This window comes from Artemia sp. Qi Xiang Cuo, chromosome 1, assembly GCF_049724085.1.
Source record: "Artemia sp. Qi Xiang Cuo chromosome 1, ASM4972408v1, whole genome shotgun sequence".
NCBI classification, from domain to species: Eukaryota; Metazoa; Arthropoda; class Branchiopoda; order Anostraca; family Artemiidae; genus Artemia; species Artemia sp. Qi Xiang Cuo.
The window spans coordinates 46,166,500-46,238,588 of NC_142794.1; the positions used below are offsets into that span (position 1 = coordinate 46,166,500).

Sequence of the window (72,089 nt, forward strand, 5' to 3'; positions counted from 1 at the left end):
TTTGGAAAGAGCATAAAAAAAGCATCAAGTTGTATGTTTACTTTATTCGTAAGTCAATAATATTAACTGCCAAAAAGTTACCGAAAAAACCTCCAAATTTACCCTGTATTCCCCCAGATCTCCCCCCAGCTGAAACTTAATTTCTTGAAAAATCTTGTCATAACTGACATAGGCCCTAAGCCTGTATAATTCAATCATTTAGAGAAACGTATAGTTTTGTTTAGTATATATGGCTAATTTTTCATTTTTCACTGTCATTTTCACTCGATTTGGGAAAATTGGCTCCAAATTTCCCCCCTCCTCCTTAGGATTTTGACGAAATTATGCCACTGCCGATTTATCAAATATTTATTTGAAGTGATTTTTAAAAGTGGGCAATAATGGAAGGAATCGTGATAATCTGATTAATAAATACATCCTGCGATCCTGCATGTTATAAAGTAAAAAGAATTTCATTGTTTTAATATTTTCTTTTAGTTTTTTTTTTATATTCCTTAGGTTACTCTATATAGGACCATCTGCGAGGGAGAGGTAGCCTATATTTGCGAGTGAATTGGTAATTATATTCGGAAAAAAATAGTTCACCTTTTCCCTATGTCAATCACTGGAACACATTTTCAATTTGTAATTAATTCATAACCTTTCAGACTGTGTGAACCATATCTATATTCTTGCATCTAACCACTAAATAGCAAATCCATATAAAATACCTGTAATACCGCAACATAAAATTTATTCCTTATAATTTTTCTCTTCCTGTCACCTCTTATGTTCTTTGACTGAATTAATTAAAAAAACTTTCCGAATAAGTTTTTCAAACAAAAGTAAAGGCCATTTTAAACTTAAGCTCAGGAGATACAAATACCTGTTAAAATTCAAACTCAAAACGACCAGAAATCACTATTAAAGAATAAATGAAACCCAACACGAACTGAAATTAAATAAACAATCATAGCAAAAAAAATACAACAAGTAATAATATAAATGAATAAAAAGATCTTAAAGCGAGTAATGCTTAGATTGAATATGAAAATCAAGCTTAAAACGAAAACAAATATTTTGTTTTTAAAGTACAAATGAAACTTAAAACTAACAGAAATTAAACAACAATCAATGCGAAAAAACATACAATATATATTAATGTAAATGAATAAATAAATCTTAAAACGAGTGAAACTTAAATTGAATATGCAAATGAAGTTTGAATCGAATGAAAATAACTACAAACAAGAGTTTGCGTATCGTCTCACTGCAGAAGCCTAAAACCTACTGCGTCATTAGCGCTTTACTGAAAACAATTCTTTGAAATATTTTCACTTTTGTAACTTTAAGAAATAAAAAATGAATTAAGATTTTAGGGAATAAATATCAGCATATGTATATCAAATTGATAATGCACATTTTTTTCAGTAAACTCATTTGAATTTTTTTTCAGTAAAGTACAAATTATATTCTGGCTTTTAAAAAGCATAGGGGTTTTGAACCCTACTCACATTAATTTATGCTCGTTTTGAGTTTGACTCTAATATTTATTTTAATTTTTGTTCGTCTCGGGTTTCATTTATTTATTGATACTGATTTGGGATAGTTGTATGCTTGGTAGATTATATGATAGTCCGGACGCCAGGTGTTGAAAATCTGAATCTTACCACGACGGAATGGGGCTGCTACGAGAATTAGCCGACCCTCCACCCTTAAATTGACCATACGGAGTCAAAAATACCAAAGGCACTTGCTTGCGAGTGGTGGAACACTTTGAAACTTGAAATTTTATTATATTTTGGTGTTTCATACAAGAAACTGCATGTTCCACAAAGTTTGAGGTGCAGTTTTCCGCTCAAAGAGAAATGCCTAGAAGCCATAGAATGTTTTCATAACAAACTAACATGATTAGATACAAAAAATGGCAGAGTTAAAAAAAATGGCAAAACTATGTGAGTCTTGAACAGTCTTGGAAAGTATAAAGAAAATCAAATTGAATATTAGATATATAATGATATTAATTGTTGACAGATCCGTCAGTTCAAAATTTTTTTTCACTGTAATTTGTATGTTCATTTTCAATGCTGTAAGAACTTGAAAAGAATAAAGTTGTAATATATGAGTAATTCGTTTTCAGTGAAGCGCCAATGACGCAGAAGGCTTTAGGTTTTTGCAGTTAAAGAAGGGGGCAGTATCCAAGTTTTGCTTATAGTGAAACTATATTCGTCTTGACTAATCTTGAAAAGAACTAATAAATTAAACTGAATATTTGTTGCATAATGATGTTAATTGCTAAAAGCTCATCAGTTAAAAATTTTATTGTAATTTTAATATTTATTTTCAATATTGAGTACAAAAGAAAACATTTGTAATATAATTCGTTTTCAGTAAAGCGCCAATGACGCAGTAGGTTTTAGGCTTTTGCAGTGAGATGATACCCAAACTCTTGTTTGTATTATTTTTATTCGATTCAAACTTGATTTGCATATTCAATTTAAGTTTTAATCGTTTTAAGATTTATTTATTCATTTACATTAATATATATTGTAGGTTTATTCGCATTGATTGTTATTTAATTTCTGTTCGTTTTAAGTTTCATTTATACTTTAATAGCAAAATATTTGTTTTCGCTTTAAGCTTGATTTTCATATTCAATCTAAGCATTACTTGCTTTAAGATCTATTTATTCATTTATATTATTACTTGTTGTATGTTTTTTGCTATGATTGTTTATTTAATTTCTGTTCGTTTTGGGTTTCATTTATTCTTTAGTAGTAATTTCTGGTCGTTTTGTGTTTGAATTTTAACAGGTATGTGTATCTCTTGAGCTTAAGTTTAAAATGGCCTTTACATTTCTTTGAAAAACTTATTTTTCGGAAAGTTTTTTTTAAATTAATTTTTGTGCGTTTTGATTTCAAACAGTTTCAAGTTTTAATGGCTTGGGGGGGGGGGTGCTTACTGTCTGATTATTCTTGACTTTAAAAAACGGATCTAGAACTTTCAATTTAAATCGAATGAGGCTTTTTTCAAAGTCTATACGATTACCTCTTTGATAAAAACCTTATATATGAACAATGGACAGCTTGCATAACTTGTAGACAGCAATTGACAACAATGAATGGATTGAACAAAATAGCTCTAATAAGGGGGTTTAGACCATTTAACTTGCTGACACAAAGGGATCACGACTGTTTGGAATTGACCTTAATGGGAATTTGTGTGCCAAAGCAATTTTGCATCTATCACAGAGTATGTATTTTAACCTTATAATTGGATAATTATAATAGATTTCCTTTGTGTTCTTCCCATACAAAACCCCTTCCCATAAGTTATAAACCGCCCTTAATATGTTATGCCCCAGGACATTACTTACAATGCCTACCCCTGGGCCCTGGTGGGCTGTGTCGACACCGGAGTTTTTTGTTATCAGAACTTTGAACTATTTTAACAAAATGTCTATCTCAAAATTTTTATCTGATGCATTTAGGGCGTGGAGGAAGGAGAGGGGCTAGTTGCACTTCAATCTCTTTTGACTCTTAAAAGGAACAATAACTTTCAATTTTCAATCTAATGAGCCCTCTCTAAAGTTTATACGAGCATCCCTTCCATAAGAAATAATATGAAGGATTCAGAGAATCCTTAAATTGCAACCCTTGCCCTGAAGGTTTTGGGGGAGTTGTAATCCTCAAAGACCTAATTTACAGAACTTAAAACTACGTTTAATAAAATGGATGTCTTAAAATTTTGATTGGATGTGTTTGGGGAAATGGTGGGCGTGAGAGGGGGGTTAGTTGCCCTCAAATCACTTTCGTCTATTAAAAAGGGCACTAACCCTCGGAATTTCCAATCGAATGAGCCTTTTTTGAAGTTTCTACGACACCGCCTCCTATAAAAACCTTATATACCCACAGGGCTTAACTTAAAACTCTTGCCCTGAGGGTTGTGGGGGATTGTCCTCCTCAAAAACATATCTTATATCCAGAAATAAACTACGCTGAACAAAATGGAAGTTGTTCCTGCCATTTGAAAGTTGTGAAAACGCATGACTCTCGTTTAAAAAGAATGTCCTGGAATCAGCGACAGCAAATGTTGGTCGGTAAAAACGTGCTAATAAAGCGTGGATTCAGTCGGATACGTTTGACGTCAAAGAGCAGAGACGCAAGGCGAGGTTACTCGGTGACATGCCAACCTACATAAGCCTTAATGGGGTCCGCAACAAACTGATACAGCGAGACAAGAAACTGTTTGTGGAAAGGAAGGCACATGAGCTAGAGGGTGCAGCCAAGAAAGGTGACGTTGGCAGTCTCTATAAGCATCTCCGTGATCTAACAGGAGACATAGCCCCCTTGGTTGCATGTGTTGTCTCCGTGGATGGTCAGCCGCTCAGTGACGAAGCTGCCCAGGTCAGTCGATGGAAAGACAACTTCTCGGGCCTCCTCAACGCCGAAGGCGTAGCGCAGACTGACCAGGAACTCATCAGCCTAGCCACCGGCACCCAGGAACTGCAGAAAAGTGACACAGAAACTCCTTTCACGTCATCAGAAATCTACACAGCAGTAAAACGTTTGAAGAACAAAAAAGCGGCAGGCGTATGTGGAATATCTGCTGAGCTCCTGAAGTATGCCGGACCGGTGATGCTACTTTGGCTCCACATGCTGTTTTCTGTGGTTTGGCGCACAGAATGGATCCCGAAGGACTGGCGAGCAGGTATAATCCTGCCCTTATGGAATAGAAAGGTGAACAAGAGCATCTGTTTGAACTACAGAGGCATAACGCTACTTCAGTGCGTGGAAAGCTCTTTGCTATGACCCTGCTGGATAGATGCACGAGCGTCCTCAGAAGAAAGAGGAGAGTCCAGCAGGCGGGGTTTATGCCCGGGAGATCCACTGTCGAACTAATCTTTAACATGCGCCAGTTAATTGAGAAGACGAAGGAATTCAGGAGGAAAGCATATGTAGCCTTTGTGGTCTTCAAGGCTGCATTTGACTCGGTGGATCGCAACTCGCTCTGGCTGATACTTTGATTATTTGGTCTACCTGACAAATACTGCAAGTTGTTTGAAAAGCTTTACGAAGAGACCGTGGGTTGCGTCCAAGTCAACCGCAAACGGAGCACGACATTCGGCATCAAAACCGGTGTACGACAAGGGTGTGCTGCCGCCCCGGAACTTTTCAATTGCGTGATAGACCATGTTATGATACGAACAACAAATCGCTTACCCTGTGGTCTGCAGTTTGGAGATTGCGTTCTGAAGGACTCTGACTTCGCAGATGATCTTGGTCTCGTTGCTGACTCGATCGACCGGTTGACTGACGCTATGGAAGTCCTACAGGAAGAGGTAGCAAAGGGGGGGCTGAAAATAAACTGGTTTAAAACGAAGATAATGGCGATTGAGCCCCCAAGCCCAGTCTCACCCCTGAGAACATAATTGTTTGCGGAGCTTCTGTTGAAGTTGTAAAGAACTTCACTAATCTTGGCTGCGTGCTGTCTAATGAAGGCTCTATAGAGGAAGAGATGTGCAGCCGAGTTTCAAAAGCCTCGTCTATCGTCGGAAGGCTCAACAATCTCTGGAGAATGCCGCATATATCTAGGCGCACGAAGATGCGAATTTATAATGCATCCGTAGGCTCGGTCCTCCTCTATGCAGCGGAAACCTGGCCTCTCAAACCAACAATCCTCAGCATGATAGACGTCTGCCAGACGAAACAACTCCGTCGGATTCAGAGACTTCGATGGGACGATTTTGTAAGCAACGAAAGGTTGCTCGCACTCACCTCCCAAGTACCATTTTCCGTCCAAATAGCGCACCGTACTCTCAGATGGTTCGGACACCTCCTACGTATGCCAACGACAACCCCAGCCCAAATAGTCTACGATTTTGACGCTAAAGCTAATGACTGGCCTTGCCCGAGGGGCAGACTTCAGACAAGATGGAAGGAGAGCCTTAACAAATTCCTTGAGATAGCTAATATCGCTGTCGAAGAGGCCCCACTAATAGCAGTAGACCGGTCAGCCTGGAAGAGCAGAGTTTCGTTCTCTACGCCACCTCCAACGTGGCAGGAGCCTTAAGTCAAGTAAGTCACGTGTTTGGGGGAATGAAGGGCGTGGGGGGGGCTAGTTGTCCTCAAATTACTTTTGAAAATTTCAAAAGGCACTATCCATTTGAATTTTGAATTGAATGTGCCTCTTTTGAAGTTTTTAAGACAACACCTGCTATAAAAACCTTATATGCCCCCCAAGGCATAACTTGAAACTCTTGCCCTGAGAGTTGTGGGGAGTGTCCTGCTCAAAAACATATTTTTTATCTGGAAATCAACTACACTGAACAAAATGACTATCTCAAAAGTTTGATTCGATGTGTTTGGGGAAATGATGGGCGGGGGGGGGGGGCTATTTGCCCTCAAATCACTTTCGACTGTTAAAAAGGGGACTAGCCCTTTAATTTCCAATCGAATGAACCTGTTTTGAAGTTTCTACGACAACGCCATCTATAAAAACCTTATATGCCCCCATGGCATAACTTAAAACCCTTGCCCTGAGGGTTGTGGGGGAGTGTCCTTCTCAAAAATATATTTTCAATCTGTAAATCAACTACGCTGAACAAAAATAGCTATCTCAAAATTTTGATTGGATGTGTTTGGGGGAAGATAGGCGTATGGGGGGGGGCTAGTGATCCTGCTGCCCTATTCGACTATTAAAAAGAGCACAAGCCCTTGGAATTTCCAATTGAATGGCTTTTTTTGAAGTTTCTACGACAAAGCTTTCTATAAAAACCTTATTTACCCCCAGGGCATAACTTAAAACCCTTGCCCTGAGGGTTCTGGGGGAGTTTCCTCTTCAAAAACATATTTTCTGTCTGAAAATCAACTACGCTGAACAAAATGGCTATCTCAAAATTTTGTTTGGATGTGTTTGGGGGAATGATGGGTGTGGAGGGGGAGGCTAGTTGCACTCCAATCACTTTCGACTATTAAAAAGGGCACTAGGCCTTTAATTTCCAATCGGATGAGCCCGTTTTGAAGTTTCTACGACAACGCCTTCTATAAAGACCTTATATGCCCCAGGGCATAACTTAAAACCCTTGCCCTGAGGGTTGTGGGGGAGTGTCCTCCTCAAAAATATATTTTCTATCTGGAAATCAATTACGCTGAACAAAATGGCTATCTGAAAATTTTGATTCGATGTGTTTGAGGAAATGATGGGAGTGGGGGGGAGGCTAGTTGCACTCCAATCCCTTTCGACTATTAAAAAGGGCACTAGGCCTTTAATTTCCAATCGAATGAGCCCGTTTTGAAGTTTCTACGACAACACCTTCTATAAAAACCTTTTAGGCCCCCTGGGCATAACTTACACCCCTTGCCCTGAGGGTTGTTGGGGAGTGTCCTCCTGAATAACTTATTCTCTGTCTAGAAATCAACCACACTAAACAAAATGGATATCTGAAAATTTTGATTGGATGTGTTTGGGGGAATCATGGGCTTGGGGGGAACGGGGTTAGTTACACTCCAATCACTTTCGACTATTAAAAAGGGCACTAGCCCTTTAATTTCCAATCAAATGAGCATGTTTTGAAGTTTCTACGACAACGCCTTCTATAAAAACCTTATATGTCCCCAGGGCATAACTTAAAACTCTTGCCCTGAGGGTTGTGGGGGAGTGTCCTCCTCAACAACATATTTTCTATCTGGAAATTCACTACGCTGAACAAAATGCCTATCTCAAAAGTTTGATTGGATGTGTTTGGGGTAATGATGGGCGTGGGGGGGGGGCTATTTTCCCTCCGATCACTTTCGAATATCAAAAAGGGCACAAGCTCTTTAATTTCCAATCGAAGGAGCCTGTTTTTAAGTTTCTACGAGAACGCCTTCTATAAAAACCTTATATGCCCCCAGGGCATAACTTAAAACCCTATCCTGAGGGTTGTGGGGGAGTGTCCTCCTCGAAAATATATTTTCTATCTGGAAATCAACTACGCTGAACAAAATTGTTATCTCAAAATTTTGATTGGATATGTTTGGGGAAACGATGGGCGTGGGGGGGGGGGGCTAGTTGCCCTCCAATCATTTTGACTATTAAAAAGGGCAGTAGAACTCTAGATTTCCAATCGAATGAGCCCCCTTTGAAGTTTCTACGACGACCCCTTCCGTATGAAGTGTCTCTGGGAAAAAAATAATAATCAGAGGCAACGCTGTAGCGTTGCCTATAGTAAAGGCCCTACGGCTCCAATGTTTTATTATTATTATTATTATATAATAATAAAATAACCCTCACGCCCATCATTCCCCCAAACACATCCAATCAAAATTTTGAGATAGCCATTTTGTTCAGCGTAGTTGATTTCCAGATAGAAAATATATTTTTGAGGAGGATACTCCCCCACAGCCCTCAGGGCAAGGGTTTTCATTTATACCCTGGGGGCATATAAGGTTTTTATAGAAGGCGTTCTCGTAGAAACTCCAAAAAAGGCTCATTCGATTGAAAATTCAAAACGCTAGTGCCCTTTTTAATAGTCGAAAGTGATTGGAGGGCAACTAGCCCCCCCCCATGCCCATCATTTGCCCAAACACATCCAATCAAAATTTTGAGACAGGCTTTTTGTTCAGCGTAGTTTATTTCCAGATATAACATATGTTTTTAATAAGGAAACCCCCCCGCAACCATCAAGGCAGGGGTTTTAAGTTATACCTTGGGGGCATATAAGGTTTTTATAGAAGGCGTTGTCGTAGAAACTTCAAAAAAGGCTCATTCGATTGAAAATTCAAAAAGCTAGTGCCCTTTTTAATAGTCGAAAGTGTTTGGAGGGCAACTAGCCCCCCCACACCCATCAGTCCCCCAACACTATTCAATTAAAAATGCTAGATAGCCTATTCGTTCAGCGTTGTTGATTTCCAGATTTAAAATATGTTTTTGAGTAGGAAACTCCCCCACAATCCTCCGGGCAAGGGTTTCAAATTATTCCCTGGAGGCATATAAGGTTTTTATAGAAAGTGTTGTCGTAGAAACTTCAAAACAGGCTCATTCGATTGGAAATTCAAAGGGCTAGTGACCTTTCTAATAGTCGAAAGTTATTGGAGTGCAACTAGCCACCCCCCACGCCCATTGTTTCCCCAAGCACATCGAATCAAAAGTTTGATACGGCCATTTTGTTCAGCGTAGTGGATTTTTAAATATAAATTATGTTTTTGAGGAGGACACTCCCCCAGAACCTTAAGGGCAAGGGTTTTAAGATATACCCTGAGGGCATATAAGGTTTTTATAGAAGGCGTTGTCAAAGAAACTTCAAAAAGGCTCATTCGTTTGGAAATTCAAAGGGATTTTGTCCTTTTTAATAGTCGAAAGTGATTGGAGGGGAACTAGCCGCCCCACACACCCACCATTCCACCAAACACATCCAATCAAAATATTGAGATAGTCATTTTGTTCAGCGTAGTTGATTTTCACATAGAAAACATGTTTTTAGGGAGGACAATCCCCCACAATCCTCAAGGCAAGGGTTTTAAGTTATGCCCTGGGAGCATATAAGGTTTTTATAGAAGGTCTTGTCGTAGAAACTTCAAAAAAGGCTCATTCGATTGGAAATTCAAAGGAAAGTGCCCTTTTTAATAGTCGAAAGTGATTGGAGGGCGACTAGCCCCCTCCCAACGCTAATCACTCCTCCAAACACACCCAATCAAAATTTTGAAATAGCCATTTCGTTCAGCATATTTGATTTCCAGATAAAAAATATGTTTTTGGTGAGGACAATCCCCCACAACTCTCAGGGCACGAGTTTTAAGTTATTCCCTGGGGGTATATAAGGTTTTTAAGGAAGGCGTTGTCGTAGAAACTTCAAAAAAAGGCTTATTTGATTAGAAATTCAAAGGGCCAGTGCCCTTTTTAATAGTCGAAAGTGATGTTATTTGGGCCATTTTGTTCAGCGTAGTTGACTTCCAGATAGAAAATATATGATAGGTTTATATATTAATAGATAGGTTTTGATGTTTTATTGTTTTTTTTAGGTGTGCAATAATATGAGTAAAAATAGGACCACCAGCAAGAAGGCTTTGTTCAATTAGCCAGGTCCGCCCACCCCTTTCGACTTAACCCCACCCCCACCTCCCCTTTGTTGCGCAAATGGGAGGATAGCTCTATATACTGCTTGTTAATGGTTACCTCTTTTATAAAGCTATTTTAGTTTTTTTTTTTTTTAAATAATGTTTTCTGTTACTAAGTCTTTGACAATAGCAAACCAAAGGTCATAAGGACCATTCGACTTTAACGTTTTATTGGGTCTTTTTATAAAAACTCCTCATTTTGTTGTGCACAGCCTGCCCCACCCGTCCACCCCTGAGCATTAAACCCGACCCCCTAATATCCTCCCATTTGCAGCGCAAATAGGAGTATAGGTTTATATACTGCAAAGATTATATAATTCTTTCTAGATACTAAAAGAATTTCTTCTGTTTGTAGATTTTGCCTCCATATAAAAGGAATTCCTTATCGCCATAAAGGCAATAAGGTTTCGATGTTGTATTGTTTTTTGTTTCGCAATAAGATCAGTAAAAAATGGGCCACCAACTGGAAGGTTTTGCACAGCCAAAACTATTGGGCCTTCTTCTAAGAACTCCTCATTTTCAAAAACAGCTCATTCGACTAGTTATAACGTACCCTTTTAAGAGTCAAAAGTTTTGAGAGGGCATCCCCCTTACAGCTTTTTTCTTCAAATGGACCAGATCAAATTTGGAATAGCTATTTTAGTTCAAAATATTCCTAAGGCAAAAAAATTACAGTGACATATAAGGTTTTCTTTCAGAGGCAACGCTGTAGCGTTGCCTATAGTAAAGGCCTTACGGCTCCAATGTTTTATTATTATTTATTATTTATTATTTATTTTTCCCAGAGACACTTCATATGGAAGGGGTCGTCGTAGAAGCTTCAAAAAGGGCTCCTTCGATTGGAAATTGAGAGTTCTAGTGCCCTTTTTAATAGTCGAAAGGGATAGTAGGGCATCTAGCCTTCCCCCACGCCCACTATTCACCCCCACACAGCGAATCAATATTTTGAGATAGTCATTTTGTTCAGCGTAGTTGATTTCCAGTTAAAAAATATATTTGTGAGGAGGATACTCCACCACAACCCTCAGGGCAAGGGTTTTAAGTTATGCCCTGGGGGCATATAAGGTTTTTATAGAAGGCGTTGTCGTAAAAAATAATAATAATAAAACATTGGAGCCGTAGGGCCTTTACTATAGGCAACGCTACAGCGTTGCCTCTGATTATTATTTTTTTTCCCAGAGACACTTCATACGGAAGGGGTCGTCGTAGAAACTTCAAAGGGGGCTCATTCGATTGGAAATCTAGAGTTCTAGTGCCCTTTTTAATAGTCAAAATGATTGGAGGGCAACTAGCCCCCTCCCCCCACGCCCATCGTTTCCCCAAACATATCCAATCAAAATTTTGAGATAACCATTTTGTTCAGCGTAGTTGATTTCCAGATAGAAAATATATTTTCGACGAGGATACTCCCCCACAACCCTCAGGATAGGGTTTTAAGTTATGCCCTGGGGGCATATAAGGTTTTTATAGAAGGCGTTCTCGTAGAAACTTAAAAACAGGCTCATTCGATTGGAAATTAAAGCGTTAGTGCCCTTTTTAATAGTAAAATGATTGGTGGGAAACTAGCCCCCCCCCCCCCCACGCCCATCATTTCCCCAAACACATCCAATCAAAATTTTGAGATAGCCATTTTGTTCAGCGTAGTTGATTTCCAGATAGAAAATATGTTTTTGAGGAGGACTCTCCCCCACAACCCTCAGGGCAAGAGTTTTAAGTTATGCCCTGGGGACATATAAGGTTTTTATAGAAGGCGTTGTCGTAGAAAATTCAAAACATGCTCATTCGATTCGAAATTAAAGGGCTAGTGCCCTTTTTAATAGTCGAAAGTGATTGGAGTGTAACTAGCCCCCATCCCTCCCCCCACGCCCATAATTTCCCCAAACATATCCAATAAAAATTTCCAGATAGCCATTTTGTTCAGCGTAGTTGATTGCCAGGTAGAAAATATATTTTTGAGGAGGATACTCCTCCACAACCCTCAGGGCAAGGGTTTTGAGTTATGCCCTGGGGGTATATAAGGGTTTTATAGAATGCGTTGTCGTAGAAACTTCAAAACAGGCTCGTTTGATTGGAAACTAAAGGGCTAGTGCCCTTTTTAATAGTCGAAAATGATTGGAGGGCAACTAGCCCCCCCCACGCCCCGCATTACCCCAAACACATCCAATCAAAATTTCGAGATAGCCATTTTGTTCAACGTAGTTGATTTCCAGGTAAAAAATATATTTTTGAGGAGGAAACTCCCCCACAACCCTCAGGGCAACGGTTTTAGGTTATGCCCGGGGGCATATAAGGTTTTTATAGAACGCGTTGTCGTAGAAACTTAAAAACAGGCTCATTCGATTGGAAAGTAAAGGGCCAGTCCCTTTTTAATAGTTGATAGTGATTGGAGTGTAACTAGCCCCCCTCCCTCCCCCCCACGCCCATCATTTCCCCAAACACATCGAATAAAAATTTTCAGATAGCTATTTTGTTCAGCGTAGTTGACTTCCAGATAGTAAATATATTTTTGAGGAGGATACTCCCCCACAACCCTCAGGGCAAGGGTTTTAAGTTGTGCCCTGGGGGCATATAAGGTTTTTATAGAAGGTGTTGTCGTAGAAAATTCAAAACAGGCTCATTCCATTGGAAATTAAAGGGCTAGTGCCTTTTTAATAGTCGAAAATGATTGGAGGGTAACTAGTTCCCCTCTCACGCCCATCTTTCCCCCAAACACATCCAATCAAAATTTTGAGATAGCCATTTTGTTCAGCGTAGTTGATTTCCAGATAGAAAATATATTTTTGAGGAGGATATTCCCCCACAACCCTCAGGGCAAGGGATTTAGTTATGCCCTGGAGGCATATAAGGTTTCTATAGAAGGTGTTGTCGTAGAAACGTCAAAACAGGCTCATTCGATTGGAATTTAAAGGGCTAGTGCCATTTTTAATAGTGGAAAGTGATTGAAGTGTAACTAGCCCCCTCCCCCCCCACACCCATCATTTCCTCAAACACATCCAATCAAAATTTTCAGATAGCTATTTTGTTCAAGTGCTTTAGAAATATTTAAAAAGCTTCTAAAGAAGAATTTTGGAAAATTTTGAGTTTTGGGCAAAGGGGGATTTCAAAAACATCTCCCCATGACATAAATTGTCCTCTAAAGTCGATTCTGATATTTGTAGCGCTCTATGTTTTAGTGCTTTAGAAATATTTAAAAAAAAGCTTCTAAAGTAGAATTTTGGAAAATTTTTAGTTTGGGGCAAAGGGGGATTTCAAAAACATCTTCCCATGACATAAATTGTCCTCTAAAGTCGATTCTGATGTTTGTAGCGCTCTATGTCATAGCGCTTTACAAATATTTAAAAAAGCTTCTACATAGGCTAATCATCGAAGAGCTAATCACTGAGATTACTTTGAGAATTCGTGATTTAATAGTTGGGTCATCAGGATAATTACTTGGCAACAATCTTTTAGTTTTATGGCATGCCGGTTGGAGAGGTTTATTGATTATTGTCACTTTGGGAATCATTTTGAAATTCTACGATATGCAGATTGATGGGATTTATCAATGACTATGGTTACGCATTTTCACGACGTGCCGGTCGATGGGGTTCATCGAAGATTATGGTTACGTAATTTTAGGACATGCTGGTCGATAGGGTTCTCAAGATAGTTAATTTCGGAATTGTTTTACAGTTTCCTGACATGCAGGTCGATATGATTCTCAGGATGGTTGTTATCAGGTACATGTTCTATATAACAGATAGACTACAACAAAATTAGACTAACTTAACGGTAATTATTATTAGGCAAATCAGTTGCAGGTAAATAAAACTTAAATATCAAATCAATTAATACAATATTGAATTCAAGAACAAATTTTTATATATATCTTTTTGACATTTCTATACTTATTTTATTATAATTACATAGGATTCTTACCAGAACAATAAATGATAGTTGGACAAAATATTAACGTCAAATCAATTCATACAATATTAAACTCAAACAAAATTTTAATATACACCTTGTATATTACTGCGCTTATTTTATACTAAATGTTTCTTAACGCTTGTCTAATGCTACATTAAAATTTAAACTATTTAGTTAAACATTTGGTATGTTACTTGGTTAAATATGAGGTCTTAATTTACTTTACACTTTCATGCCTTTATTGTTCACGCACGTCCATGCTGTTTAAGAAACGCATATTGCAGCTTTTTATCCGCACGGTTGAACGTAAGCGGATGTTTAGAGATGGGGACTAGACATGTCATGAACGAGTGAGGACCTCTATACCCACTCTTGTGATAATGTCCTCCCTTTTTACTTGGCTTAAAAGTTGTCTGAAGGTTCCGGGTTTAGCTTTTGCGTTTCAATCAGTTCTGTATTATCTTCCTTTGGGTTTTGTCTTCACGGTATCAGGATTCTTCAATAATTCAGAGTTAAAAAAGTTTTTATAGTCAAGGAAATCATGAATACAAAACATAAAATTAAGAGCATATTCCACCAGAAGTTTGTTGAAAATAATCCATATCTACTCTCCAGGGACGTTAATCTTTGGTCTTCATTAGTAAATCTGGGAGTCTAATGCTTCTCTTATTTTTGTAAGCGGTAGGGTTCCTTTGAAATTTTCTATTTTATAAAATATTGATGTTCTTAGTTCCTCATTATCAATATTTTGAATGGTGCAGGATAAGTTGACTGCTTTGAAATTGGTTATTTTAGGGCTTATTACATTTATGCTTGTAGTTATTAATGGCGTTTGTGCCGCTGTTTTCTTGGTTACTAGTCGACATCCCTGTTTCATGTCCATTGTTTCTACATCTTGCAATAATAGTTCACTATAACTTAGATCGATTTTTTTCCATGTTATTATAACAAAATATGGTCCCGGCATTTTCTTTTGGAACGGAAAATAGCCAAAGATCATTTCTAAGATGTATGAATATCTCTCGTTTGGTACTCCTTATTAAGGCTTCTCAAGAACTAGGAATTTGTTTTTGTTGGGTTTCTCTTAGAAATATATCTAACATATAAGATCCGGATTTCACATTGTAAATGGGTAAAATTAGCTGACATACCAGGTCTTTGAATGATATGCATTCTTTTAGGTCTTGTGAGTAAGCCAAAGCGTACTTTCTACTGCATTGATCAACAAACAAATAATCTGCTTTGGGTGTAATAGTCATAAAAGAATTTGTCTTTTTTATGTTGCCTGGAAAGGTAGAAATTTTATACAAATCATATCTGGATTGTCTATTTATCAATGGAATTGTCACTACCGCGAATAATTGTTCATTTATCTCCGTGATGTGAACCTTTAGTTTTGCTTAATAAACGAATATGTTTACTACTTCTGGCTCTGTGGGTAGATGCAAACCAAACGTTAGATGCGTTATATTTGGTCTAGAATACTCTTTTGGTTAGTAGGATCTACTGGGTCATATAATAAGGTTCCTCCGATGAGGGCAAATAATGCTAACTCGAACTTACTAACATCTGTCGCTATGTTTAGTAATGATATAGTAATCATGTCAAGCGATACCATACCATCTTTTATTACACAATCTACTTTGTTTTTTAAGTAATTTATTACGTTTACCGTTTTTGAGATTTTCTTTTATATCGCTTCAATTTTGTCAGTTTCTTTGATAGTATGCTATGCAAAGCTTGTTTTCACTGGACATGTAAGGTTACGTTCATAGTAGTATTCAGTTTTTTCACCTTTTCCCCTAGTATATTCATATCTTCCTCTGTTAATAGCCCAAATAGGAGGGAAGCAATTTCCCCGACGATGGAGATTAGACTAGTAGATATACGGTATTTGCTTCTTCAAATAATACTTCAAATATTCTTGTGGTACTTCGTTTTAATTTTTGTATTTCCGTATTGGAGAATTCGAATAAGGCTTGTAATCTTTGCCTGGATAATATTAAGAAGGCTTGGTGAGTTGATACTTTCATGGCATTCTTCCCATCTACTTCAGGTAAGGGTTCGATATCGTCTTTTACTGGTTCGTCTGCCATGGCTAGTCTGGCGCAAATATGTTTGCCGTCTATTCTCCAGCATTTTTGGGAATGTATTCATCTCTCCTATTATTGTCAGTACCGTAATCAGTATGAACTATTGGGGTCCTTCTTCTTTGTTTTATTAGGACTTTGCAATAAAAACATGTCTTTGTTAGTGTTCCCTGTGTTGTCCATACCCATTTTGTAAACGAGGATGGTTTTCGATAAGTCAGTAATTAATTTTGTTGATGATTCTTGATTGGGCTTGATTAGATCAGGGAGGGTATTTGTTGTCGTTTCTGATATCAAGGACTGTAATTCTCTGCTTACCACCAAGGGTGAAAAGCCAGATCCTAATAAAACCAGAGCAAGTGCAGAAATGTCTCACCCAAAAAACAAAGCAGAGCTCAACACATTGCTTGGGATATTTTTAAATGTGTTTCTAGATACATACCAAACTTATTCATTCTGAACCAGCTTCTACAAGAGGTATGAAAAGTGACGGAATTTGCCTGGAAGATGGTACACAGTGATGCCTGCCATACTATTCATAAATCCTAATATGAACAATTTTCATGTCTTGGTACAAATTGCCCATAAGTTGAGATCGTTGTTGATGCATCGCAACACGGCCTACGAGTCCAGCTAAAAGTAAAAGACGAAAAAGTAGCTTTTGGCTAGTGATCATAAAGCGACACGGAACAAAGATACCTTGAAATAGAGAAAGAATCACTAGCTGTAGCTTTTTGATGCAAAAGTTCTTACTAGTATTCATAAAAAAGTCTTGGTGATTGACCACAAACCCTTGGAAAATATTCCGAGTAAAGCGATCAGTTGGGCATCACCTAGACTACAACGAATGATGCTTATCATCCAGTGGTACGACATGAGATTTTCATACAGACCTCGACTAGAAATCCCCGTGGATGACGCCTTGTCACAATTACATATGGCAGACACAGACCCAAAAGAAGAAATATAGGCAAAACAAGACGCACAAAACATTTTCAAAGTCATTCCCATCAAAGACCAAATAGCGCAAAACATAGCAAATAGTTCAAATTTGGTAAGGGTAAATGAATTCTAGACAAAACGACGAAAAACTAGTGGCCTGAATACAAAAAGTAACGCCTAATTGAGACTCAGGAGTTTTCTGAACTATAGGAGTGAACTAGAAAACACCATGACATTTTCCCAAAGAGAGCTCGAATCATAACACCTAAATGCATACGCCAAGACACCATGATCCGTCTCCACACAGCTCATCTAGACGTGGTCAAAACAAAAAAAAACTTGCACGCTCATGCGTTTTTCGGCCGAACATCACTGCCGTCATAAATAAGTACATCTCAGGATGTGAGATATGTCAATAGTCTAGTGCATGCCAGCAAAAGGAACCACTCTAGATTCTCGAGTACCATTAGGAACATTTAGGTACTGAATTACTGTTCTGGGAAGGAAGGAGTTATTTAGTAGCTACAGACTACTACAGCCGATATATTGATACCCAGGGAGCATTGTTACTAAGCTAAAAAGTCAATTTGCAAGACACGATATCCCACAAATACTTACATCTGAGTAACCAGTAAATACCCTCAGAGTAACGGCCTCAGCGAAAAAGCAATCCAAACAGTCAAGAGGCTCATGTCAAAAGCAATATCTGACAAATGAGATCCATACCTTGCTCTACTAGAATATTGTAACACTCCTACAGACGCATTAGCACCCCAAGCACATCTGCACATAAGCAGACAGCTAAGATCGGTAATACCCTCAATATAAACTAGCTTTATGCCCAAACCTGTGCCTATACAGGAGTACAAGGTAGCCATACGAAAGCAGCAACAAGCCATTTGACGGGGGACACATCCAATCAAGCCATTAACACCTGGTCAACCAGTATGGCTTAATAAAAAGGGAAAATCAAATGAAAGATTGATCAAGGCCATAGTAACAAGTATATGCGATGAGTCGAGGAACCATTCAGTGACCATGGAGACAGAAGATGGAGTGGTATACCGGCGCAATATGAAGTTCATAAGCCCCAGATACAGTACCAATGAGTGCACCTACCGGTCAAACTACATGCCATCGTTTACAGACGTGGAGTTGCCGAAGATACTTGAACCTACCAAAGAGTCACCAAAAAAGGCCAGCCCATCCAGCGATACCAATCGAAATCGTAGCCCGCTGGAAGAATGTTTTGAGGTACCAAGAAAACATCGACAACCAAGTTCTCAGAAAGTGCATAACACCCTCCTTCTTGCTCCAAAGCTAAAACTAGGGTGCTTCAGCCATATAAATTCGGGAAGACAACAAGATCAAGGAGAGTCTTAAAGGTATTGGCTAGATTAAATGAATAGCCTCGACCATCACTAAAAGATGATTTGAATAACAAGAACGTCAAAACAAGGAAGATGTAGTCCTAAGGTTATAGTTCTCAGCCTATTCTAGTTCTGAAGTAGTTTTCAGATTTTTCTAGATAAAGTATTCAATATATGTTTGGTACAGCCATACAATCCAGAACATACTCGAGAAAATTGCTCTGTTGATCTAAGGTAACCGGATTATACTCGTCTGTATTCGGAGATAATTAGCTGAGGCTCAAGGGAAAAACTACGTTGTAGTTATTTTTTAATTAAATGTTTAATATATAGAAATGATATTTTGATTAGCTATATAATAAAATACGTTCTAGGCGGCCTGCTGTACATAACTCTTTGTTGTTTTTTCCATAATTTTGTTATTAAAAAATTATATTTTCATCATTTCATTGTTTGGTATATTCGTTAGAATTAACCAAACTTCACTTCTCAAGTGTGTTCTGGATTGCACAGTAATATCTATGTTTGTTTATTTGTAATGTTGCTTATGTTATATTTATTTTGTAGGTACTTGGGTTATAATAGATATTTGATAATTATCTTTTCTGATGTTTGCCTGTTTAATGCTTAACGTTTGATGCATACTCGACATACCCCACTGGTCGTGTTCCGTTTAAGTATAGTTGTCGTTCTTAATATTGCTCTATGCTTTAATCTTTTTTTAAGACTAATTTTTTAAGGGCTCTGCACACTTTGCTGATTTCGGGAACCGATTTCAGCATTAATGGGAAACAATAGCGGTAAGAAAAATTTGTTGAAAGAAAAATTTATTGTGCGAGATGTTCAAAACAAATAATCATGGACACAAAATGTCAACTGGAGTTTATTAATAGTTGCATGATTGATCTCAGCAGAGTTCCCAGTTTAGTTCTCAGCTCAGTAGCGGGGTCTTTCACCACAGACATCTCTGGCTGACTATTTATTTGTATCCCTATTTTTTTGTGATAATCATGATGAAAATCGGCACTGATTTTGTAAATCAGCGCCGAGAACTAGAAAATTTTTCAAGCTCAAATCGATGCCGATTTCTTTTAAAATCGGCACTGGTTTGGATATCAGTTCCCGAGATCAGCTACTTGTGTACAGCCCATTAAGGGCTAGGCAGACGTAGCTGATTTCGGGAACCGATTTCAGCATGGGTATATTCCACGTCGAGTTATTCTAATTAATGAGGCTAAAAGGCGGGGTTTATTGACGTTTTTCAGTGATTAATCATCATTAATTACGATTGATTTACGATAATCATTAAATACGATTAATTACCAGCCTAAAGCTCTTAAGACCTAGTACATTCCTTGTCTAGAACGTAAGTAATGATGCTCAATCACCAAAAAACCGTCAGTAAGCCCCGCCTCTTAACATCATTAATTAGAATCATTTAACGTGGAAAAGACCCTTGCTAAAATCGGTTCCCGAACGCAAAAAATATAGCGCTATCTAGCTAAATATTTATGTCCCTAAATATAGTCGCGGATAATTTTAACAAATTTAAAATAAAAAAGCATTTGAATGATTATTAATCATTGTTGTTGTTAGCGCATCCCAGTTCCCTCTCCATTGGCATTGACCTAGGTACAGCCCTAGGCTGTAAAGTAATTGAACATTGGCTGTGTACTGGATACTATCTTATCAGTAAAATATTCAACAAATCCTAGCAAAGTGTCCTTTTTGGCTATATTTTCAAAGGAGCTATAATTAGGCTATGTGTTTTTTTTTCTTATTTCAGAAATGGTGATACAATTATAGCTCTTCTGAAAGGAACCCTAAAATAGCCTAACATAAGGGTAGTACTATTTCATTCTCCAATTGATATTCTTTCCAAACATGGCCTAATATTTGGTAAAGAATAGTAGCCTATATTCCACTACTAACATAGAGACAAGGTGAACCAACTGCTCAATACCTTTTTTTGCTCTTTTTATATATAGGTTAGCTAGTAATTGCAAGCTAGCAAAAAGTAGCTAAACTTTCTGCTATCTTGAAAAGGACTAGGCTTGGAAAATGAAGCTTTCAGTAGCCTAATGAATCCAGGGCCCAAAACATACTCTTGGAAGGTATTGCCAGTAAAATTCTACTTTAGTTACTTTTATCTATCTTGGAAAGGGGTGAGGTTAGGAAAATGAAACTTTCAGGGATGGGTCTACAGGCTAAAATATGTCCTGGGAAGGTATTTTGAAGTAATTATCTCCTCTCCTTCTCTCTCTAGAGGATCCTGAAGTTTGCCTACATGACAGGTCTATACCTATTGAATTTTTGATGAAACAACATTTTACCTTAGTTTTCATTTATAAATTTCTTTTCTCTGGTTTTTGTTCTGAAAATACAATTTCTGTTATTTGAGTAGAATTTTAAGCTATATCAATTTTAATTTTCTAGATTTAGGAAATGTGTTTACAGATCTGTGAAACCTCATAAATTGGGATGGAGCAAAGTTGTGAAGCTGACAACAGTTTTGTTGTACTTCATTTAAGCAGAAGATGTATTTTGGAAGGTTTCACTTTATCACTAGCACATGTATTTTTACAGGTCATCAAAAGTCACTACCCTCTAGAGAGAGGGATGGGAAATAGGTACTTCAAAATACCTCCCCAGGACAAACTTTAGCCTGTAGACCTATCCCTGAAAGTTTCATTTTCCTAGCCTAACTCATTTCCAAGATAGCAAAAAGTGGCCAAACTAAAATTGGTAAAGTTCTACCAAATCATATTATTGAGTTAGGACTAAAGTGAATACACCATTTGATGCCTTTTTTTATGCTGATTACAAATATAATAATCATTTCTATCAGAAATGAATTTCAGCCCTTCCCCCCTTCCCCTATATATGCCAATTCAGGGTTAGGTTGGGTTGGGTATATATATATAGGGGGGGGGCTGAAATTTATTTCCGATAGAAATGATTATTATATTTGTAATCAGCATAAAGAAAGGCATTGAAGGGTGTATTCACGTTAGTCCTAACTCAATAATATGATTTGGTAGAACTTTACCCTAAAATTTTACCAAGTGCATATTTATAAAATTTATCAAGTATTTTGCTTTCTGGCCAACCATCTTTTCCAAAAAAAGTAGTTGAATCACATATAGTACTGGGTAGTCCGTAAGTAAGGATTTAAAGGAAATTAAAACTTCATAAAAGAGGTAAACAATAAAGCTTTGAACATATTGGGGTTGAGGAGATGTTTTTTCAGCTGTGGTGGCCTCAGGCATATTGGTGCTTCAATGAGCTATTAGCAGTAGGAGCTGATGAGGAATCAGCACAAAATATATAATACAAACTCAAAACATCAGCATAATTTTGTATTCAGCCTAGGGCTATATAATATCAAGTATACTATATAATATATATAAATCAAGGGAGAGGGGTATAGGATACAGTTATCTTGGTGATAATTATTTGGAGAGAATGCAGAATTACAAATAAATGGCATGTTTATCTTTCTGCCCAAATTAACTCAACATTCTTAAAATTTGCTCTTATTTTACATCAGTTGTTAGTTGAAAATGCCAATTTAAAAAACAAAACAAACAGAATCATTAAATTTTGGATATACCTTAGGGTTATATCAATATATTAGGGGGGGGGTGAGATGGAGTTAAGCCAAAAGCAGCTTTGTACATAAAGTAAATATATTTTTTGTAATACAATGAAGTAAGAATTGTCTTATTATAACAGCTAAAGAGCTTGTGAACAACTGACCTAAAAAGAAACCCATAGAATATGCTTTCTTTGTAGACCAGAAATAAAAAGTTTGTCCCCTTCCACCAAACACAAATTTCCAAGCACTTCAAATTATAATTTTATAAATAAAAATTATTATCGAATTGCATTTTCTTCCTTTAAAGTTTTAGATGATTTTTTGACAAAAAGAAACATTTTATTTTGACTCATTCACTTTCCAGTTATATAAAATTATGTTAATTAGTGGTGTTAGTATAGTATCTCTTTCAATGAAACAAAATTATTTTGTAAGCCAGTTATGATAAAAGTTGAAAAACAAATTTTCAAAGATGATGCTATATCAGCAATAGACCTATAGTGTAAAATTTGTATTTCGATTTGAAATATATCATTGCACTTAAGAATAATAATAATAATATAATGCAAAACAAATAGGCCACAGGGCCTCTACAAAAATTTTTTAAATTGAAAAAAATTGTAGGCACTTTCACTGTAGTATTTGTCCAGTTCCCCTTGAACAAGTTTAATGAGTTGGCATTGATGACTTCAAAGGGGAGATTGTTCCAGTGTTGTGTTACTTGGTTCTTGAACGCCCAACAGCCGATGTCCTTTTGGAACCTCTCCTCTTGAAGCTTGAGGTTGTGACCACAAAGGTTTGTGTGGCTGAAGCTGAGAACATCAGTAGCCTGGATGTTTTCGTAGGTGGCGTAGCAAAGCTTGTATACCTCAATGAGGTCTCCTTGGTGCAGTCAATAAGCTAGTGAAGGAAGTTTGAGCTTGTGGAGCCTATATTTGTAGGGTAAATTTTTCCAAGTCAGATGGAACTTTGTAATTCGTCTTTGAACTTTTTCAAGAGCTTCAATGTCTTTGTTGCAAAAGGGATGTGTAGTGCAATGACCATATTCAAGGATTGGCCGTACTAAAGCTTTGTAGAGAAGGTAAAGGGTCTTATCATTTCCAAAACTGAAGTTGTGCCTTAAAACTCCTGCAACACGATTTGCTTTCCCAATAATGCTGTTGTAGTGGGTCTGGAAGTCGAGGTTGCTGTTAATGACAACTCCCAAGTCGTGCTCCTCCTGGCATAAGGTGATTGGTAATTATCCTAATCTAATATTCATAGTGGATAGTAGGTTTCCCTATCGTTAGCTTTTGGCTTTTGTCAATATTGATTTCCATCAACCAGTTGGACATCCAACTATTGAGTTTGTCAAGGTCCTCTTGCAGAGATTGTGCATTGGCAACTGTTTTGATTACTTTATACAGCTTGGTGTCGTCTGCGTACAGTAGAAACTCAGAGTTGATTCCTTCTACTAGATCATTGAGATACAGTTAAATAAGAGAGGGCCAAGGACCAAGCCCTGGGGAACACTACTGATTACCTCTACTTCAAGTGTGCTCAAAACTCCTTCTTCTAATACTGTTTGAGACCTTCCAATAAGAAACTGTTCAATCCAATTAACTGTGGTTCCCGGACCAAGGTTGCAGAGTTTGTCTAAAAGGTAACAATGAGGTACTTTGTCAAAGGCCTTTTTAAGGTCTATGTAAATGACATCAACTTGATAACCCTTATCTGCATTCATTTTTCAGTTTTCTACCGCCATAAGAAGGTGTGACTCTTCAGACCTTCTCTTCAAGAACCCAAATTGCTTGCTAGTGATTATCTTTCTTTTGCTCAGGTGCTCAAGGATGTGGGCAAATATCACAGATTCCAGTCTTTTGCAGGTTATGCAGGTTAGACTGGTAGGGCGGTAATTTAGGGGATCTTGGTGGTTTCTCGTTTTGTGCAATGGTACCACCGTTGGCTTTTCTAGATACTTAGGGAGTTCATTTGACTATAAGGATTTCTGAAAAGTCACCAGTAGGGGCTCTGCAATTAGATCTGCAGTTTCTTTTAACACTCTGGGATGAAGTCCGTCCGGACCTGGTGATTTGCTTATCCCTAGCTCTTTGAGTTTCTTTAGGACAACCTGTGGGTCTATCTTAACCCTGGGTGTTTGGTCAGAGACTATGTTTTGCAGGGTTGGTAGTGATGACTGAATAGGTTCCTGGGTGAAGACGGTAGTGAAATATGTATTTAGTAAATCTGCTTTTTCTACAGATCTTTCAATAAGGAGTTCAGTTATAGGGTTTTTTAAGCTTGGAATGTCTGGCTTCGCAATGCATTTAGAATTTATGTGGTTCCAAAATATTCTGGGGTTTTTCCTCATAGATTCTGCAAGGTTTTGCTCTTGCATGCTAGCTGCTTGCCTGATTTGTCACCTCATCTTGTTTCTTAGCCTTGGGTAGGCTCTTTCTTTGAGAGGGCTTGACTGGTCAGCTAAATAATTTTTCCAACAGGCGTGGATCTTTTTTATGAGGTCCAAAGAAGCGTGTCGCAGGGTTGGTCTTTTATAATGTTTGGCATATGGTATGTGTTTCTCCTCAGCCTGACACATGACGGAGAGGAATTTGGAGTACATTTCCTTACTGGTTTCAGTCAAACTAAACTCTTTTCCCCAGTCCTCTGTGCTGAGGTCATTGCGCATTGCAGCAAAGTCTGCTCTGTTGTAATTTTTTCTTGGTGTTTTTTTGTCTTTTCTGCCATTAGCCAAAACCTGGAAGCCTACTATACAGTGATCAGACTTTCCCACCGGTGCTAGTAGGCAGATGTCCTCTATCAGTTCTGAATTGTTTGTCAGTAGCAGATCCAATATACTTGGTCTATCCATACCTCTGGTTTGGGTGGGCTCTAAGATCAATTGGTTCAGATGAGAGTTATTCACCACTTCTAAGAATTTCGCCTCGGGTGATGTTGGGTTTTGCGAGTGTATGTGCTGTCTAGACCAGTTGATTTTTGGTAGAATGTTCAATGGAACCATGTAAATTACATACTTTTAATTTTTGGTTTCAGTGGTGTATGCTTTTAAACACAATAAAGATTTTTGCATATCACAAGCCCACTGCAATCAAAGTTTAAACAGATCAACTTTAGTTAAGTATAAAAACCTGCAATATGTATAACAGAATTTTGCAAAGATGAGAGTATTATTTTTTACAGCTCAGTGTAAAAACTACAATATAATTGTAAATTTTGGTTCTAATGGGCTCAAGCACTAACCTTGCATGTAGTTTGCATTAATATACAAAAAGAAAAATTTAAAATTCAAAAACAGAATTGTCTTTTTTTATAGATTTGTTCAATTATGGCAGCTGATTCATGGATGCCTTATGAAATGCTACTTGATGAATTGAAAAGAGGAGAATTGGAGCTTGAACATAAAAAACTATTCTTAAAAGAAGGTAATTAGCTACATGGCCCAAATTTCATGTCGAGTGGTTTTCTAGATGAAGAGATTTTGCAAGCTATATTTATAGATAGTAAATAGGCGACTTGGCTTTTGAGCATTGATGGGAATTAGCCACTTGACCCCAATTTCCATTCAAGTTCTTTGCTAGATGAACACATCTTACAAGCTCTTATTAAGTAAATATAGATAGCCTAAGCATTTGATTTGTGATTATTGGTTGTAATTAGCCACTTGGCCCAAACTTTTTGTCCAGTGGCTTTCTAGATGAACAGATTTTGCAAGCTTTTGTTAAGCATTTATAGACAGTAAATATTTGGCTTTTGAGCATTTATAGGAATTAGCCACTTGGCACCAATTTCTATTTGAGTGGTTTTGTAGAGGAACAAATTTTGCAAGCTGTTGCTAAGTATTTATAGATAGTAAATACCTGGCTTTTGAGCACTGACTTTTTTCATCTTTTCTTCTTTTGTTTATTAGTGTAAATTATAAACATCAGATTTGCAGTAGGATTTAGTTATCTGATGAAATCTGGAATTGAACACCAAATTTGTCTTTACCTTTTTTTTCTGCTTGAAACTGTTAGTAGACACAGAGTAAGGACGTCTAGGAAGCACCAAAGGGGGGGGGATGGTACTTTTTTCATTTTTTCAGAATGTTGTTTATAACATATGTCTCTTGTATTGGTTGAAAATGGACTGCTAAATCAGAATAGAAATTTACATTTATTAGTGCTTTTTTGTAGGTTTGCTCAAGCACTTTTGAGAAAAGTGAACTTAAAAAAGAAAAAAAAATCAAAGTTAATAGGGGGAACTATTGAGCCTGATCTCAGCAGACAAGGCAACTTTGCACAATTTAATAGCATATTTAGGATTTTAGTTCAGTGTGGGGTGTGTGTGCATAAGCTGTAATCTACTGAGAACTCAGACACTAAAACTTATTCTATTCCTAGTACAAAATATGCTCCTTTTTTATTATTGTTAGTATTTGAGCGTAAACTGACTTTTGAGCTTATCTATCTCTGAACTATGAAGTCTTGCTAAATTTGTTACAAAACTACATAAAACACTGAAAATGTGTTTTCTATTCTGGTGTGCTATGACTTTCTCCCAAAGCCAAGACAGTTCATAGTCTGATTGAGAGGCACGGCTAGCATAAGCCTTTTTCATGAATATATAAAAATAGTGTCATTTTCCCTTGTTGATAGATCTATCACCCATCCATACATCTTGGGGCAGAACTAAGGTAGATAGGCTATAGAACTTTAGGGATGATCAAGACTTCTGGGTTCACTCAAGACAGATAACATTGACTGGACTTGTATGCAAAGGGGGGGGACTGAATTTGCTTGGACACACTGGCGAACAATTGACTTAAGCCTGATACCTGATATCATGTTTTAGGTTTGATACATGACCAATAAGTCCCCTGGACTCTCAGGCGAATGGGGGACGTTTAGTTTTCCAAGTGCTTTGGTAAACAGCATGGGCAAACGGTGGGAGTAGCTGTGACTCTCAAATTGGACAAATACTTGTGTGTTAGCTTTTGGAGAGGTACGCCTGCCTAGAGTCTCAGGTAGGTTGACCAAATTTTAGGATTGACACATGACCATTAAATTGCCTGGAAGTGGAGGTGAACCAGCATCCAATCCAAAGCCTAACAGGGTTGGCCCAAGTTTCTTAAAATACTATTCATGTCCATCCTGACATTGCAATTGATCTAGATAAGATAAGATATTTATTTCGAGAAATTACTATCACAAGCCCTGAAGGGCCGAATTCGAATTTCGAAGTCCATAAAAAAAAAAACAAGCAAGAAAATCATAACAAAAGCACAACAATTTAAAGATTGGCAACCAATGAAAAAAAAAAAATAAAATAAATAAATAATCAAATATCGGAATGCTGTATGATTCCTTTGTCACTTATATTAAAAAACTTCAAAATGGCAACTAGTTGATAAGATAAAAACTAATAAAACTGAAAAAAAATAAATAATATACACATTAACAAATGTTTAAAAAACAACATAAAAAGGGGATAGGGAACAAAAAAAAGAGTATAGAGAAAACCGAGCTGTTTCTTTTATTATATAAGAGAAACGACAAAATTTATGCACAAATTAACCATTATTTATTATATCAGTAAAAAAAGGGATAAAAGATTTCTTATACCGCGATGTAGTACAGAGAATGGGAGATAAGGTGGGGATAGGCTGTGACATAGTTCGTGTAGGACGATTTCTATCAGGTACATGGTATTCAGGGAAAGGGTTCGCATTACGGGGGCTCAAAAGTGCCAACTTACCAAAACGGAGACACAAATTAATTCTTCGTCTCTCGAGGGTCTCTAGGTTTGAAATATTTAACAAATACAAATAGGGTATCTTGCCCTCTTTAAAAATAATTCTTAGAGCTCTCTTTTGGACATTTTCAATTTTTTGTGTTGCTTCATTAGAGAGGCCAGGGTGCCACACAGAACAAGCGTACTCTAATATGGGACGCACAAAAGAAATGTATACTTGTAGTAAATGTGATTGGGGGAAACTGAATTTATTTAAAAGTTTAAGGAGGGAAAGCGAGGAGTTTGCTTGTCGTAGGATATTATTTATATGGGTATCCCATTTCAAATTAGAAGAAATTGTAACACCAAGGAGTTTAAGAGATGTGACAGGGGTTTCAGGAGGAATAGGAGCAAGAAAAAGGGGAGGGGATTTAAGGAAACTTACTGAGACTATTGCGGATTTAGAAGGGTTAACTGTCATGTCAAGGGAAGAGGCCTCACAGGCAATACCTTGGAGTATGCCCATTGGGTTGCTAAAGATGTTTTTATGACATATCTCTAAAACTGTCAAGTCATCGACAAATTTCCATCTGTTGTCATAAAGGGTTGAAAGGGTGTTAATCATAAGAGAAAAAAGGAGAGGGCCAAGAATAGTCCCCTGAGGAAGGCCATTAAATATGGGGAAGTGATCTGAGAAACAATTTAGATATTTAACTGCTTGAGATCTATTAGAAAGAAAAGAGGCATCGAGCTTAACAAGAAAGTTTCAATGTGGAATTCATTTATAAGTTTATCTATGAGTAAATTGTGGTTAATCAAATCAAAAGCATTTTGAAGATCAATAGAAATTATATTAAGCCAAGTGTTAGGTTTTTCAAGTAATTTACCCATGGTATCAACAAGATGTATCAGGTAATGAGAGGTTGACGTGGATTTGAGATTACCAAACTGTCTAAGATCAATGAGGGGGAGGACTTTCATCTTAAGCCAGTCTGCGAGAAAACTTTCATACAATTTTGAAAAAATCGAGGTGAGGGTAATAGGACGAATGCCATTAAAGCCAGGCTTCCCATTTTTCTTTTTGATTGGGGTAATAAAGCCTTGTTTCCAATATTGAGGGAACTGTCCAGATTCGGTAATTTCATTGAACAGGGTGGATAGTGGTTTTGAGAGGTAATCACCGAAAGCTTTAATCAGAAGAACAGGAATATCTAAAGGGCAAATGCTTGATCGTTTTAGTTTTTCAATTTTTTTTGCAACATCAAGTGGAGAAATATGTGGGAGTGAAAAAGGAACAGAAATATCTGGAAATTCGTAAGATAGTCATGGGAGACTGTGGACAATAGAAGCCGGAAACTTATTGAGGTTATTAGCTGTGGTCTTTGGAGGTTCATTTATATTAAAATTTAGTTGTTCTTGACTCTTGCCGGTAAGTTTTTTAATTTCAGAGTACCAGTTCTTTGGTTTATCATGGCACAAGTATTTAATTTCATTTTTATAATAGGCTCTGGCAGCTTTTCTAATTTGACTTTTTAATTCCTTTCTTAACTTATTTGCTTCAGCTAAATTACCCCTTTTAAATAAGCTTATTTTCGTGCGGATTAATATTTTTATGTGATTATTTATGTAAGGTTTATCACTAGAGCACTTTCTGATTTTTTTTTCTGGGAAACATAATGAGTAGGAATCAATTAGTTTTTTGTGAAAAATCATAATTTTGTCATCGAGGTTATTGGAATTATAAAGGTCTGACCAACTTTCACTGGTCAGCCATGATCCAAAAGAAAAAAGTCCTGTGTCACTGAGGGGACGGCAAACCCCAATGGAGGTAGTAAAGGAATGTTCAATGGCTGAGGAGGGAGAAAAAAGAAGACAATAGTGGTAACTGCCTCCTAGTGGTGGCAGTGCTTGCAGGGAGTTGTAATACTTACTCCTGTTTGAACAAATAGCATCCAGAGAGGTGTTACCTTTTGTTGTAGATATTTTAACCAGTTGTTTAATATTAAGAGAGTTACAGATAGAGTCTATTCTCAGGTCATTCGCATCGCCAAGAAAGCAAATACCAGCGTTCGGATACTTTGACAACACAAAATCAGCACTTATAAGAAATTGTTTAATAAATTTGCGTTTCTGGTCAATACGTTAGTTAGGGGAATGATAAAAAACAGTGGTTACAATTAAATTGAAATGATATGGCAGTACTTTCCGTCGAAGGCTCAGCCATAAAATTTCAACACAATCTGATAAGTTAGGGGTGGGGATGAGTTTAGGTTGGAGGTTATCCTGGACAAAAAATAATATACCACCCCCTTTTTTCCCAAGAGGATGATCGGGAGGGCGAAGTTTTATAAACTGAGTATAATTGCTAATTTTTAGGAAATCTGGGTTCTGGGATTGAACCTCTGTCACAGCAATAATATTAATTTTATTACTTTCAGAGATACCCTCGAGCTCGGTAATTTTGTCAAAATTTAGGATCTCAGCATTGGTGAGTAGGAAAATTGGAGATTTAAACCAATTTGTGTATTGGGATTTTTTTTTCTATTCGGGATGGAGTTATTTGGGGTTGAAGTTTATGAGAAGGATGCTGTGGGTAAGGGTGTGGTTTTGAGGCATTATTAAAAGACGGGACTGGACCGGGCTTGAGAGAAAAGGAGGACAGCGAACAAATTATGGGAATATTATTAAGTTGGGATGGAACTACAGTGGAATTAGTCTTACTATTTGAAGTTTTAGAAACTCTGCATGGATGTGTTACCTGTGGATCATTCTGCCTGCTTACTCTTAAACCAGAGTCATACTGGTAGGGTAGCCAGGGGGGGATAAAGTGCAAGGGAAGGGAGAAAGGTTTCCTGGTGATCTGGGAATAAGTCAAATTGGGAGTGATCTTTATATGGGGGTTGGGGGGGGGGGGCAAGATGATGCTGAGGGAGAGAAGTAGGGTGGGGGTGTCTGAGAGGGGAGGGGTTGGGTTTGTTTCGGCAAATAACGGGTGGAGTCCAGAACCGGTCGGCAACTTCTTGGACGCACGGAGAAGAACGGAGTCGAAAGGAAGTGGATTTTTGGGAAGAAAATGAGTGAGGGGGGTTTGGGGATGGTCCGAAGTGAGTCAAGTGATTGTGGGGGTTGGACTGACTGGGCAGGCGTAAGTACATGGGGCGGAGGATTGTTTCGAGGGATGGGTTCCTGAGGTATACTGCGCTGTATCGGGTATGCAGGGGGATAAAACTGAAAGTCGAATGGAACACGAACTAGGGGAGGAGGGGGGGGGTCGTGAATACTTTCGGCGTCGCCCTAAAAAACGTTGGGTTACCTTGTTACCTTGACTGGTAACAGCTGGGACTGCCCAAGTTTGTGCACTTGTTTTTTGTTTGCATCTCGATTTATTTCGTAAAAAGGAAGGGGGGACATAAATATGCAGGCTATCACACCCAAAACAACGCCCACTTGATGCTAACTTACATAAAGGAACGTGGTCAAAATTACACTTCCAGTGAAATAAAAACGACATAAATGCAATAACGAGCACTTCTTTTGGTCGCACTTGTTATATAAAAATTGAGAACAAACTCTTGGACTAGATTCATTTTGTTCTTTGAAGTTACGGGTAATATATCCATGATTATAGGGGCACTTTGGACCTAATTTACAATTTCCTTTCTTAAAAAACTTACAATTTTTTATAACACTATTATCAGGAATACTTTTTTCCTGCAGCTTGAGAAACTTAATCAGAATGATTATATTTCTCTATGGACATCCATTTGCTTTGGCACATTAAAGACTTTAAGTGTTAATAAATATAATTTCATAGTCAGCTAAACAAGGAGGCTAGCTCTGTGAAACCAAACTACACGTTTTAACTACACGAAGCCAAACACGTTCAGCACTAAGTTTTATTGCAACGTCAGTTACTGCAGAATCATGGTCAACAGGATAGTGGTGACTTGAGATATACATTTTCTGTTGTATTTCCTCTCACCAAAGGTTTTTTATGGCATACAAAAGTCGACAAAAGTACAAAGTCAAGGAAGTGCTAATTTGATAAGAAGTTCTGAGTTTTCACATCCTTTTTAAGGGCCTCCAAAGCTGATCAAAGGTCAACTAGCCATTTCCTCAATGCCTGCACTATAGGGGAGACCGGGGCATTATGGACACTCGGGTAATATGGACACGCCAATTCTTATGCACTCCTGGTGACTCTTGATTAAAATGCATTATAGCCAAAATAGGTGGCATTAGTGCTAGAAACACGTGGTTAATGGATTCTGTTGCTTGGATTACACATTCATTCCTGAGAGTATAAATTTGAAATTTTCAAAGGCAAAGTAAATTTCTTGGTTTTTACTGTATTAAGATTGTCAGCAAGTAGTATTTAGTTACAGATATTGTTTCAGCTAAGTTTAAGAGAGTGCTACTTAAGCTAGGAATTGGATAACTAAAATTTGAAATGGCACTTCATGGAGTGGACATGTTTTAAGTTTTTTATTGTAACTGATTTAGGGGCAATATGGACACCAATGACCAGGGTAATATGGACAGGGGTGTCCATGATGCCCCACTTGCTGGAAAATCTGCTCCACACTCAGATTATAATAGCTTGTTCTGTTTCAGATGGCAAGAACTACAAGTCTATTAATATTTTTTTCTAAGAACTTTTTCCCCCTAGCATCAGAAAAGGTCCAAAAAGCCAAAACCAATATTGGAGAGCAAAAAAGGAGGAGAGATGAACTTATGAAGGCTATATCTGAGATTGAGGAAAAAACCATGGGTCTGTCTTCACAAATCAGTGATGCTGAGCAGAAACTAAGCTTGTTCAACTGTGAAGTTCAGAGGCTAGAGGATTTGGAAAATCAGACACACCTGAAAAAGGTAGTATATTTAATGCTAATGAATAAAATCAAAGTTTGTCAAAGAAAATGATATTAAGATCTTAAAGGAGCAGAAGTAACATAAGCCTAAATCAACAGAAATTATTATGAAAGAATAATATATATATATATATATATATATATATATATATATATATATATATATATATATATATATATATATATATATATATATATATATATATATATATATATATATATATATATATATATATATATATATAGTAGCGGGAGCTCAGCGGTGAAGCCCCCGGGCCCTGGCACGCGGCAGGCTTCTATATATGGATTCTCATTGTCACTTGTCTTCTGAGGGAGCCATTTCTTGATGTCTTGACGCCCAAATGGATCTTAAATTAGAACTAGTGCCTTTGTAAAATTACGTTTTTTTTAATTGTATCTTTAGATTTTGCCTCAGTTTGTCTGTTTGTCATTATTAAAGACATATCGACGAAGCTTTGTTTCTTTTAATTGTTCAGGTGGTGGGACAAAAACTTCTTCTTTTGCCTTGGCCTGTCTTTTGTAATTATGAAAGATATATTGCCGAATCTTTTTTTCTCTTAATTGTTCAGGTGGAGGGACAAAAACTTCTTTTTCTTCCAAAGATTTATCTACTCCAGGTTTTTAATTTTCAAAGGTATGGTAGGCATTGATGACCTTATCCATGTCAAAATCCCAAATCCAATCATCATCGCTATCATTTTCAATTTTGACACGTTTGGATTCTTGCTGTCCAGGCTGATTTTCATTGACTTGCTCACATGCTCGGTGTCGCATGTCTTCTAACCGCGTGTGTCTGCTCTTCATTTGCATTTTTGACACGCTCTAATTGTCGTTTTCACATATTCTAACCACCCTTGTCTTTGATATTCATTTTCATTTTTGACACGTTTTTGGATTTTGATTACTTCAGACAATTTCGCAATGGTTTTTGCTTTAGCTGCCCGTCAAGGTGTTGTCGCGATTGATGGTGTAAATGTTCATTTTTTAGGCTTTCCTAAAGGCATTATCTAGTTGGTATCATGTTCAAACTTGTAGGCCTTATTCACGTATCGAGTTATTTTTATCAAACAAAAAAAACAAACAAATTTCAAAATTGTGAGGTATTTTACTAGTTTGAATTAAAACATGAAAATTGTAGCTCAGACACCATAAATGTTTTTGAAGTTTACATAATAACTTTAGTGATTCTGAACTGAACTTAAAAAAAATTTCAACTTTTTTTCATATCTTAAATACTTTTCATCTGTAACATTGTATACTTCATAGATATAAAAATGATACAATCACTCTTGTGGGGGTGGGGGGAGGATGATATAATGCATCAAACCTTTGGTTTTCTTTTTTAAGGTTTTTGAATTGTTGTAATCCCTTGTCAAAATATATGCAAATGTTTTTGCAATTCCCGGTTAACATTGTAGAAATATCCGTTTAGGAACAACATTACCATTCGGATGTTGACAAAGGGGGGTTGGTATAGTCACTGACCCTCTTTATGATGCATTATAATCATAAGGAGATCCAATCAGAAGGATGCACACAGATTATCAAGGGTCTGTTTTGGGTTGAAGTGCATAGCAACAAATCCGTTGAGCCAACGGGTGGTATACTTTAGCGTGGTAGATAAAGTTGGAAATTGGAAATTTTTGATCGATTTTCCATGGTTTGATTCACTGAGATTTGGTAGTCTCTGTAGTAGCCTTTGCTTGGGAAGTGTCTGAATTGTCGAAAGTCCCGAATTTCACTTAACATTTTATAGACAGGTAGCTACACACGAACAGGCTTCAAGATTTTGTACTTTTAGAATCCCCCACTTTCAAAACTTTGAAGGTTTTGAGCCACAAAATCATACGGCCTAAAATTTCTTAGGAGATCTCTGCTAGATTGTAGCTTTGTGCGCTTTGTATGGGAGCACTTTCCTGCGGAAGGTAGGGTGGGATTGGAAATGGAATACATCGCTGAAAACCTGTCCTCTCTGTCCTCTTGTTCCATGAATTTCAAGTGGATCAGAACACTTTCTTACAGAGGTAGGAGAAGTGATGTTGCGACTCCGGTAAACTATCACTTTTACGTCTGGATGGACTAAGGTACTCACCTCGTAAGCTTAAAGCCGCCTGTAGAAAAAGCATTAGCCTATCTTTCTGCTGAAAAATTAGTGGTAGAGATGGTGGTTTGGGGAGCTCAGTCCATGTTTTCCTTTAATCATGCAGTTTGAAACTCTTGGATAATTCCAGTTGAAATAAAGTATAACTCGCATACCTTACGGCTAGAAATCAGACGTTGGAGAGAGAATAAGAGATTATGTATTGGTCAGGCCACGGGCGTGCTTTGGTCCTCTTAATCACGCAGATTGGGAATTCTTTGAATTTTTTCAGCTGAAAAAAGGTGTAAAATGCCTTCTTTTCTGCTAAAAGTATGTCAGGGAGATTCGACGATAGTTATGCTTTTAATTATACATATCTAAAATACGTGTAATATTTCAGTTTTAGCGAGGTAGGACATGCTCATCTTTTCTAGTGCAATGTGCATGTGAAGAGCAATCCAATTGTATAATTTGAGACTCTTGTCCTTAAGGCTGCATGGGTCACCTGCCTTATGGAATCACATTTTATGGATATTTTGATCCGTCTAAGTGTAATGGCTATCTCAAAATTTTGATCCAATGTCATAGGGAGTTCCCAGGGTCTAAAAAGACACGGGATTTGTGCTGGTTGGCCTCCAATCACTTTTGGTATACAAGAAATATATCAGAGGCACGTCGCTCTTTATCTATTACAAAAGTATTCTAGTCTTTGCCCTCTCAAATACTCAAGATACATGTTCTTAGGGTATCGATTTCTAAGTGGAAATTCCAGGTCAAGTTCAAAAGATAGTGAGTGTCTGATAGCTTGATATTTTGGGAAATAATAATGTCAAATATGTAATTGGTTTCTTACTTTTTTTTCCTCTTTTATTGCAAAAACTTAACAGAGTATAGGTTTTGTGCGAGATATCCTCCAGAATGCTCCACTACTATCTCCATTTCGATTTGCTGGCGAATTTATGTTAATTGCTGCTACATAAACCTTTGTAAAAGTATTTTTTTCAATTGTTTTGCAATAAATCTCTTTAACGTCTAGATTAAGAATTATAATTTTCACTATTATCTTGACCTCCAAGTTTATATCAGAAGCATTGACAAAATAATGACAAATAAATTGTTGTCAAAGAAGATACTATCTTTAGTTCTGCACAGTAACTTTCTTATACCTTTCGTTTAAGTTTTTTCTTTCTTTCTTTTAGGTTGGAAAGCAGAAGGAAATACTGGTTTTGAATGATCATTTGTACAAAGTCGGTCATGATTTTGCGGCTAAAACTCTTTACAAATCCTGTGATATTACTTCTCAGTCGCAGCCGTTGGATTTTATTGTAGAAAAACATTTGAAAGCGAAGCAAGAAGTTACCGATGCCATTGAAAAGGCAAAGCTTGATTGTGAAAATTTACGCAAAGGTATGTGACTAGTGCAGTAGCTAATCGATTGATAAAATTCAGTTGTTACGATTGTTATCGGTTACCGTGGTTAACGGTCTCTAATCCCGACCACAGATGTGTTTGCATCAGTTGTATGGATAAATTTTGCATATGCTGCAAAGCAATTACTTTTGCTCATTTTAAGTTTCAACTTGTTCTGTACTTTCATGAAAAAGACTTTGTTTTCTGTCAATTAATTTTACTCGTTTGTAGTTTAAAACAGTTATGTAAGGCTTGGGTAATAAACTCGCGTATTTATATGTGTAGACCTAGTTGCTCAAGAAAGACAAGAATGAACAACACGAAGGTCGTTTCTTTTCTGAAGGTGGAAATTATCCATGGTGTAATGTGTCTTCTAATATAACTGTTATAATATGTCTGAAGCTCCTGTAGGTGGAAATTGAAGGCTTCCTTCTGCTTTCAATTGTTTACTAACAATATAAGTTACCAATTTTATCTTACCCCGTGGAAACAATATGAGTTAGCCAACTGAAAATGACCGGGCCTAATTTTCAGAACCAGTTGAATCTGGTAGGAAATGCAAAAAAAGGTCATCTTGGAAAGAACGTTCGATATAGGAAAGAAAATTCGAATCCACTTCCTTTCGACTCTTTTCTTCTCCGTGCGTCCAAGAAGTTACCGGCCGGTTCTAGACTCCACCTGTTATTTGCCGAAACAAACCCAACCCCACCCCCTAAGACACCCCCCACCGTACTTCCCTCTCTCAGCATCATCTTGCCCCCCCCCCCCCCGCCCCATTTAAAGAACACTCCCAACTTGAATTATTCCCAGATCACCAGGAAACCTTTCTCCCTTTCCTTGCACTTTATCCCTTCTGGCTACCCTTCCAGTATGACTCTGGTTTAAGAGTAAGCAGGCAGAACGATCCTCTTGTAACACCTCCATGCAGAGTTTCTAAAACTTCAAATAGTTACCGCTGTTTAGAGTCTCCGCTAGTACCTGCTCAATTAAATGCAATTGTATTTGAAAAAGATGGATTTGATCCCCCTGTCCCTTGTTCTCACTATCCAAGTTTAGCCTCCGTCAAGAATTCCACTAGAACCTCTGACCCCATCTGTGATATAAAAAAAGTTAAGTGTAAAAACGGTACCTTCACAAGTCGCTTTTGATTCCCCAAACTTTTGTTGAGCAACGCTGAAAGCCTTAACTTTGAAAAAATTAATGAATTAGACACCCATTCTAAAATATATATATTAGATGTAATCGCTATTACTGAAGTTCAAGCTCAAAATTTGCACATGTTAAAGATTAACAATTTTTCTCAATTTATTAAACTCAGACCAGAAAACCACCCTCGGGGTAAGAAAAGTGGCGGAATTCTGTTCTTTGTCCTTAATGATTTATACCCAAGTGAAATCCCAATTCCGTGTCTTACTCGCTTTGATGAAGTTATGTGGGTGTGTGTTCGACCTAAAGTCTTGCCACGTCCTTTTAATTTAATTGTCCTTTGTTGTTTTTATTACTCCCCTAATCAGAGATCCGCTGACAAAATAAATTTTATCGAAAAATTACATGCAAGTGCTGACTTCTTACTATCAGAATACCCAAATGCAGGAATTTTCCTAATGGGTGACGCAAACGATATAAGACTTGATTCTACATGTAACGCTTTTAATTTAAAACAGGTCGTTAATGTCCCTACTACAAAAGGCAATACTACTCTTGATTTAATTTGCACTAATCTTTCGAAGTTTTACAAACCCGTCTCCACTCTGCCCCCTCTAGGGGGTAGTTACCACTTTAGCTTTTTCCTATCACCGCTGGCTAAAGTTAAACAGTCGTTTTATATAACTGAAACCGCTTTAGACCTCTCACTGACTCAGGACTTTTCAATTTTGGCTCCTGGATTACTACTGAAAATTGGTCCACTGTGTATCAAACAAATGACTTTGACTACATGGCTTTATCCCTCCAAAATTTTTTGAGGAGTAATTATAAATTCCACTTCCCTGAGTAAAAATTTAAAACGTGTTCTACAGATAAGCCTTATGTTACTAAGTCTTTTAAAAAACTTATAAGAAACAAAATCAATTTTTTCAAAGCAGGTCGTACTACTGAGGCTAATAGTCTAAGGAAGTTCCTAAAGAAAAAATTAAGAAAAGCAGCTTCTAATTATTATAATAATAAAGTCAAAGATCTATATTCTAACAAGCCCAAGCAATCGTACAGAAAAATTAAAGAAATATGCGAAAAAAGTTCTTCCGACATTGATTTTCATATCCCTGAACCCCCTAATAAGACTGCCAACGATGTGAACTTGTACCTTGCTTCCATCGTGCAAAGTCTCCCCCTTTCACTGGCTCAAGTCCAACTATTCCTCCCAATACTTCCTTCTCCTTTATTTCTCCCTCTGATGTTATAAATAAAATTTTTAAGCTTAGAAAATCAAGTATTTGTCCCTTGGACATCCCAGTTGACTTAATTAAAGCCTTTTCGGACAAAATTGCTGAGCTTTTATCAAATATTTTCAACCACATCACAAAATTTGGTAAATTCCCAAGCTGCTGAAAACATGGTTTTATAAGACCTATCCCAAAAAAATGTACCAGTCTCACTTTCGCCAACATTCGCCCCATTACACTCACTTCTGTTTTTTCCAAACTGTATGAAGGTTTCCTCTGTAACTACCTTAAGGATAGAATTTGTCCGCGTATTGACACCCGGCAGTTCGGTAACTTAAAGAAAAACTTCCACCACCCATTACCTTGTGCACTTAATGCATACCATCGTAAGTAACCTTGATAAACCAAATGTCTGGCTGAACCTTGTCTTAGTTGCTTTCCAAAAAGCTTTTGACCTGGTTGACCACACCACCTTAATTCGTTCACTACTGGTTAACTTTAAACTTGATCTTCTGTTAGTAAATATTGTTATATTGTTTCTTTCAAATAGATCTCAAGTTGTTAAATACAAAAATATTTTCTCTAACCCCCTCCCTATATATTGTGGAATTCCTCAAGGAACCTTATTGGGACCATTTTTATTTCTAGTCATGATTAACGATATTGGTAAGGACTTTCCCCAAAGGTGGAAATACATGGATGACTTGTCGATCCTCGAAGTATGTCACAGGAATATTAAGAGTGATCCCATTGAAATTCTAACCCACATTTCGGATGAAGTTAAGAACCTAAATATGAAAGTAAATTCCACTAAATCAAATATAATGACGAAAAATTTCTTGAAATCTGCTCCCGTCTTCCTTGACCCTATCCCCCCAGATATTTCTGTGTCTTCCTTTAAATTACTTTTGGGTTTCAATTTCCTCTAATTTAAAGTGGGATATCCATGTGAAAGATATTGTCCGTCGAGCTAATGCGTCCATGTCTCTCCTTAAGCTCTTGAATAAATTTAACGTCCCCGCATTTCATTCTTTAAGGATTTATACTTCCTTTGTCCGCCCGCATCTTGAGTATGCTTGTCCAGTTTGGCATCCTGGCATCTCCCGTGATGAATCCGATAAAATTGAATTTATTCAAAAAAGAGCGCTAAGAATAATTTTTAAAGGAACTTTGGTACCATATTCACTCCTTCTAAAAGAGGCCAAGCTGGAAACTCTTGAGCACAGGAGAGGAACGCTGTGCCTCCGTTTTGGAAAATGCAATAATAAACCCTCGCACGGAAAACATTTTCCCCAAAAGACACTCCCCATCCAGACACCGCCTGCCACGTACTGTTTCTGAACCCGTCCCTACCTTGCCCCCCATCCGTTGTTTAACCCCCAGATATTAAAAAACTTTTGTCCCCTTCATTAGTGATCAAATAAACATCTAGTTTTTTGTTGTTTTTTTTGTACTGCTGATACCAATGCTTGTGTCCGTTTGGTTCTTCCAGTCCCTTCTCTTCTTATATAGTCTCTTTTAAACATTTTTAGCACTATTTTTTTCTCAATTTTTTTTTTGGTTTTTTTTTAGTTTGTTCCTTTTTAACTTTCTTACATTTGACACTTTTTGTTTTTTAAACTAATGAATGTCTTTGCCTTTCTGATATTGTTGTTTTCGGCACTGTTCAGCCAGTTTTTTAGTTGTTGTGCTATTTCTATGTTTTTTTTATTATATGACCCCGAAATGCGAATTCGGCCCTTTGGGGCTTGTGATAGTTATTTTTTGAAATAAATATCTTATCTTATCTAAGTGCCGTCTACTCAAAATATGATTGTCTTCTTTTATAAGATAGGGGGGTTTGCAATAACGGGTTTACGACGAAGGTGATCTCAATTTTGCACTTTTTATTTTGACTTGACGTCACGTTAAGTTTGAGGAGCTTGAGGCTCTCTTTGAAATTCCAGAAAAATCTGTTTTCAATGTTCAAAATTACTGTTCAGTTGAATCCTTATAGCAGTTACTAACCTTACCTCAAAATTCTTCGGGGTCTTTTTGTGCTATTTGGGGTGAATACCATAAATTTGTATCGTCTTTTTCTTGTATTCCTTTCATCCTGAAAAGGACTGCGGTTCTTTACGTCTGTGTGTAATAACTGACCACTTTTTTTTTTTTTTTCTTTTTCTTTTTTTTATCCCACCTCCTCTCCTCTCGGTGACCTTCGAATTTTCTTTAAAAATATCTCCTAATTAATCTAATGTCACCTACTCTTTTCTTAATAAAAAAACTTCTTCAAAAAATTCAATTTATTAATATTATATAAAAATTGAGCATTCCAAAATATACCAGGGCATGAAAATAGAGGTATACTAAATTTCAATTTTCTTACAATTTTTAGGTTCATCCGATGTTTCAGGCTGCCCTTCCACCTTAGGGCACCCCTTCTATCGTGACCTTACACTTTTCATATCCATTTTCATCAATCTCTATTTCCCCCGATATATAAATCACTTTTACCCCCGTCCACCAAAATAAGAATATAAAAAAAGAAAAAAACAGAAAAAAAGTAAATTAAATAAAAATTAATAAAAAAAGTAAGAAAGAAATGAAATACTCCACCTTTACAAATAAATACCAATACGTAGAATCTTTCATTATCTTCCTACTTCATTTCCTTTACCCTATTTACTCATCTTTCATTTACCCTTTGGCTGCTCAATCCTGATTAAAACATTATCATTATCCTACTTTCAATACTTCTCAATTCTCTTTAAAAACTTATCTTTATTCTACTTTTAATACTTCTTTTTTATCATTTTTTTATTTCAGTTTTAAATTACAACGTTTCAATTTCTAATTATAAATTCTAACAAAACTTTTTCTTTTTTTACACTCTTCTAAAAAAACAAAAAAAACTCTCACTTTTACCTTTACCTTCACTTTTCTTCTTTCTGTTTTGTAATATTTTAATTAAAGTAATAGATTCAAAAAATGAAAAAGAATATGAAGAAACGTCTGTACTAGTAAACGCTTATTTTGCGTCAAATATTCGTGTTTTCTTTCATAAGAAACAGGAGGAATTTGGCAGTAAAAGGGAAATAATCAAACAGTTTAAAAGAAAAGTAAGTAATTACAGGGTAAAGAGAATTCTAATTTGCACAAAGTTCTGTTCTTAGTTCAGTTGGGAAGGAATTGTGTAATATATCCGAATTCGTGATCTTAAATATTATGTTGTTTGAAAAGCTGTAACCTTTTCTGTTATGAATTGCGGGCAAATAAAAAACGAAAAAAAATAAAGGGGTTTTCTAGTGTCGTAATTTCATGTTGCAATCATGGTTTTTCAGTCGTTAATGTTTGCTCACCGCATACAAATAGATGCTCTCCTTTTGCGTCTAAGTGATTATATGAGCAACCCCCCTCCTCCCAAAGGAATAATTATGTCACTAATTTGAAGTGTGTCACTAATGTCACTATGTCACTAATTTGAAGTGTGCGAATATCTCCTCAAGAAATCTCTCAAGTGAAAATCTAAAGTCACCCCCTGAAATTTTACTTTTCTGAAATATGTTTATATAAAAAGAAAATTATTGGTGGGAAACAGGAAGAATCGGTCTAATTGATTAAATTAAAATTAAATGTAACAATGTATTTTCAATCAAGATGTATAAGTACAATGTATATACATTATACTATAGATTTTTCGTTTTGAAGGTTTTGACTTATTACCAAATTTTGTGTTCTCTATATTTTTATCCTCATTAATTTAAATAGCTTTTCGATTTTTTTCCTTTTTTCCTAATTCCATGTTCCTTTAAAACAGTGAACTTTCAATTTCATTTTCCTTTCTTTCCTCTTCTGCTATTTTTTTCCTTTTTTCTAATGATGTCGCAGTATTGAATGTTTGGGCATCGTTTGTATTGTGTATTTGTGCTTCTAGCTCAAAACTAGCTTTTCGATTAAAACTTTAAGTTTAATTTTCAGAAACTTGTGTGTGTTTAAAACTTAAATTCTAAACTCATATAGAACCATACTGTCACCTCTCAAAGGCTGTTCTAGGGGACGGCGTTTAGAAGAAATAAGCTTGTTCTTTGAAACTGTTTGAACTATTGCGACTTTTTCTTTAAAAAGAAGCAACCGCTAGTGATAACACATTGCGAGCCATTAGTATTTTATCCTGAAATTATAGTTAGTATTTATTTGCGTATTTGGCTTTTTTGCATTTTGTTTTCTTCTTTTCAAAAATTTTTTCCATTTACTATATATTTTAATCTTGTTCTTCTTCATCAAAACAGCAGCTCACCTTAGGACTCTGATGATTCTCCGGCGATAGCATCCTGTACAATATGGTCATTTTGAATTTGTTTTAACATGATTTTGAAAATACATTCAGCATGTATTATTAGATCTTGTTGCTTATTAAGTTGGTATCCTCTATATAAAGCTTAAAAATGATTATTATTTTAAATCTTATTATCTTTTAGAAATAGATTTTTTCACTACTGAAAATAAGACTGACTATGACCATACCCAGCGATTGTTTGATAGTATTCACGAGACCTTGGATGATGTAGATGCTTGTATTGAACAAAGTTTTCATTTTCCACCGACTGAAGTGATGAAAAATCAGTCTAATTCAAATGGTGCACAAACTGGAGAGCAGTTTTTGGCTGAAACAGAACCCCCCGAAACATCGAAATCCCGTGAAAAGGTGATTCATTTTGTGTATTTATAAGAAATGGCCACATAAAAAGGGAGAAATGTTACATAACATGTGTGTAACCAAGTTTTTCTGGGGTCGTTGACTACCAAGTAACAACCCAGTCACTTGGTAGGATACTTAAGTTCGTATATGCCTTTAGTACGACATGCTTCAAATAAGCTCCCATACTGTACTTATTTTGGCTGATATACGCGACCTTTTTTCAATGTCAATACAATCCATCTGTTTCAATAGCCAGTTTCCATAATCCATCAGACAGTTTCCATAAAATAAAGCTATCTTATTTTCGTGCAGGTTACTCATTCTTCCGGTCTTACTAGACCCTCCAATAAAATTCATCCAAAATTAAATTAATATCCGCCAAATGTAAAATCAGGATGTTCTATGAATCTTCAAGCTATTGCTGAAATGCTCTAAAAATTGGTTTTTGCTATTGAGAACCTCAAATGATGGATAAATTACATTGTTTAATAATTTTTCTTCTTTATAGCCTCGAATGTTAACAAAAGAGAAATATGCCAATTTTCATCAGATCTCAACCCAGTCAAAGCCAACGAAGCCCAAGCTTTCCCTTTACGATGATTTTAGTCAGAAACATGTGTCCAAGATTTTGGGAAAAGAAATCACTTGTCCGAAAAAGGTGGAATTTCCAGTTCAAACGAAGATCAATAATTTTTTTCCTCATGTTGAAATGAGAAGCTTTTCTAACAGAGCCAGGTAAGAATGGTAAAAGGAATAAGTTATTTTTAGTTTTCCAGTATCTGCGTTTTTCTGTTTCTTTTTATCTGTTTTTTATTTTGCTCTTTAATCATGAAATTTTCTACAAAATTACTATTTGTACTGGTATTTTTAATTAAACTTCTTTTCATAAACTCCTGACGCTCAAGGGCCTTACTCTAGGTCCTTTAACTATCCAAATGAGAAGTCTTTTATGACTGATTTCATGAAAGTTCTAAATGTCTACCTTGACGTTCAAATATAATTGTAAAGCCTTTGTTTTAATGAACTAATACCATTATTTGGGTTCCTGGCCCAGGGGCCTACAAAGATCTTGTTATTTTAGCTTGGGTGGGGCATCAGTCAGCTTGAATGAAACCTAAAAATATATACGAAACCTGTACTTCTTGTATTTTTATTTAGAACTTGATGTTGGCCTTATGATTTTGATCAGCAACATCAACAATTCTTAAGCAACATTGTAGATGCTAGAAATAAAACACCAAGCTTGATATGTGTGCTAATTGGTTACAAGTTTAGGAAACTTGATTACTACCTCAGACCATTCTCTGAATGCTCCTGAAATCCAAATCTTTTAATGAAAAATTACGTACGACAATTAAGTATCTATTGTTGATTGAAGGATCCTAGAAGGAGTCCAACCTCTCCAATATTAAATTAACTTCCACTTGAATGCTTAAGCTGACTGCACCTCGTCCAACTGCATTCCACTCATCCCAACTCAAAAACTGCCTCATCCCACGGCATTTAGCCAAAGATAACGGGCAAGTTTGTAATTCATTTAGGATTATTACGCCTATTATTCACAAAGGTTACGAGACAAGTTTAGGTCAAGACCTCTTTCTTGAATCTTTGGGTTTTCTAGCCTAGGTTTAAAACTACAAAGAAAATAACTACCTCGACGTAGGGCATTGACAACAGTTCCACATAATGAAAAACTGATATAATATTGCAGTTTTCTTGCTTCAAACGCCCAGAACGATATCTTGCCCAATTTAAGCCGTTCGTCATGAGCAGCTTTTGCTAATCTGTGTTCAGGTAAACGCAACACTTCCCCGGCAGCGCTCGAGAGCTGCCTTAGTAAAGAGTCAAATCCCTCCCGTATATTGTTTTTTTATCACTTTTTATGAAGGGGAAGTGGCTCATTCGATTGGAAATTCACAGCTTTAGTACCCTTTTTAATGGTCAAAAGTGACTGGAGGGCATCCAGTCACCCCTGCTGTTTTTGGCACCTCCCTTCTTGCCCCCAATATATCTGGTAAGAATTTTCCAGATAGCTATTTTTTAAGAATATGCTAATCGTCTAAACAATACGTCTCCAGGAGTAATATGACCACATCCCTAGGGCACGGATTGTAAATTAGGCAAATTGCCAATTGTTTACAGAAAGGTTTTATATTGCAAAATGGGGGTATGTTTGTTTTTCGGTGTCCGATTACCTCGAAGCCTTCAGGAATCGTTCCCTATACCAAGAGAAACACTATACTGTAGTGTTTTTATACTGTAGAGAGAGGGAGGGTGTTAAGTGGCCTGGGAATGCGTCAAGAATTTTTGGTCCCTGATCGGTTCAAAATTGACAGCCGTACGTAGCTGAGCCGAGAGGAGCCTAATGGAAAAAGGGCGACAAGGGTCCTCCAAAAATAGAGCAAAAAAGGGCCCAAAAAATTTTCCGATCGGCTGAAAAATTGTATCCTAAGTCCTTGGACCACCAATGCAAAACAAAAATTAAAAAAAATATATATTGGTTCCCCGAAAGAGCTACCAAGCCAACGATCAAAGATTTGTTTTTCCTAAAGGTTTTGAAACTTCACCCTTGAGTTTGTGGGCCAAGGGGATCCTAATAGACAAAATAAAATTATGTGTATACAGGCTTGCCTGAAAATGGGGCCTGAAAAGGGACCAAAAGACTTCTTTTCCTGTACAGCTTGACACAAGTCCCAGCGCCAATGAAACCCTAATGAATAGAAACGATTTTAGTTTGGGGGCATCGACCCCAAAAATGACGGCAAAATATTTTTCGATCGTGTTGAAACTTACATCCTTAAGTTCTTGAGCCATGGGGATATCAATGAACAATAAAAAGAATTGTTCGATTGGCTTGAAACTTTGATGAATTTTTGCCTTGGCTTACGGGATCGAAAAATTTTGTGGGAGGGAAGAGGGTGTTTGGGTGGGGGGGGGGGGGTGAAAATGGGTGGAAGATTGTGGCTCCTGATCAGTTTAAAACCTGCTGCCGTGTGTCTCTGGGTCAAGGGTAACCTAATGTAAAAGACAAAGTTAGTTGAAGGCATGGTCCCCAAAAGTAGGACCTTACAATGGCTCAGAACTTATATCCTTAAGTCCTTGAGTCAAGAGGACCCAAATACATAAGAAGCAAGGAACTATTAGTGACCCCCCCCCAAAAAAAAAAAAAAATGGGCCAGAAGCTTTATTCGGATGGCTTGAAACTTACACCCATGTCTCCTGCGCTAAGGAAGCCACCAATCACATGACGAATTTAGTGGCACAACCCCAAAAACTGGGGAGTAGAAATATTTTTTTGATTGGCTTGAAACTTGTATTTGCAAATCCTTGGATGGAGCTCAATTCACAAAAAAATTTAGCTCAATTCACAAAAAAAAAAGTAAAAAGAAAATATTTGTGAATTTTTTTTTCCTGTATGGATTGTAACTTAAAACAGTAAGTCCTTGGTTGAGTGGTCCCTAGGCACAAGACACATTTTAGTTTAGGGGTACGGGTCCTTCTCAAAATTGTGGCTAAAAAAATGGAAAAAACTGTCTTTATTGATTTGAAACTTTGAAGGATCGTTTCCTGGGTTAAGGGGATTATAAATTTTGCTTCGGGGGAGGGGGGACTGGAAGTGCGTCAAAACTTTGTTGTCCTTGGTCTGTTTGAAACTTGCAGCCAGAAATTTATGTGCCAAGATAAAAGAAAATTAGTGTGGGGTGATGCCAGTTACTTTTAGCCGTATCTGAGGAATATCCTTTAGTAAGAATCCTCTTAACAACCCCAATATAGTGGGTTTGTAAATTTTCCCATCCATTTTGGAACATGATGGGATTTACCCAATCAGCACCAGGGGCTTGAAAATTAGAAAATCATGTACATCTTTTTGATCTAGTCCTCCCTTATAATCTTAGATAGAAACCCATCGCCTAAATTTGTGTTAATATTGTAATCCGGCTTGGGCCTAATATTTTCTGGGTCACTCAGAGTATTTCATGCATTTGGTTAAGGAGTTCCAAACCTCCCAAATATTCTTCCCAATCTCTGGATCATTCGTTGACTTAGTAGATTTTGGGTCAATTTTCTATTTTGACTTAATCCGACTCCACCTATTATTTATGTGCTCTCTTCTCTCCATTTGTGCCAGGAGGTTGCTTTTATCAAAAACGCTTTTTATGCTTTTTGCAAGTTTTTCCCTTCAGCTGTGCTAGAGGGCAAATTATCAAGTTTTTTGTTAACGCTTGAATGTAAGTGAAGCCATTTGTTTTCTTTATATCTATTTTACTTCTTTTGATCTCATCATTGATCGTCATTAATAGAGGTACTCTCTCCATCGAATCTTTCATGCTGGGAAGAATTTGTTGTTGAATCCAACGCCCCTTTTCTTCTTTTCGTTATGAAAGTGAGCGCTGAGCCTTGGTGGCAGGTATTCCAGAAGTTCTATGGCACTCTTAATTTTTATTGGAGCCTTTCCATGAGGTCCAATGTGCCTCGGTTTTACATGATAAAATTATTCGAGATTTTTTCTTTTCTATAGAATTTCACCTGTTTCGTTGTTGTTACTGGAGGTGGTCTTTCATCGTGATGCACATATATCGATCTAAACACCACACTTTTATAACAAATTGTATCTTTAGTTGTAAATAGCGACGAAGACCACACTGCCTTTCCATCACAAACAACAAAAGTACGAAGAACAAAAGGGAAATCTTTTTGTAAGACAGTGGAGATAATTTGAATGAATATTTCGCTGGTTGAACTTCGCTGAAGTAATGATGCTAGGATTGTTTTGAAAAAATTTCCACTTTTTTGGTTTTATTGGTCGCATGTTGTTGTGAGTCTTTTTTCTTTTATATATTTTTGTCTTGCTGAGGACGGCCCTTGGACATAGGGCCGAAATATTCATTCAAATTATCTCCACTGTCTTACAAAAAGATTTCCCTTTTGTTCTTCGTACTTTTGTTGTTTATCTTTAGTTGTGTTGGCCCAACCATCTCTGGAATAATATTATGTAATGTCTATGTATCACAGTTTTTAGAATCATAAATACACGCTCATGAAGTGGTATTTACCTCATTGTGTGTATGTGAATTCGTTGACCTTTCCCCGACTTATTTTGTAACATTACAAGGCTCCTGCTCCAATGCTATAAATGTATACATTTCTGCTAGCGGCCCCCATAAGGTTATATAACCCTATGGGGTTATATAGGTTATATATGCTGCCTGGCAAGGATTAATTTAAAAAAATGTTTTCTTTTACGATCTTTGATGAAAGTAAAGAGAGAAAAATCTTTAAGTAGCTTGCAGAAAATAAAGACGAATTTATAAAGCTCTCAATAGTCTTTTGCCAGCCATGAAATCGATAAATTTTACCATACAATTTTAATTTTTCTAAATTAAAATTGTAATTTAAACAAGCTTAAAGCAAGCTCAAATAAGCATAGTTTTCAGTAAAGTACTAGTTTTGAGAAAAATTCAAAGATCGGAAAGATCACGGGTCAGTTTATCGAAACACTTACAACTCAATAAAACACTTACTGAAAATACAATTATTAACTACTTGGTTCTTTGCATACAAAATTTACATTTGGATATGCATTAAGGGAGAAAAAGTCCAAGTTGAATCATGGAAGTTTATTGAAGATCACTAGAAAAAATATATGACAGAACAACAGCATACCTAACATCATTCACTGAAGCACGTTGGATGATGCATACTAGATAGCAGAAGGAAGGAAAATAAATACTAAAGCTACTTAATAAATACACAGATCGCATAAAGAAGAGAAGGCAGAATCAGTAGTAATATTCACAACAAATAAATATCCAAACACTGAATTGACGAATATACCCATCTTGCATCCCCACGGCCGAAATTGGAACAGTTTTATTGGGCAGCCAACAGAAATATGGCTGTCTTAAGTGACTCCAAGTCATCTCTGGAAATTGTAAAAAAAATGTCTGCAGGAAGGCCGCCTATACTGACTTTGTAGAACTAAGGTAGCTAACATTTAGCTAGTGTTTAGCTTAGGTAGCTAGTGCTGTTCGTTGGCTAACGTGGAAATTTTGTTATAACTATTGTATTAATAATGATTTACCTTACCTCAATCTTAGAGCTACAAACCCAAGTGTTAGAAATTGAGTTTCAAGAGATTAAAGTCATCTCAATAAATGGAACTACCAAAACCAAGATTGAATGTTCTAGTAACTCTTTGGGACCAAATGAGAACCACTAGCACTGTAAAATAAAAATGAAAACCCTCATTTAGCACTTTAAAAAAAAAGGAGATATAACTATGCACTGCTGTGTGAAAACGCCGAGCCTCATCCCGAGAAAAGAGAGAATTGCTAGTAAGCAATTAATTTCTGCAATCCTGAATCAAGAAGGGGAGACTACAACGTATTGCTCTTTGAATGCGTAACACTGGATATCCAAAAGGTACGAACGACAGCACTCGGACTTAAGATTCCAAATGACATCGAAAAGCTTATCTCATCACATCTTTTTGAAAATGCTGAAATGAGCCATTGTTCAGGAGATAACTGACTCCCTGAATAAAAGACTAATGAAATAGTTTTTATTGATTTTTCAATATGTGTATACTCAGCCAAAGTTTAGCTTGAAAGAAGAAATACAGGGCTTTTGTTTAACTACTGTTCGGTTTCATTCTGGATTTTGTGATTGAAATTTTTATTTATTTACTTATTGAGACTACTCAGTGACTTCCAGAAGCATCTGCCTATCCATCACATGTCACCTAGGGCCTCGGAATAAATTGCAGAAAGACGGGGAAGAATCCTGTCCCACTTTGAATTGTGTTTATTGTATTTGAACTCCATAGGAGTAATAAAAACAAACCTTTGTGGAATAAGAATAATAATGATGATATTTTACCTTATGTTGCAGAAGCTATAGGAGGCCTAGAAAGAACCCAGGGTTCACTTTGTGAAGAATAAGAAATAAATAAATGATTTAACAATTAATTCTTGAAAGGAATAAAAGTTTAATGCAATTAAAGACTAATGAAACTGGATTGATTGCTTAAATTATAAAGGTATTTGAGTTGTGGAGCAACACTGCAGTTTTCGTTGCTTTTATTTTCTCGTGGTCAGTTGATTCTAGCTCTGAAGTTGTAAGAGATGTAAACTCAAAATCTTTCCTAGCTATGAGAATTTTCAAATAGGGTAGAATAGTTTCAGTGACGTTTGTAAAATTTCCAGTACTTATCCAGAAGAAAACCGTTCAATGTCATCTGGAATCCTTAGCCTGAGTGCTTTCATCCGTACTTTTTGGATGAGAAAATCCTATTTTACGCATTTGAAGACAATATGTTGCAACCTCTTCTTGACTGAGGATTGCCGGAATTGCTTGCTTGCAAGTAAATCTTTCTTTTCTCGGGATGAGGCTCTGCTCTTTTAGACGGTAATGCATAGCTCTTCCCTTTTTTTCAAAGTCCAAATGGCTTTTTTTTTTTTTTTTTTGTTTTTACAGTGCCAATGGTTCTCATTCGGTCCCAAAGAGTTACTAGAACATTCGCTCTTGGTTTCGGTAATTCTATTTATTGAGGTGCTAATTTATCGAAAGTTTCGTTCAGGCTTCGAATCTCCAGACACTCGTATATTCTAACCTTTGGATTAGTAGCTCAAAGATTAGCTGCCTTAATTCGAATCGGCAAGAGGCTGTGGACTTCCTAGATTTAGATTTTTTTTCTAGACAAGTTAGAATTTCTTTCCAACGTAGATAGACAGATCTTGGTCTTCTAAGAACCCAGCATTAAATTAGTTTTTTAGAAATAGAATTATTTCTGTAATTTTTTTCTATTTTGAAATTTTGGTTCTGCGAATGTCTTAAAGTCTGTCTTAAGTAAAACACCCTTGCTTCGAAGCTTAACTTCTTAGAAATCATGTAACTTTGAATACTGATAGAATTCCATATTATTTCTTCGATAACCTGAGCAGAATCTCTGTATAACTCATTAATTTTTGGGAAATAATACCGGAAATCTTGATTTCAAGATTTTTTTTTATTAAAATTTTTGATTTTGTTGTTTATTATATCTTAGATGTTTAATGCCCTGAAGAGGAAGCAAGACAACTTGCACTCTCGTATATCCAAAAAATCTACTGTGCACTCAGAAATAAAAGTTTAAACAATAAACCGTGTCATGTAATTTCTGGGAAACGTGATCTTAAAAGCTAAATTTCTATATCTTAATGTAAAGCAGGTGAGTTAATGTAAAACACACACAAAAAAATTTTTATTACACAAAATATTAAAAACGATTAGTGCCAATAAAAATAGTTTCCACCTTCAAGGGGATGGGGGTGGGCTGGGATTCTTCCAATGGAAGGGTTGAAGATTCTCAGGCTACAATTTATCGAAGGCTTAATACTAATAAAAAAAAAAAAAAAAATCAATGTGGGTACAGAGTTTGACGATTACTTCTTTCACACAAAACTTATTTTAGAAGTCTTTATTTACAAATCAACCATACAATTAACAAAGTACAGTAATCATAGCACATCTATAAACGTGATACGGGAGCATGAACGCTTATTACCCTTGAGGTATAGTTGTATGTGCTGCTTCGCAACTGTGCCCCATCGGTCACAGTTGCTGCAACACTAACGGGACCTTGGCATCGGAGGTCTAGTTATTCCAGAAATTCTCTGTGATTTTTATTCCTTGATGCTATAATGATAAAAATATATATATATATATATATATATATATATATATATATATATATATATATATATATATATATATATATATATATATATATATATATATATATATGGTGTCTGTAAACTACAAATGACGTTGGGAACTTTAGAGAGGGGCGGTAGCCCTACTCTTATTGGTGGTAGCCTCTCTATGGTTTAAGTTTGATTCGATTATTCATTTTAATTTGTTCCAATACTTTTCCTTACTTTTTTTGTTTTGGGGGGGGATATTTTCTGAATTGATTTGAACAAAAGCCTACCTTTTTTACCCTTCTTTGTTTCTTCGATAAAAAAAGACCTAATTCCCTTTTTACTGCCATATTTTGGGTTGTTGCATGTAGGCCGTACGTTTGCTTTCTAATTTGGGAATTCAAAGGCTCCATTTGCTTGACTTGGCTGATTTAGGATTGCTGACTCCATAACGTAGGATTGGCAACATTTTTGTGTTGAAGATTTGTCTCAGCATTTTCAAGTGGTTTGCTTCCATGGTGGTGTTGCTTTGTAAAGTTTTGACGGATAAGAAAAGATAATATTTATTTCAAACAGATTTTCGCCAGCTCTAATAGGGCCTAATTCGGTGCTTAAGTCGAATTAAAGAAAAATGGAAAAATAAAAATAGAAGTAGCAAAGACAACAAAAAAACCTTTAAAGAAATTAAAAACAGACTTGTCTCTGCATGGAATGATTTATAAAAGGTAAACGAAATTAATGAAATATGCTAAAATTTACTATAATAAGCTCTACACGACGAATAGCAAAAATAGGGAAGAGGGAGGCGTTTCACACATTTAACATTTCAATTATGGAGCGGAGAAAAGTATTTGTTCCTATTTCTGTGTGCAGAGCTGCTTTATCATTATGAAACGTTTTAGTCAGGATATCATCTAAGCGAACGTCAGAAACTACAAGGGTAGCCACAGTATAGGGCAAGGTTGGTGTAAGCCTTCATGGAAGACCGCAAATGTATGGATAAGGCTGCAATTTGTAATATCTCAAAGAAAATACTTGTTACGTAGAAAAACAACTTTAAAGACTTAACCTCTTGGTCAAGTTCTCGCACCTCCCCCCATAAGTATAATATGCTGCATTAAAACTTCGCTTCTTGTTTATTTGGGCTATATTATCAACGGAGCTAGGCACGTGAGTATCATGAGGGAAGGGGGTCAACAAAAATAAAGAACTGTATTAAAAATTCGGATGGTCAGACAAGAAGTCGAACTTGAAACGAATATAAATTAATTAAAATGAAGATTTGAAACACACCTTTCTCTGCTAAGTGTGAACTTATATGGAGATTATATATAGTTTTGTTTTTCACATTTGAAACTAATCGGTCGTCCATTAACAGCTAGTCTGAACGGTATGACAGAAGACATTTTACAATATCTTTCTTTCATCTTCTTGTAGGCCGAACACCCCGGCAAAGTCAGAAGCGGAATCCCATTTCTTTCGAATGACCGAGCTGGCTGATGATTACGACGATGATAATCTTCTAGACGATTGATCACACCCTCGTCTCTGTTAGTTTTGGCATCTATCTATGAACTTCCTTTTTTGTTATTTTTGTGTATTTTAATGCCTCGAAAGGGCATTTCGTTGTGTAGATGGTCAGTAATGTATCCGCTTTTCCAAATTTCTCAGGAGATTTGAGGTTTATCTTACGAAGCTATTCCGGCCATGTTGTAACATAGGTTATTTGTACTGTTTTTTGGTAAAGTGATTGTTTTTTCCGTGGGTATCCATGTTGATTTTTCAATATACTGATTTTGTAGGACTCTAAAAGTTTTTATATGCCCGTAGTGCATAAAAACTGAAATTTGAATAAAGACTTTAATATTTTACTTTTTTAAATTATTATTGCTACTTTTTGTTTCTTTCGTTCTTAGTAAAACACATTTAAATGCGCGGAGTTTCTAGTTGTAAGCCTTCTTATTTCTTTGTATATTAAATATATATAAAAGAAGATTATTTCTGATGGATTATTCCGATAGCGAAGTTCAAACTTGATGGATCAAACGGCGTATTTCTGATGGATTATTCTGATAGCGACGTTCAAACTTGTAGCAATCATAAATTACAATTATCCTAAATATGAGGGTAGGGGCTAGCCGTACATTTCCGATTTTCACGCTAAATTTTGGCTTTCGTGAAAGCATCTCTTTCCTTTTACCTCTCAAGATGCTTGAACAGAAAATGTTGTTTATATTTTTGTTTTTTAAGAGATCTAAACAATTCCATTATATTGACAAAGCACAACACAATGCCCATCAGGTTTAATAACGTGCGGGTCTGAAAATTTGAATAGAATATGCATAAAGGACAACCATTCCCCTGAGGGCTGGGGGGGGAGTGTCCTCCTCAAAAACATAATTTCTATCTGGAAATCAACTACATAGAACAAAATTGCTATCTCAAAATGTGGATTGGATGTGTTTGGGGAAATGGTGGTCATGGAAGAAGTGTTAGTTACCTTCCAATCACTTTCGACTATTAAAAAGGGCACTTCCAATTCCAATAGCCATTCTAATTTCCAATCGAATGAGCTCTTTTCGAAGTTTCTACGACAACTCCTTCGATACGAAGTGCCCTGGTCTAGAGAAAAAAATACATTGTGCCAACATCGTTCTTTACTTAGGCAGCGCTACTGAGCTGCCTACTGCGCTATCTTCTGGTATGAGTTTGGAATTGTCTTGTCAGATTTAGGATTTTCAGACTATTTTTCGAAATTCCCATTAACCTGTTTTCGCAATAAACTTTTACTATTAAGATTAATCGAAATCATAGTTACCATTCCTGAATTAGCTTCAAATGGCAATTTTTTTCTTGCTTGACTGCTGTTTTTTTTTCAAAAGGTTTTTTTTATTTATTTTTTTACTATGGGCTTTCAAGTTTGAACGTCGCTATGCAGACGCTTACGCTTTGCTTTGTCGCTATGCAGAGCTTACGCTTTGCTCATCTTAGTAGTTATGTCAGAAAACTGCCATTGGCAAGAAAATGAACTTTTAAGTGAGGACAGATGTTTTTTTTTAACAATTTCCGATAATTCTTTATAAGCTTAGCAAAAAAAATGAGCTTACCAAACTGTACAGCCTTAGTCTTTTGTAAAAAATTGCTCATGAGATACACCCTTTAGAGGAGGGGCTGACAACTCCATGGTTTTTCATTTCGAAAAACAGGGAATGATAAATAATGAGCTTACCAAAGTATATAGCATCAAGTTTTTCGTAAAAAAAAATGGTACTTGTCTAGATTCTTCCTACACACGCGAGAAGTGAAGTTTCGTTAATGCTAATGAAATAAAGCTAAATAGGATGAAAATATAATAGTTTAGAAACAAATTTGGGCTATATATTTGTCCAATATTGCCTATATGGGCTATATATGGGCTATATCGGGGTATATGGGCTATATATTGGGGTGGGTGTAAAGCATAGCATATATTAAATACGCAACCTAACCTAACCTATCTACCTTTTAGTCCCCTTAAAACCCAAAGAAACTAAAGTTTAATTCTTTGTCACGGAGTGAGCAACACCTCACAAACCTGCTTATTAATAGCGGCTTTGAGATTCCGATGCGGTCTTTCTTTCTGTGTACCCGGATTCTAGACAACCACCAAAAAAATACTCATAAGATAGACCTTTGAGAGAACTTCGAGGGGTTGATAACTTCATCATTTAGGTGAACGTAGGGGAAAAAATACGGGGAATGACTGTGTGAAACCAGCTAAATCCTGATTCATGGGAAGATCGAGCTAATTCTTTGTTTGATGAAGAAGCAAGCTAGATTCTGACTCAATGCAAAAACAAGTTAAGCTGAAACTGTAGTTAATCCTCTCTATGGCAACTTCTTAGCAGGAAGTTATCTCAGTCTTTAAGTTTAGAGAATCCAAGGGGGTAATTGCCCTCCCTCAACCATTACTCTCCCATGCCAGCTTTTTAACAGAAAGATAGATAGAATGGGCTTATCGTCCCTTCCCCCTAATGTAAAATTTTTCGCCGGAAATTAGGCATGCTGCACCTTCTTTGAAGTGGCATCAGAATATATATATATATATATATATATATATATATATATATATATATATATATATATATATATATATATATATATATATATATATATATATATATATATATATATATATATATATATATATATATATATATATATATATATATATATGTCCCCTCCTCAACGTCTCGCTCTTTACGCTAAAGTTTGACTCTGTCTCAAAACTTTATTTTTTTAAACAAAAAAAAACTTTAGCGTAAAGAGCGAGGCGGTGAAGAGTGGACAGCCCCTTTCATGTACGGAATAATTTCTGTTCGTTTTAAGTTTTAATGTCGCTCCTTAGTTTCAGTTTTAAAAACTTTTTTTTTTATTTAATTTCTCATCTTTTTTAGTTAATGCAGCTTTTATTTTGGCTCACCGTCATTGAATAAGTAAAAAAAATTTGCATAAAAATTTTACTTTTCTTTTGCTAAATGGCTGTCTCTAAATTTGGTTCTGATGTAATTTACAAATTAACTTACGTAACGAACTTCTATATTCATATGTTTTTCTTCTGGCAAAAAATACAAAGTTGCACCTATGTTATAGGGTTTTCTGATATTTAATACCAAACCAGCTGCTAACCTCATTTCTTACCTTAACCGCAGCAGTGTTATTTTCGTACATAGCACTAATCACTTTAATGTATTTGTCTGGTATTCCATACAAGGATAAAGTCTTTACTAAAGCTCTTCTATCTACAGAATCGAACGCTTGCTCATAATCTATAAAACTGAGGACCAAAGGTGTTTGAAAACTCAGGCGCTTCTCAATTATTAGCCTAAGAGTGAAAATTTGGTCGCCACATCCTCTACCTTTTCTAAAACCGCACTGTTCTTCTCTTAAAACTTTGTCTACAGCATCTCTCAGTCTAAAAAGTATCATATTACTAAGTAGTTTACTACCTACAGAGACCAGACTAATGCCTCGATAATTACCACACTCACTTTTATCACCTTTCTTATAAAGTAGTTTAATTAAGGTTTTCCTAAAATCGTCAGGTACTTCTCCTTTTTCAAAAATCATATTCATAATCTTCAATAGCTTCTTTCTAAGCTCAGAGCCACCGTATTTAAGAAACTCATTTACCAACCTATGAGCACCTGGAGCCTTATTACTTTTTTATCCTATTATTGCTGTCGGTATTTCTTCCTTACAAAACAAATCTTCCTTCATAACCAAGGGGTCACAAACTTTTTCTTTTTCCTCTAGATCTTTTAATTAAACTCTATTTTAGTTAAGCAAATTCTCAAAATGTTCGGCCCATCTCTCTTTAGTTTTTTCCTTATTGCTAATTGCGGCCCCATTCCTATCTTTAATTGGGCCAAGTCCGGATTGACTACTCCCTCTCAATTTGTTAACATGCCAGTACAATATTTTACTATTATCCCGTCTAACTGCATCTTCCAGATCCTCGTCAATTTTATCCATGGCCTCCACTTCACACCTGCTTAGTTCATATTGTAATGCTTTCTCCACTTTCTTTACATTCCTTTTGTTTTCATATGATCTATCACGCAGATAATTCTTGTATGAGTCCTTTCTCCTTTCCATTAAACATAAAGCCTTTTCACTAATATTCTTAGCTGCAGTTTTAGCTGTCTTCCCTAAGACACCTTCAGCAACTTCACAAATTATTTTTCTAAAATTGTTCCAACCATCTTCCACATTATCAAATTTTAAACTCTCAAGTTTAGTATTCAACTTTTCCTGAAAAGTTTCTCTCAAATTCTTATCCTGGAGTCTACCAACATCATAATTTCCTGGGAGGTAGTTACCCTTCCGATATTTCAGCTTTAAATTAACCCTTGACACTAGCAGGTGGTGATCTTTACTTTTAATACCAATAACGGCACTCCTATATACCCTAGTATCTTGTATTGATCCTGCCAGTCTTCGGTTTACTATAACATAATCATTAAGGTTTGCTGTCTTACCATCACGTGAATACCAAGTTAACTTATGAGCCATTTTATGACCAGAACACCGTATTGGTTTTAACTAGATTGTTATACCTACAAAATTGCAAAAGTCTGTATCCATTACTGTTTTCTTTTCCTACAACAAATTTACCTAGGCCAGGATACCATCTATACTCATTTTTACCTACCTGGGCGTTAATATATCCTAGTAAAAACATCATGTTTCTAACTAGGACCCTGTCTATTTGCTCCTGTAACTGTAGCTAAAATTCATCCGAGTCACTAGTATCTCCGTCAGTCGGTTCTGCAGCGGCGTATACTGCTATAACTGATACCCTGAACTTTTTAGTCATAAAATGAGCAATTAGTATTCTATTATTAATACCTTCCCAGCCTAAACAAGACTTAGCAGCTTCCTTATTCATCATGAGCCCTACTCCCTGTCTATGTACCCCATCCTTCCTGCTTGAGTAAAAAAATTCTACATCACCTAATTTCATGCTTCCTACCCTTGGGATATGAGTTTCTGAAACTCCTAATAAATCCAGTTTGAATCGTCTGAATTCGTCAGTCAAAATGTCGATACGATAGTCATTTTTCAACGTCGTAACATTCCAATTTTCATGTTCTTTAAATCATTGAAATTATTTTCGCCTTAGGAAAATCAATGATCCCGGATACCAGTGCAGGACGGGGATCACATATCTTCTCAAGTCTACACCGAAGTGTTTAAGCCGGCTTAGAACTGGACAGCAAGAAGTCCCTGGGACCTTCATGAATGGAGGCTTTGTGCAATCCTGGGCTCATCTCGGTCACAACATGGTTTTCAGTACTTGGCGATGCTCTTCTATCAACAAGAGTCGAAATCCTGCACAGACAATCTCAAGCCTATTACCTCCGACTCATTATACGAGGCATATTACCTCCTACTCGTATATTCATGTCTACAAATAGTATGCTACTACGGGGAGGCAGCCCATAGTAGATAAATCAGCTAGGAAGAGGTTTTTGAGCCCGCAGATGCCCGTCAAAACATACCAAACCCAGAAGAATTGTCCATTAGTCAGAATCCTGTGCGAATGCTGTGTCGTTTACTAGGCTATAATTTCCTTGAGGGGTGCCACTCCTCAATTGGGAATAGAGTTGACCGCAAGGTCCCCAGTCTTGCTGGTACCCCGAAAGGGTCGAGGCAGCCCTTTGCAGAGGCGTAAGCATCTTACGGCCTGCCGCAGTTGTCCTCCTATAGAGGATCCTCCCGCGATGGTGTTCTGCATCACCATGCAATTTAACCCATTACTGGGAGAAGGTTTGTAACTCATGGGACTTGTGGAAAAACTAGTGGGCCCTTTTGAGTGTACATTTGAGGGACCTTCTTCCTCCTCCGCCTGTATTTATGACCCCGGACGAGATTGCCCTAGTTTCTATTATGGACCCCCAGGGACAAGGTCCCCCGTGGTCCGTGCCTCCTATGGAGGTACCCAACATATCTGTAGGGCGTTCCCCTATCGCCAACTGGGGACACGCTATACCCTGGGGGCATGTAAGGTTTAATTGAGATCTTTGTCGCAGAAACTTGAAAAAGGGCTCATTCGATTGAAAATTCAAAGGGCCAGTGCCCTTTTTAATAGTCAAAAGTAATTTGAACGCAACTAACCCCCCTCTCACGCCCACCTTTTCCTCAAACACATCCAATCAAAATTTTTAGATGGCCATTTTATTCAACGTAATTCAAAGTTCTGGAAATTAGGTTTTTAAAGATGATAGCCCCCCCACCCACAGTGCCCAGGGCAAGGGTTGTAAGTTATGCCCTGGGGGCATATAAGGTTTTCGTAGAAAACGATGTTGTAGAAACTTCAAAAAGGGCTAATTCAATTGGAAATTGAAAGGGCTAGTGCCCTTTTTAATTTCCGGCATATAAGGTTTATATAGAAAGTTGTTGTAGAAATTTCAAAAAGGGCTCATTTGATTGCAACAATTCAGAAGTTTCTATTCAGGATGTGCCTCTGTCGAATATTAGGTTACGATAAGACCAGCTTAACAGAGAACCCTGGGAAAAAGAAATGTATTCATTCATTTCTTTTACCGCCTCCAGGCTCCCGGTTTATCATAGTACTTAAGTTGTCAACTGGTCGAAATTTCGGGGAGAACTGTTATTGAATACGGCCTTGAAACGATGATTATATGTTCGTCTTGGTTTAAAAGTTGGTTTCCTTGCTATATCCCAAATTTTGAGTGATGCCCCTTAAGAAGAAGCAAAGCTCCATTTATTACAAGAGTAAAAAGTAATAAAGGTAAAAGGACTTTTAGATAAATCGTAAAGACCAGAATTTAGACACAATACCAATTCACTCGTTACCGCAGAATATGATGTTTATAGTTACCACAGTGCTAAAGTTGTCAACCTCTCGGAATTTTTAATGCGGTGTTTCCCCTGAACATATGTATATAAAATAGAAAAAAAAAAGTTTAGTTCAGCTGATAGTAAGCAGCAACATTAGTCCCTTTGACAGGGTGTCAAATATATTTCCGAATGAAATCGAATTAGATAATGGTTGCTTGCGCCAAATATTGATTACAATCTCTTAGTCTTTTAAAACTGATCTCTTAGAAAAGCCAAAATTACCAAATTCCCTCCTTTTCTTTGAACAGCTGTCATTCTTTGAGATGTTTTCAGAAGGTAACATATATATATATATATATATATATATATATATATATATATATATATATATATATATATATATATATATATATATATATATATATATAGATAGTACCGGAAGACCGGCGTACAAACCCAGTAATGGGTTAAATTGCATGGTGATGTAGAACACCATCGCGGGAAATCCTCTATAGGAGGACAACTGCGGCAGGGCGTAAGATCCAGATATTTGGACAATGGCTTCTGCGAACGGCTGCCTCGACCCTTTCGGGGTACCTGTAAGACTGGGGACCTTGCATTCAATTCTAGTCCCACTTGAGGAGTGGTGCCCTTTGAGGAAATTATAGCCTAGTAAATGACACAGCATTCACAGCATTGACACAGCATCAGCATCTGGCATTACTTGAGGTCTTCGTCTAATTGATTTCTCAGTCAGGTGCTTCGTATCGAAGGAGTTGTCACAGAAACTTCAAAAAGGGCTCATTCGATTGGAAATTAAAATGGCTAGTGGCTTTTTTAATAGTCGAAAGTGATTGGAAGGCATCTTAGAATCTTTCCACGCCCACCATTTCCCCAAACACATCCAATAAAAATTTTGAGACAGCCATTTTGTTCAGCCTAATTGATTTCCAGATAGAAATTATGTTTTTGAGGAAGAGAATCCTCCACAGCCTTCAGGGCAAGGGTTGTAAGTTATGCCCTGGGGCCATATAAGGTTTATATTGAAGCGTTAACGTAGAAACTTCAAAAAAGGCTCATCCGATTGGAAATTCAAATGGCTAGTGCCCTTTTTAATAGCCGAGAGTTGGAGGGCAACTAACCCCCCTCTCATGCCCACCTTTTCTCCAAACACATCCAATCAAAATTTTGAGATAGCCATTTTGTTCAACGTAGTTGAAAGTTCCGGAAACCAGGTGTTTGAGGATGACAACCCCCAACCCACAAAGCCCTGAGGGCAAGGGTTGTAAGTTATGCCCTGGGGGAATATAAGGTTTTTATAGAAAGTGTTGTCCTGAAAACTTCAAAAAGGGCTCATTGGATTGGAATATGAAATGGCTAGTGCCCTTTTTAATAGTCGAAAGTAATTGGAGAGCAACTACCCCCCCCCCCACTCACGCCCACCATTTCCCCAAACACATCCAATCAAAATTTTCAAATAGGTATTTTGTTCAACGTAATTGAAAATTCTGGAAATTATGTCTTTGAGGATGACAAGCCCCTCAGGGCAAGGGTTAAGGTTATGCCTTGGCGGCATATCTGGTTTTTATAGAAATATTTTTTGTATAAACTTTAAAAAAGGCTCATTCGATTGGAAATTCAAAGGGCTAGTGAGATAGACATTTTGTTCGACGTAGTTGAAAGGTCTGGAAATTATGTCTTTGAGGATACTCTTCCCCCCACAGCCCTCAGGGCAAGGGTTGTAAGTTATACCCTGGGGGCATATAAAGTTTTTATAGGAAGTATTGTTGTAGAAATTTCAAAAAGGGCTCATTGGATTGAAAGTTAAAAGGGCTAGTGCCATTTTTAATAGTTGCAAGTAATTGGAGGGCAACTAACCCCCCTCTTACGCCCACCATTTCCCCAAACACATGCAATCAAAATTTTGAGATATCCATTTTGTTCAATGTAGTTAATACGCTAGTCGAAACTAACTAGAGGGCAACTAACCCCTCTCTCATGCCCACTGTTTCCCCAAACATCCAATCAAAATTCTGAGATAGCCATTTTGTTCAGCGTAGTTGATTTCCAGATAGAAATTATGTTTTTGAGGAGGGCACTTCCCCACACCCCTCAGAGCAAGGGTTGTAAGTTATACCCTGGGGGCATATAAGGTTTTTACAGAAAGTGTTGTCGTAAAAACTTCAAAAAAGGCTCATTCGATTGAAAATTCAAAGGGCTAAAGACCGTTTTAATAGTCAAAAGTGATTTGAGGGCAACTAACCCCCCTCTCGCGCCCACATTTTCCCCAAACACATGCGATCAAAATTTTGAAGTATGCATTTTGTTCAAAGTAGTTGAAAGTTTTGGAAATTGGGTCTTTGAGGTTGATAACCCCCCTCAGAGCCTTCAGGGCAAGGGTTGTAATTTATGCCCTTGGGGCATATAAGGTTTTTATAGAAAGTCTTGTCGTAGGAACTTCGAAAAAAGATCATCTGATTAGAAATTGAAAGGTTTTGTGCCCTATTTAATAGTGGAAAGTGATTGGAGAGCAAATAACCCCCTCTCACGCTCACCATTTCCCCAAACACATCCAATCAAAATTTTGAAATAGGTATTTTGTTAAACGTAGTTGAAAATTCTGGAAATTATGTCTTTGAGGATGACAACCCCTCAGGGCAAGGGTTGGAAGCTATGCCCTGGGGGCATATAAGGTTTTTATAGAAAGATTTTTCGTAGAAACTTTAAAAAGGGCTCATTCGATTGGAAATTCAAAGGGCTAGTGAGATAGACATTTTGTTCAACGTAGTTGAAAGGTCTGGAAATTATGTCTTTGAGGATGACACACCCTACAGCCCTCAGGGTAAGGGTTGTAAGTTATACCCTGGGGGTATATAAGGCTGTTATAGAAAGTGTTGTCGTAAAAACTTCAAAAAGAGCTCACTGAATTGGAAATTGAAAGGGCTAGTGTCCTTTTTAATACTTGATAGTAACTGGAGGGCAACTAACCCCCCTCTTACGCCCACAATTTCCCCAAACACATGCAATCAAAATTTTGAGATATCCATTTTCTTCAGCGTAGTTAATAGTTCTGGAAATTAGGTCTTTGAGAATGATAACCCCCTCAGAGCCCTCAGGATAAAGGTTGTAAGTTATGCCCTGGGGACATATAAGGTTTTTTATAGAAAGTGTTTTCGTAGAAACTTCAAAAAGGGCTAATTTGATTTGAAATTGAAATTGAAAGGGCTAGTACCCTTTTTAATAGTCAAAAGTAATGGGAGAGCCACTAATCCCCCTCTCACGCCCACCACTTCCCCAAAAACATCCAAACAAAATTTTGAGATAGCCATTTCGTACAACGTTGATGAAAGTTCTGGAAATTAGGTTTTTGAGGATGACACCCCCCCCCCCACAATATTCAAGGCGATGGTTGTAAGTTATACCTTGGGTACATATAAGGTTTTTTTTTTATAGAAAACGTTGTCATAGAAACTGCACAAATAGCTCAATTCGAAATTAAAAGGGCTAGTGTCCTTTTTAATACGCTAGTCGAAACTAATTTGAGGGCAACTAACCCCTCTCTCACGCCCACTGTTTCCCCGAACATCCAATCAAAATTCTGAGATAGACATTTTGTTCAGCGTAGTTGATTTCCAGATAGAAATTATGTTTTTAAGGAGGACACTTCCCCACAACCCTCAGGGTAAGGGTTGTAAGTTATACCCTGGGGGCATATAAGGTTTTTACAGACAGTGTTGTCGTAAAAACTTCAACAAAGGCTCATTCGATTGAAAATTCAAAGACCGTTTTAATAGTCAAAAGTGATTTGAGGGCAACTAACTCCCCTCTCGCGCCCACCTTTTCCCCAAACACATGCAATCAAAATTTTGAAGTATGTTTGTTCAACGTAGTTGAAAGTTTTGGAAATTGGGTCTTTGAGGTTGATAACCCCCTCAGAGCCCTCAGGGCAAGGGTTGTAAGTTATGCCCTTGGGGAATATATGGTTTTATAGAAACTCTTGTCGTAGGAACTCCGAAAAAAGCTCATCTGATTAGAAATTGAAAGGTTTAGTGCCCTATTTAACAGTGGAAAGTGATTGGAGAGCAAATAACCCCCCTCTCACGCTCACAATTTCCCCAAACACATCCAATCAAAATTTTGAAATAGGCATTTTGTTCAACGTAGTTGAAAATTCTGGAAATTATGTCTTTGAGGATGACAACTCCTCAGGGCAAGGGTTGTAAGCTATGCCCTGGGGGCATATAAGGTTTTTATAGAAATATTTTTTGTATAAACTTTACAAAAGGCTCATTCGATTGGAAATTCAAAGGGCTAGTGAGATAGACATTTTGTTCAACGTAGTTGAAAGGTCCGGAAATTATGTCTATGAAGATGACACTCCTCCTACAGCCCTCAGGGCAAGGGTTGTAAGTTATACACTGGGGGTATTTAAGGCTGTTATAGAAAGCGTTGTCGTAAAAACTTCAAAAAGACCTCACTCGATTGGAAATTGAAAGGGCTAGTGTCCTTTTTAATAGTTGAAAGTGATTGGAGAGCAGCTAACCCCCCTCTTGTGCCCACCATTTCCCCAAACACATGCAATCAGAATTTTTAGATATCCATTTTCTTCAGCGTAGTTAATAGTTCTGGAAATTAGGTCTTTGAGAATGATAACCCCCTCAGAGCCCTCAGGGCAAAGGTTGTAAGTTATGCCCTGGGGGCATATAAGGTTTTTATAGAAAGCGTGCTCGTAGAAACTTCAGAAAGGGCTCATTTGATTGGAAATTGAAAGGGCTTGTACCCTTTTTAATAGTCGAAAGTGATTGGAGAGCAACTAATCCCCCTCTCACGCCCACCACTTCCCCCAAACACATCCAATTAAAATTTTTAGATAGCTATTTTGTTCAACGTAGTTCTGAAAGTTCTGAAAATTAGGTCTTTGAGGATGATACCCCCCCCACAGCCTTCAAGACGATGGTTATAAGTTATGCCCTGGGGACATATAAGGTTTTTTATAAAAAACGTTGTCATCGAAACTTCACAAATAGCTCATTCAATTCGAAATTAAAAGGGCTAGTGTCCTTTTTAATAGGCTAGTCGAAACTAATTGGAGGTTAACTAACCCCTCTCTCACGCCCACCGTTTCCCCAAACATACAATCAAAATTATGAGATAGCCTATTTTTTTCAATGTAGTTGAAAGTTTTGGATGTTATGCCTGAGGATGACACCCCTCAGGGCAAGGGTTGTAAGTTATTTCCTGGGGGCATATAAGGTTTTTTAGAGAGCGTTGTCATAGGAACTTCGAAAAGGGCTCATTCAATTGTAAATTGAAAGGGATAGTGCCCCTTTCAATAATGAAAAGTGATTGGAGGAAAACTAACACCCCCCCCCCCACGCCCATAATTTTTGGATATTAGGAAGTTATGTCTTCGCCAGCGTTGTCGTAGAAACTTCAAAAGGGACTAGTCCAATTGGGAATTGAGAGGGCTAGTGCCCTTATTAACTAGTCAAAGGCGATCGGAGGGCAAATCCCACCCCCACGTCCATCATTTCTCTAAACACTTCTTTTCAACATTTTGATTCAGCCATTTTGTTGAACGTAGTTGAAGGGTCCGGAAATTATGTTTTTGAGTATGACAACCCCCTTACAGCCCTCAGGGCTAAGGTCGTAAGTTATGCCCTGGGGGCACATAATGTTTTTATTGAAAGTGTTGTCGTAAAAACTTCAAAAGGGCTCTTTCGATTGGAAATTGAGGGGGCTACTGCCCTTTTTAATAGTCAAAAGCAATCGGAGGGATAATCCCCCCACGCTCATCATTTCCCCAAACATTTCCGATCAACATCTTGTTCAACGTAGTTGAAAGGTCTGCAAATGATGTCTTTGAGGATGACAATCCTGCCCCCATAGCCTTCAGGACAATGGTAGTAACTTATACCCTCGGGGCATATAAGGTTTTTATAGAAAGTTTTGTCGTAGAAGCTTCTAAAAGGGCTCAATTGATTGGAAATTGAGAGGACTAGTGCCTTTTTTATTGGTCAAAAGTTTTCAGAGGGCAAATGACCCCCCTCACGCCCATCATTTTCCCAAACACTTCCGATCAAAATTTTTATGTAGCCATTTTGTTTAGCCTATCAGAAAGGTCTGGAAATTATGTCTTTGAGGATAACAGATCCACCCAGCCCTCAGGGCAAGGGTTGTAAGTTATGTCCTGGGGACATATAGGGTTTTTATAGAAAGTATGGTCATATAAACTTCGGAGGGGGCTCATTGGATTCGTAATCAGAAGCTCTAGTGCTCTTTTTAAGAGTTAAGTGATCAGAGGGCAGCTACCCCCTCCCCCTGCACACACGTCGTATTGTCCCGAAATGCGTCAAGTAGAAGTTTTGAGATAGCCATTCTATTCAAAATAGTCTAAATATCATGTAATAAGGCTTTTGGGGCTGTAACAAACCCCTGAGATCAGGGGCAAGGATTGTAAGTTATGCCCAGGGTATATTTAAGGTTTTCATGGAAGGGATGGTTGTTTAACTTTAGAAGACAGTGTTTCTCCTTGAAAAAGATAATGTCAATATAAAACGAACAGAAATTAATCGAAAAAACTTTTTGGACTAAATAAGTTTTTGAAAAAAAAAGTAAAGAACTCCATTAAACCAAAAATGAACAAAAATAGAATCGAATAATCTACCAAGCATACAATTACCACAAATCAGTATCAATAAATCAATGAAACCCAAAACAAACAGAAATTAAAATAAGTCAAACTCAAAACGAGCAGAAATTAATCTGAGTATGGTTCTAAAGCCTATGCTTTCTAAAAGCCAGAATATACACAATAAATAGAAAAGTAGTGCTGACAAACATAAATAATAAACAACACAGAAAATGAAACTCATAGTGCTGTAAGAAAATATTTACTATTATATTAATGGTGACCGGCGTTTACCCCCCCCCCCGCGGAAAATACCCTCCCGTAAAATTCCCCCCGGAAAATACCCCCCCCTTCTGAAAATATTAATATACAAACGACCTTTACTTTGGCAGCATAGCCTATTGTTGGGAGCCACAATTCGAGGTGATCAAACAACAGTCTTGGTTTTGGAAAGCCTAGGCTTTCCCAGAGAAAGAGAGAGATCTGCGCTTGGCATACCGACTATTGTAAAGATCTTCAGTGTCCTTTCTCGTTGCATGCATGTGGGTTTTAGTTCTTTTAAAAACTGTAGGAAACAGTGTCTGCATTTAATTTCGGATCTGTATGATTCATGAGGCTAAACTGATGCCTTCAAAAGGAATCAGTTTATTAGGCAAGTATTGTTATTGCTCGTTAAATGAAGGGCTCAGTGTTAAAGGGAGCCACAACAATGCAGACAAATAAAAGACAAGAATCCTACACATGCTCACGAATTCATTCCAGGAAAGGAGCAGATTCCTGTAAAACGAAATCCACTACAATAAGTGAATAATTTGAGAAGTCTTAGGCCGCCTCCCTAATAGAATCGCATTCTACAGAATATGACTACATTCATTTTGTATATTCAAAATTCAGAAAGCTTGGTTCACATCAGGTCTAAATTCCCGTATAATTGGATTATTGTTTTTGTTTTTTACTTGTTTCGTCAATGTATTTCTTATCGTACCTAGCGCTGAAACGAACACTAATACTAAGAAGGGGGTACCTGATTTATTTATATGATATGGTATATGACATGTCCGGGTAGAGGTTAGGAATCTGCGATACCTTTACAGTTTTCGGTCTGGTTTGGTCCGTTTAAATTCAAAGTTGGTTTTACGCTATGTGATTTCATTTAAACTGCTCTTTGGAATTTAACAACAGGCTTCTTTATGGCTGAGTGATTTAGATCGGTTAGTATCTACTCTAACGAGTAAAATTTTTCTAATAGTGTTTGCATAAGTTTCGTTTACTCAGCCGACGCAAGGAATAACAAAATACCATCCCTTACTTTTTGTTCTCGCAATATAAGGTAAATCACAATCATGTAGCATAATTACCAAGTGACTGAATCAGTCTTAAATTTGAAGTACCAACCTAGGGTAAAAGTATAGCATAGGACAGAAAAATAAAAATTAGGCAAATGTAGGCCTACGTTAGATTTTCCATTAAGTTCTCTTTCTAAAAAGCGAAAACTTTCAGATGGCTTACCTTCTACAAAAATGAGGGAAAAGAAATTAAATCACACACTACATCAATTGACAAAATCATAAAAGTGAAAAATATATTAATAAACTTAACAGAAAAACGTAAAACATACCTTTGGGGTTTGTTATGTTTTTAACCACTAATCTAAACGCATTTGTTTTGCAAAAAATATAGAATTAGGTGTCAGTTTAAAGTCCATTAGATTGGCTTTAAATTTGATTTGCACGTAAAATGATTTAGAAAGAGAGTAAAAAACAGATCGATTAATGTTTTCACCTTGCTCTTACGTCAATAATGTAATCGTGAACATACCATAATAATCACTGCCGTAGCGATTGCGTCCTATTCCAATTTTTCTAAGGGGATGGAATGTAGCTTCAGGTTATACACCAGTTTTTTTTTGTTTTTTTTTTGGGGGGGGGGTATTATTAGCTTTTCTGTTTATTTCTCATCAGGATTTGGTTCATAATACTAAGTAAAGTCAATTCAAAAATAAAATCAGCTTACTTGCTAGCTAAGGCTATATTTGACCTCATTAGGAAGAGGGTGGCTCGGACGTAATTGCGGCGTCAACCGTTATTATGTTTGGACAGAGCATTGAATTGGAGAATCCAATGGTATACATTTTGGTACTTGTATGATATATCCCCTACCGCTCAAGTTGTTGATGCATTGACGCACTGTAAATCGGCTTCTTTCGCTAGTTTCTTTCACCTTAGCATGAGGAAAGACAAAGACAAGTGACGGAATAGATGGTGAATATATAGTTTGGGCTATATATCTGCGCATTAGGGGGGGGGGGTATAGTATTTCGACAGTGTTAAGTCAGAAAATATTCTTACTTCATAATATGCAGAAAAACTGTAGCTAACACATTTTGCATGCAAACCTGCTGAACTTTACCCCCCCCCCCCCAATGTGCAAATATAATACCCAAATTTGTTTCTAAAGTGTTATATTTTTATCATACGTAGGTATATTTTACTATGACTAACCTAACTTCTCTTCTTAAGCGGTAGGGGGTATAGGTACTTTCCCATCATATTGGTCTTTACAAGGAAACCAGTCACGAAAAACCCGTTTTTGACGGGTTAATTCAAGACACCGCTATACAGGATATACCGCTTTCTTCGCGATTTTATGTTTTATACAGTAATGCAATGCTTAGCGTGGTTTTCATTGTGTTGACGATATTTAAACTATTGTTTTTTGGGGGTTGAGGGGGAGAGAAAGGTACATAGGTTAGGTTACTCATTGAACATATTAAATGCTTTACCGCCCCCACCCCCTAATGTACAATTAGATTGCCAAAATTTGTTTCTAAATTATTATATATTCATCCTATTTTATTTCATTAGCATTAACCAAACTTGAATTTTTAGAAAGGCCCATATAATGGGAAAGTACCGGGGTATATCATACGAGTACCCACATTTTTTTGTCTTATCTAATTCCTACCCAATATTATACCGTTAACCCTCCCCCTAGTTCCCTGTTACTCTTTGACTTGTGTTGTCATATGCTCTCTTAACTTAAGTATCGTGCGCATATCAGTGAACCAGAGCTCCTTGATAAGACATTTAAAATTAAGTGTGATTTTCTAAAGATACGGAACATAATTAATTGCCATAGTGTTCAAGTTCACTGTTTCATTTAATGAAAGCACCTGCTTTATATATACAACTGTAGTCACGTCCACACGAGTTGATGACCTAGCTTTGAGTGCTTAAGTATGGTTCGCAGGTGCATACCTAGAGACTTATTTTGGCCACAGGGCAAAACGCTTGGGAAATTTAGGATAGCGATTTTTCAGTTTTCACTATCTCAGAGAGCAGATCGGCTAGGTTAATAAAATTTTCAGGAATGGATCTATGGCCCAAAATAGAGCTAAAAAATTAGTTTGAAAATCCTGCTTCCACCTGTTCCCCCTCCAAACCACTGACTGTTCACCAATCTCAGAAAAGTCTTTTTCTAGTAGGATAAAACCTTGAGAAAGTGATCTACTGTCCAACAATGGGTCTGTAAAGGTGCTTGTTTTGTTTAAAACGGGACTATCACCCGGAACTCACAAACGGGAGTCTGCTGATATTTAATTAAAATCAAGTAGTTGCGGGCATCAAGCCATGGCTACTCATAGGCAGCGCAATAACGCTGCCTAAGTAAAGAACGATGTTGGCACAATGTATTATTTTTTTCTGGTTTTGGCCAGGGCACATCATATCGAAGGAGTTGTCGTAGAAACGAAAAGGGCTCATTCAAGTAGAAATTGGAATGGCTAGTACCCTTTTTAATAGCCGAAAGTGATTGGAAGGCAACTAACACCCCTTTACACGCCCACCATTTCCCCAAACACATCCAATAGAAATTTTGAGATAGCCATTTTTTTCAGCGTAGTTGATTTCCACAGAGAAATTATGTTTTTGAGGAGGACATTCCCCCCACAGCCCTCAGGGCAAGGGTTGTAAGTTCTGTCCTGGAGGCATATAAGGTTTATATAGAAAGCTTTGTCGTAGAAACTTCAAAAAGGCCTCATCCGATTGGAAATTCAAAGGGCTAGTGTCCTTTTTAAATGTCGAAAGTGATTGGAGGGCAACTAACCCCCCTCTCACGCCCACCTTTTCCCCAAACACATCCAATAAAAACTTTAAGATGGCCATTTTGTTCAACGTAGTTGAAAGTTCTGGAAATTAGGTCTTTGAGGATGACAACCCCCCCCCCACATCCCTCAGGGCACGGGTTGTAAGTTATGCCATGGGGGCATGTAAGTTTTTATAGAAAGCGTTGTCATAGTAACTTCAAAAAGTGCTCATTCGATTGGAAATTGAAATGGCTAGTGCCCTTTTTAATAGTCGAAAGTGATTGGAAGGCAACTAACATCCTTCCACGCCCATCATTTCCCCAAACACATCCAATCAAAATTTTGAGATAGCAATTTTGTTCAACGCAGTTGAAAGTTCTGGAAGTTATATCTTTGAGCAAAGCACTCCCCACACAGGCTTCAGGGTAAGGGCTATACGTTATGCCCTGGGGGTATATAAGGTTTTTATTGAAAGCTTTGTCGTAGAAACTTGAAAAAGGGCTCATTCGATTGGAAATTCAAAGGGCTAGTGCCCTTTTTAATAGTCGAAAGTGATTGAAGGGCAACTAACCATATCTCACGCCCACCGTTTCCCCAAACACATCCAATCAAAATTTTGAGATATCTATTTTGTTCAACGTAGTTGAGTATTCTGAAAATTAGGTCTTTGAGGATGATAACCCCCTTAGCCTCAGGGCAAGGGTTGTAAGTTATGCCCTGCGGGCATATATAACCCCCCTCTCACGCCAACCTTTTCCCCAAGCACATACAATCAAGATTTTAGATAGCTATTTTGTTCAACGTAGTTAAAAGTTTTGGAAATTAGGCCTTTGAGGATAGTAAACCCCTCTGAGCCATCAGGGCAAGGGATGTAAGTTGTGCCCTGGGGCATTTAAGGTTCTTAAAGAAAGTGTTGTAGAAACTTCAAAAAGGGCTCATTCGATTGGTAATTGAAAGGGCCGCCGCCCTTTCTAATAGTCGAAAGTGATTGAAGGGCAAATAACCCCTCTCTCGCGTCCATTATTCCTCAAACACATCCAATCCAAATTTTAAGATATCCATTTTGTTCAACGTAGTTGAAAGTTCTGGGAATTAGGTCTTTGAGGATTATAACCCAACCACCCACAGCCTTCGTTCAAGGATTGTCAGTTATGCCCCGGGGGCATATAAGGTTTTCATAGAAAGCGATGTTGTAGAAACTTCAAAAAG

General features: G+C 37.1%; 3 protein-coding genes across 5 annotated transcripts; all 3 read left to right on the plus strand.

Moving 5' to 3' along the window:
* The first annotated feature begins 4,163 nt into the window (after nt 1–4,163).
* On the plus strand, nt 4,164–4,790 carry LOC148956388 (uncharacterized). Its single transcript, XM_089090645.1, has one exon. It carries the CDS (start codon nt 4,164–4,166, stop codon nt 4,788–4,790), a length of 627 nt encoding a protein of 208 aa, XP_088946771.1.
* Nucleotides 4,791–5,664: 874 nt separating this feature from the next.
* LOC148956389 (uncharacterized) lies at nt 5,665–6,051 on the plus strand. Its single transcript, XM_089090653.1, has one exon. It carries the CDS (start codon nt 5,665–5,667, stop codon nt 6,049–6,051), a length of 387 nt encoding a protein of 128 aa, XP_088946779.1.
* A 13,888-nt stretch (nt 6,052–19,939) lies between these two features.
* On the plus strand, nt 19,940–53,809 carry LOC148956390 (uncharacterized). 3 transcript variants are annotated; one of them, XM_089095124.1, is made up of 7 exons: nt 19,940–20,079; nt 25,299–25,407; nt 32,364–32,566; nt 35,866–36,073; nt 42,918–43,144; nt 43,647–43,873; nt 53,257–53,809. In XM_089095124.1, the coding sequence occupies exons 2-7, from the start codon at nt 25,311–25,313 to the stop codon at nt 53,351–53,353; spliced, it is 1,059 nt and encodes a 352-aa protein (XP_088951250.1). In that variant the 5' UTR covers nt 19,940–20,079; nt 25,299–25,310; the 3' UTR covers nt 53,354–53,809. The 3 variants fall into 3 exon arrangements, with proteins under 3 accessions (XP_088951250.1, XP_088951253.1, XP_088951258.1); XM_089095127.1 differs by having other exon boundaries at nt 19,953–20,019; XM_089095132.1 differs by lacking the exon at nt 19,940–20,079 and adding an exon at nt 20,207–20,231.
* The last annotated feature ends 18,280 nt before the right edge of the window (nt 53,810–72,089 follow it).

Coding starts and splice junctions, on each gene's coding strand:
- LOC148956389 (XM_089090653.1), top strand. CDS start 5,665: ATGATAGACGTCTGCCAGACGAAACAACTCCGTCGGATTCAGAGACTT.
- LOC148956390 (XM_089095124.1), top strand. CDS start 25,311: ATGGCAGCTGATTCATGGATGCCTTATGAAATGCTACTTGATGAATTG. Junction 32,567..35,865: donor ATCAGACACACCTGAAAAAG/GTAGTATATTTA, acceptor TCTTTCTTTTAG/GTTGGAAAGCAGAAGGAAAT. Junction 43,145..43,646: donor CATCGAAATCCCGTGAAAAG/GTGATTCATTTT, acceptor TCTTCTTTATAG/CCTCGAATGTTAACAAAAGA.
- LOC148956388 (XM_089090645.1), top strand. CDS start 4,164: ATGCCAACCTACATAAGCCTTAATGGGGTCCGCAACAAACTGATACAG.